At 35.2% G+C, this 72089-nt stretch overlaps 2 protein-coding genes across 2 annotated transcripts in view; one reads left to right on the top strand and one right to left on the bottom strand.

Moving 5' to 3' along the window:
* LOC150087809 (dipeptidyl peptidase 2-like) overlaps positions 1-5587 on the bottom strand; it is a 267578-nt gene extending 261991 nt beyond the window's left edge. Inside the window, exons 1-2 of the mRNA XM_090370436.1 lie at positions 5405-5587; positions 2333-2472 (exon numbers count right to left, since the gene is read on the bottom strand). Coding sequence (XP_090226562.1) covers positions 2333-2472; positions 5405-5561 — 297 coding nt within the window. The 5' untranslated portion in view covers positions 5562-5587. The remainder of the gene's footprint in view (positions 1-2332; positions 2473-5404) is intronic.
* Positions 5588-28998: 23411 nt separating this feature from the next.
* On the top strand, positions 28999-65648 carry LOC150087808 (tRNA wybutosine-synthesizing protein 3 homolog). The gene is made up of 7 exons (XM_090370435.1): positions 28999-29244; positions 31868-31942; positions 35607-35705; positions 54644-54715; positions 56669-56737; positions 59441-59505; positions 65072-65648. Exons 1-7 carry the CDS (start codon positions 29071-29073, stop codon positions 65265-65267), a joined length of 750 nt encoding a protein of 249 aa, XP_090226561.1. The 5' UTR covers positions 28999-29070; the 3' UTR covers positions 65268-65648.
* Positions 65649-72089: the final 6441 nt, after the last annotated feature.

Below are 72089 nucleotides of genomic sequence, written 5' to 3'. Positions count from 1 at the left end.
AATCAACTTAGTGGCGAGTCATCTTTTCAAAAGTAGTAACATCTTTATAAAGAAAGAAATCTCACTCTTTTTTGCCTGAATTCTTAAGACAAATGTGATGAATGATATAAGTTCCAGATTACTTTATTAATATTTTCAGATTGTAAAATATTGATGGGTTTTTTTTTGTTATGTTGTTTTTTTTAAAATGTGCTGTCAGATTTTAAAGTAATCTGGATTGTAACATGCCAGATTTTACAGTTTATTACGCTAATACATTAGAATTTGTAATGATTCATAAAAATAATTAATTTTTATTGCAAACATTTTATGACATCCCTAGCTTAGAAGGATTTATGGATAACAGAACTTTTTAATATCTATAGATTAATTTCCCATTACACCAGTCTAGACAAAAATTGTGCCCGGCTAAGTGTGTATGTGGGGGGAGGGGGGCATCCAGAATGCATGCACACTATTCTTTTCAAAATACTGCATGAAGGAGAATGTTTAAACATCTCTCCCTCCCCTTCAACAGTGCTTTTGACTAAAGAATTCATCAAAATATATCTGATTTAATTCTTCCAGTACTATCAAGGATATAAATTCTACTAATGCTTTTTGATATGTATCTGTTGGTTCACACCCAGAATCATTTATTTTGAAATATACCCTTGATCCCCTCCCCTCCATAACTTACTTATTCCCCTTATAGTTTAATTTATTTATTAATTAATTAGAAATTGCTTTCCTCAAATAAAAAAAATTGAGAAACATATTTTTCCTTTTCTTTCTTTCTTTTTTCTCAGATTTGGACTACCACTTTCTAAGAATATCAAACATGCATTTTCAAAAGGTTCCAGATTGAGAGATGAAAGAATACTTAGTTCAACATTTTTATTAAGATAAATAATCTGTTTTAATTTTTTACAAACAAAATACATGAATGTTTCAAAGGTATTCTCATCTCCTTCACCAGCATGGCCTGATTATATTAGTTAAAATCAATTATACACAGAAAGAATGGAAACTAATTGCTTTAAACTTTCATTGCTCTACTATTCAAACTAAAGCATGGCTTATGTTAATAACAGCTATGCATTGTGACTCACAAATTAAAGAATTATCTGGCACCATATATCCATAATATGGACTACAACTACAGCACTGCTTCATGGAATTATTTTCAATGTAATTATGTTGGTATCAAGTGAAGGAGGACTTGAGCACATTGAGAAAGCCACAGACTATGCATTATATATGTGCATGGTTTGCGCACAATAAAATGGATTTTTCACAGTTGTCTTCAAGCAAAGATTGAAAATAAAGGTGGCATAAAAAAAGTAAGAGCAATTCTGACTTTTTTTTTGTTGATTTTTCAAATATCACACGCACAGAGAATTTAAATTTTTTGGGTGCCTGGATACGGGCATACGTTTTTGTCATTCCCTGCTCTAACTGACTTTTTTGATGAATTGACAAAACTACCAGTCCTAATCATGTTGGATAAGATGGCCTCTACTCTAATTACTCTTTGAGTAAGGGCCAAAATTTTCTTACATCCCGTCTACAGTTCTTGTTCTTTAATTTGAATCTGTGTCCTGTGATTGTGAAGGAGGCCTAGAAAAGAAAATATGCCTCCATGCTTAATCATTTTATGGCCAGAAATACCTCAGTCAGATCCCAGTGCAGGTGTCTAGTTTCCAAACTTTGCATACAAAACTGGAGTCTCCTTGCATCTACAGATGAACAGTTTCCAGCAAGCAAGCTTAACATTTTTCTGAAAGGAGGCCAACAAACTTGTATATACAGTATTCAAACTTGTTCTGACTATTGATATGAATATCAGGATACCTATCTCTTTACATCTACCAAAATTTCCTTGATATCACTGAGAGTGCCTCAAGTGCTGTACTTGCAGCTTTACTAATCTGTTTAGAGAAGTGAGATATTTGATGTCGGCAACATTTTAACTCACCTGAGCAATAGTACACAAAGAAGATTACTTGACATTTGGTTTAATCTCAAACAAATGAAATGTCAAACTGACAAGGTGTTGTGTATAATGAAATATATCTGAAAATTCCTTGGACAGTCAAGTGACCATTCCTGACATTTCAATATGTAATATTGTTTCATATAATTATTATTTAAAAGATGGTATTACTCTAAACGAGCCTTCCACAGTTACTGAATTACATACTTTTTTCCCTCTACTCTATGCAAGGAAAAAAGAAACATGCTTGAAATACTAAAAAAACAGAATAATAGTAATATGACAAATATTTCTATAATGGATGCTAAAATAAAAATTGTTTTTGAATTACTTAATCAAATTCATCTGTACACTTACATGCTCTGCAAATAAGACAAGGGCCTGAAACTGAGGGGCAATATCAAATATAAATCCAGTGTTGTCCCAGAAATTAACAATATCACCTTCATTTCCCGTGTAGAAAAAAATTGGACCTTTACCTGGTGACCACCATGTGTCTGTAAAACAAAATATATAAATAATTTTTTTTAAAAAACATTAATCTGTTTGAAACTTGGCTATGTGGCTATTCATATTAACATGTAATTTTTCAAAAGCTATTCACTTGAAGGCTATCCAAACAAAAATGTTACTTCATAATATTATTATCTGTTAACAGAGAACACAGAGGTATGTTATCTAGAAAAACTACTAGCTTTTTCTAGATAACATACCTCTCTGTAAAAAACAACTTTTATGTTTCATATCCCATTATAAAAATTTGCAATAAATAAAATAAAACAGTAAAATTAATACTAATAGGCGCCTCCGTAGCCAGGAGCAGTAGTACATAGCACATGCTTCTTGATTAGACCGGGGTTTGAGCTCGTGACCACCAAATACGGAGGATGCAGAAGGTCAGGGAATGACCACCGCATATCCCCAGCCCAGATAAAGGGTGAGGGTTGGCGTCAGGTAGGGCATTCGGCCGTAAAAATTGCATTCCAAAACAATAAAAAAAAAAAAATAAAATAAAAAAACGCTGACCCCATATAATAATGGGAAAAGGTGAGGCCAAAAAAAAAAAAAAGTAAAATTAATACTAAATTTTAGCTGGAAATTAGAAAAAGTGAGGAAAGGGCAGATATTACTAACTGGATGTTTCTTATAATTTCTGTTATTACATAAGGTACAATAGGACAAGAGAGTTTGTTATATGATGATGTGTGATCAAAACATTTGGAAACTGACTTTGCAAGAGTCAGTCCCCAACATTTTTGTGTACTGAAAGTGCAGCAAGTTGTAACATGTTCGGTAACTATCTAGACAAAATAATATAAAAATCATTCATTTATCTGGTCTAAATTAGAATACATTGAAAAGGTGTTTTATATGTTTTGTTGCATTTTAAAATGAATAATTTTACTTAGCAGAAAACATGCATAAAATTTTGTTTCAAACTAAGGAAAAATGCAATAAAAACCCATGACATGTTAAAAACAGCTTTTGGAGAAGATGTTATAGGCCATTCAAAAGCTTTTTGGTGGTTTGTAAAGTTTAAAGAAGGTCACTTGTCTGTTGAAGATGATTCTACTCTGGCTACTCTTCAACTTCAAAAACTAATGATTTAATCATTCATGTCCATGATCTGATCATGAAGGATCAATGTCAAATTATCCATAAAGCTGGTAGTGAAAATTAGATTTCTTATAGGACATGTATATCAATTTTAACACAGGATCTGAGAATGTGGCCTATTTCAGCCAAGTTTGTACCCTGCATCTTCACTGATGATCCCAGAGAGCGGCCAGTTCTCGCATGTCAGGATCTTCAATGTGCTGCTAACCCACACTTTGTTTCTTCCATCATTACTGGTAATGAATTGCAGGTGTATGCTATGAATGAAAAACAAAGGTTCAGCCCTCTCAACAGAAGACTTTTTTTTCTTCTCAAGACTCAAAAAGCAAGATAGTCTCCGTCAAATGCGAACATCGTGCTCAGTGTATTTTTTTTTTTTTGACTCACACGGCATCGCTTGTTACGAATTTGTCCTACGTGGTAAAACAGTAAACCAAGAATACCAAAAAACAGTTTTAACATTTATGTCAATTGTGCAATTCTGTTTACAGAAAAGGAGAAAGTGAATTTTAGGAACTGGTGCTTGCACAATGACTATGCTTTAGCACACTTGGTGATTTCCACTCAAGAATTTTTTGCGAAACAATCCATCACAGAGGTCCCCATCTCCACACTCATTGGATTTAGCTGCATGATTTTTCCTTTTTCTCAATATTAAAGCAACTCTCTTCTTGAAAAGTCATGGATTTGCAACAACTTAGCAAATTATTTAGAACAGAACACAGGAACTACTAGTAATTACAAAAGAAGCCTATTAGGAATGTAATCAGAAGTTATAGCACTAGAATCAATGTATACAGCATCAATGAGATGACTCAGAAAGAGATCCACATAAAAAGCAGGTAAACTTCAAATAATTTTTAAAATATTAGTTCAATCCCTGAACTTTTTTGATTACACTTAATATATGGTGGTACGTGGAACATCAACATAGTGCGTGTTATCTAAATTCTATAAGAAATGCAGCTTTTATTTCTGGGCGTTTATTTTTTCTATACACATATCGTGACTTCTCTCTATTTTCATTTTAATTCCATTACTAACTCCAAGTTTTTATTCATAATTTGAACATAGCATAGAGACCACTATCAATTATGCAGTTCATTTAACATCCAGTAGCAATCAAAATGATGTGCGTGTGTAAAATGTATATGTATATATTTATAGTACATAAAATGTACTGCTATAATAACAGCTATTGCCCAGTTACTAATCAGATAAAACTGTACAATTACAGGAGGGGTGTTCATTTATTATTATTATTATTATTAGCCATATGGTACAAGGAAGCCTGAGGCTTACGCTGCACTAGCCAAAACAAAATTTCAGAGTTACCCTGAGAAAGAGAGAGAGCAAAAAAGAGTCAGAAGTAGAAAGGAATCACCAAGAAAGAGAAGAATGATGATATCCAGCTGAGGATCCTGGGTGTGCCAAGCCCATTCTCACCAGATGTGAGCCCCTGGGGTAATTTGATTCAATAATACCAGATACTGTACATACTTTCTTGGCATCTGCAAATTAGAGAAATGGATGAATGAATGAATGAATCCTGTCTTTCGGAAACTTTGACAAATTTCGGGAAGGCAGTATTTATCCTTCGATTAATTCCCCCTACCCCTGTGCGCATGTTTTTTTTTTTTTTTTTTGAAAATTAGTTTTGATTTTGATATTTCCAACTACTACCACAGCATAACAACATACAGATTCAAGCAGAATTACATTCTACGTACAATAAAACCATCCGCTGGGTAATTCAAAGAGGAAAATAATAATAACGATGACAGAGTAAATACAAAGTAAATAAAATCATACCATTCAATAAACATCGCTGTTTAAAAGTTCGACTGCCGAAGTTGACATAATTAAAATGATCAACCACTTGATTAAAATAAAATTCTGTGTACTTTGCTGGTTCATTGCTCACAGCATGCATTAAAACAGCAAAGACAATTGCAACCAGCCAATGCATTTTATTAAAAGAATTGTAAAATAATATATACAGTACACAAAAACAACTCAAAACTTAAGGGTTCAAAGAGGCGGGCTGATAGAAATGACCCTGTCATATGTCAGTAGCACGTGCACTATTGCTTTCGTAATGCGAGATATTTGCACTCTGATTGGCTCACATCACTACTCTCGTTATCAGACTTCGTACATCTTGAACCACGGGATAGTTCTGTGATTTGAGCTAAAAGTGAAAGTTTGGGGAATTGGGTTTGTTGCTGCAGGGGACGGTCCCATGATTTTCGTTTGGGAGAGGGAGCTGGACTAAACCAATGTTCCACGGATTCATTAGCTTTAATCATCATGTAAAAGTAAAAAATCCTCATTATTTTGGCCATGAAGGAAATGGGGTAAGTGCCTTTACCCCATACCTGGGATCACTCTTGGACTGTGTGTATATGTTGACTAAAATAAAATAAAATAAAACAGATATGGTAAACAATAAATAAATATATATTTTTTTAAGTAATACATTTAATTTTTTTGCAATGCGTGCTTTTATATAGGGAATATGTACTTAGACAAAGCTTAATAAAAACGGCACTGACCTCAATAATCCGTTATGGTTACATGAATTATGAAACAGTGATGTGGGAAATCTCTGATTGAAACTAAAATCATTGGCCTTATTCCTTTTTTTTTATTTTAAGATATTTTATTTATACAGTATTGTAATTGACAACTAGAGGATGGTGTTGTGCACCTCCCCCTCCTCCGGGCTAAGTTTTTTTTTTAAATTCTTTCTTAATCACGATTCTTACCTTCTGATTTTAGTTTCAATCAGAGATTTCCCACACTGTTTCATAATTCATGTAACCATAACGAAGTTCGTTATGGTTACATGATGGTTCCCTGTCACGAACTTCCGCATTTTAAGCTTTTACTAACTCAAATCACTTGCTTTTAGATATAAAAAATAATAATAAATCAACTCAAAATTTCAACTGCTGGACCTCAAAAACTGCTGGGAAATTTTCTCCAATATTTGAAATGAGTGTGAAACAAGTTGTTATTATCATTATTGTTCTTTATATTATTTTTTCCTGATTGGGAGAAATAATCTCGTGACGGGTATTGCTACCAAGTACACACGGGGAATTGTTGTTATGTCTGGTGTTACTGTTGGTCGAGGAACTCTGACTATCTTAAAAGTGTTCAGGATTGCGACTTTCTGGAGTCCCTTGTAGGTGTTCGCTGGGAGACCTATTGCTGCTAGGCTGTTATGTAGGGGCTTTGGCATCATATCGGTGGTTGACACGATGATCGGGATAGCCGTTACTTGTTGCACATGCCGCATCTCTTTGATCTCCTGTCTTAGATTCGTGTACTTCCTGATTTTTCCCCCATGGGTTTTCTGCAGTTGCCAGTGTTGAGTACCGCTGTCAATCAGATAGGTATCCTTTTTCTTCTTGTCCACAAGAGTTATGTCTTGTCTGTTATGCGGAATTGTCTTATCCGTTATTATGGCGAGGTCCCAGTACAGCTTGTGGGTTGAGATCTCTAGTACTGCCTGGAGTTCGTCAGGCAGTACTAGAGTCTATCATGCCCCTTCCTCCTTCTTTCGGAAGTCTCTCTACGGCTGACTTCGGGTGGTGTTGGCGGTTCTTGGTCATCATTGTACTTGTCTTTCTCATGATATCCTGCAGCTCGGTGTTAATCCAATCTGAGACCCTGAAGGAGTATGTTAGCATTGGGACTGCATAGGTGTTAATGGTTTTAACTGTGTCCCTTCCGTTCAGCTTTTCTTTCAGCAGGCTTCTGAGTCTCTGATGGTATTTTTCGGTCAAGCAGGCCTTAATTTCCTTGTGTTGTAATTGCTGAGCCTGCATCATCCCAAGGTATTTGTAGGCCTCTCCCTCTGTCATGGCTTCGATCTCTTTACCAGTCTGCAGCTGGTAGTTACGGTCGACTAATTTTCCTTGGTGAAATCCATGGGTCTAGACCAAATTTCATCCTAATATCATTGCTGAATTCTTCAGTGATCCAGAGTAGTTGCTTCTCGGTTGCTATTATTATTATTATTATTATTATTATTATTTCTCCCTGATTGGGAGTTCTCCCTCGTGACGGGTATTGCTACCAAGTACACAGGGTGGTTTTTATTGTTATTTCTGGTGTTACTGTTGGTCGAGGAACTCTCTAACTATCCTACAAGTGTTCAGGATTGTAGGTATTCGCTGGGAGAACTATTGCTGCTAGGCTGTTCTTCTTATTATTATTAAAATTAATTTTTTATTTAATAATTATTATTATTGCTATTATTTCTTTCTTTTCCTTTTGTTTTTTTTTAATCCCACCACTTGTACTGGCACCAGGTTACTTGTACCACCACTTGTACTGGCATGCACGGGGGGGGGGGGGAGTTGTTATGCCCAGTTACTATTATTGGTCGAGGAACTCTCTGATTGTCCTACAGAGTTCACGATCACGACTTTCTGGAGTTCCTTGTAGGTTTATATAGAAGGCCTATTTCTGCTGGGTTCTTAGTTGTTTTAGGTGCATCAGCAGCTTAGACCATATTGCGCGGTATATAACATGTTTGCAAACTGCTTTTGTTCTGTGGTCGATTTGCTGTTCGCTGGACGAAAAACCCGAGTTTGTCAGGAGTAAAAATATGCTACCCTCACCTGAGACCGACTAACTAACTCAGCCACGTTGTGAAAAAGGCTCATATAAATTCGTCACGTCATTGACGGAATTGGAACTCAGGTCTTTTCCACCCGGTGTGAGGAGGGCGGTGATTTTGCCAACTGTGCTACACGAGAGCACCAGATCCTGGAAGAGTTGGCATTGAGGACTAACAACAGCTGGCTGTTGATGGTTCTCCTATAGCCATAAACCAGGTTCTGGAACATCCAAGCAAATATCATAGAACTTGGGACTGGATAATTTTCTGGGATGCTGCAGCTGACATATTGTCTCTCTGAGAAGGGTCAGAGATGATATTTATTTCATCTTTAAGACATTCATTTTCAAAAGTCGCCATTAATATACAATTGTAACACTGTAACACGCAGGATTGCATTCTCGTTGCGCTTTGTGTCAACTCATTATGTCTCATTGTGTACAGAGATTTTAGTGGTGCAGGGATAAGGTCAATTGAAATTAAAAATCCCACCGAATCATCATTAATAAGAGTTACAGCCGATGTTATCATAGCCTTAGATTCTGCTGTCATCGCTCCCCTCATAGAAAGAAAGGTCCTGTCCATATTGAACAGACATGCAAATCGAACACTGGGACTCATGACATAGAGTTCCATATCTTATGATAACCATTCACCACTGATGAGACCAACCGATACTTAAGCCCGTCATGTTGACATTTTTAAACTGTTGCATAACCTTTTATCCAACAGAAAGTGCTCTGCTCAACACTGCCAATATCAGACAATTTTCTTTAATATCAACATGTATATATATATAGCCTGCTAGGTCTCTTAATTTTTATCTTCTTGAGGATATTTCAATCATGATGGAGCAGCTATATAGACCTATTCTTGAAATACCTCTAATTATGGCGTTTTAAAGGGGATCTGGGCAAGGACAATTTACCTCAAGAAGATAACAAGCGCTTTTTCGATTTAGTGTCAAGACGCATAAAGGATTAACGTTATAAGTAGAGTATATATTTCATATTTCTATACACTCAGTGATCACCGAATTCTGACTGCCCGATCCGTATTAGACTATGCCACATAGCTCACAGTATAAATGGCCGAAAAATATGGTATGCTAGAGCAGTGATAATTTGCATCTGGTCGTGGAAGTCAAAGGGATAAAGTAGCAGTTATGGGACGTAGTAAAGGTATAACGCAGTTTCAAAGGGCATAGCAGCTGTTGTCCATGCGAACGTGGCCCAACACATTAGGTAGGTGGTCATAATTCAGTGATCAATCAGCTTATGCTGGTTTGCCACATAAATGCCCTCGGTGGCAGAAAAGTGGTTAAAGTTATTATCTCTCCAGAAGGGGTTTAAAAAAAAAGGCCAAGTTTCAAAGCTCGTCAATGACGCGAGGAGTTTTTTTTTTTTTTTTTCAATTTGGCTGAGATAGTTGGTCTCATTCGAGGGTCGCATGCGTTTTTTCTCACAGAAACACAGGCTATTCATTCAGCAAACAGAAAACCGACTGGGGAATACACATAATTACTAACAATATATTGAGGCCTTATAGCCTTTGCTAGTTTGTCATAGTCTTTCCTTTCTAATAATTTGATCATTTCTTGCTTTTAATTATTTACTCTCACCTATTAACTAAATCAATGAATTTTTTTAATACGGTAATAATATGGTAAGAGCAGAGATTTCTCTTATACCAAGTATATTATGCTAATTCCCTTACGACTTCGTTTCAATTTAAGAAGCTCAATGTATGTAATACGAATGGATGTTTCCATTATGAACATATTTATCACAAGCTGAATCTTTATTGGCAAATAAGTTTATTTTGTGTTCACCAAAAATCGCTATAAATGGCAATGCATTTGGGGCTACTATTCGATTTACTGCAGCAAAGAGTGAAATTTATCATCCAGATAAGCCAAACTCGACAGCGGTAATTCATCAGTAAAGCAATCACATGGTCAAAATTAAAGTGTGCAAGAAAAATTAGAACTTTTAGTTGAGTCCTGATGAAGCAGTCGATCAGATTTCTACAACCCATTACCTTTCTGAATGCAGAATAATAAATCATTCTGTGTTTGTCGAAATTATTAAAATTACAGATGTACAGCCATACCAAATGTAAAAAAAAATATAATGAGGCAATCTTTCTAAGATATTACCAAATAAAACAAAGGGAGTTTCTGCATTTTATAATTAACAGTGAAATTGAAACGTTAGCGCCACAAATAAACAAAAAAGTTCTGTTGAACTTAAATTAGCTATCTAAACAAATCACCTAGTGCAGGGAAGATGGGATCAATTTTAACACTTCAATCTATCACCAGTATTAGTTGCTATATCCATTAAGAGATAGCTGAGAAAGTTGTTTTGGTTTTGCACCAAAATAATTACTGTTGTGTGGCGTAAGTTGTCGTGTCTGTAAACTGCGTTCATTCTTTCCGTCTTCTTATATTGCCGGATGAAAAACAGAGAGGGCCATGGGAGAGAAAAAAAGAAAACTGCTGGGACTGATTAAACCGGCCCAGTGCCAAAGAAACCAATAAAAATCATTTCCATATTCATAGGATTCTAACCCAAGTCTTTTTCATACAGCGTGTAAGAGCAGAGATTGTAGACATTCCTTTCCCCATTTTTATCACTGTCTTTTGCAGCTTATAACTCTCGTGGGTAGCATAGTTGGTAGAATCGCCATCTTCCCACACCAAGTGGAAAAGACCTGAGTTCGAGTCCCGCTGATGATATGAATCATTTTTATGGGCCTTTCTCACAGCGTGGCTGAGTTAGTCGATTTCAGATGAGGGTAGCATGTTTTTTTTCTCCCGGAAACTCGGATCTTTCGTCCAGCAAACAGAAAATCGATCACAGAACATAGGCTGTTTACAAATAGTTTACACTGAGCAATATGACCTTAGTCAGTGATGCTCCTAAAACCCTATTACTACACGTTTTTTTCCAACACGAAAATAAAATTTTGTTGTGTTGGGTCTTTTTTTTTTATTATTGTGCTGCAGAATGAAGGTATATTATTTTACCCTTATATAAAAACATTTTGCATATATTGCTCTTTCGATACTTAGAAATTCAAATTGGTTTTATTTTGTGGTTTTAACATAAAGAAATATTTTGTGAGTAATGGCCTCACCAGGAGAGCAGTAACATTTCAAATGAGGATGTTTGTAATAGGATACAGGCCTACTGGTTTACAAGTTTTTATCTTAATTCGAGAGAAAACTTCCAAAGATTTAGAAACATATTCTTGTTTAAGAGTGACTTTGCAAAGTTATTCATTAATTCAACTGTTATAAAGTAGATTATAAGTTTTATAAACCAAAAACCTCTGTAAAGTAATTCTAATTACAGTATATGTGCAACACGCTGACATGGTGCACGCAATAATGCAATTTTGAGATCCATGAGTACCAGGAAACCAGCGGTATGACGCTATCAGAGCCACACATTCATTACAATTTCGTTGGATTCTGTTGTAGAACGTTTGCAACTCATTAGCTGAGTGAATGCTTTGTTAGACACTTCATGGTTTGTTGTGGCATGGGGAGGAACAAGTGCCGAATTCTGTGATTATGGCAGCTTTATGAATGTATTTTAATTTTAAATGTGAATCCATTATCGATTATTAAAAATTTAGAAGAAAATCAATCCTTTTGCTTTTACCTAAAAGCAGAATGATGGATTTTTAAGGTAACTTTCAGTAAATATATTTTATTTTTCTTTAGATGTCATTCCATAATAAGAAGAAAGTTTCAAAACGCAAGTTGCAGCTACCCATTTCTTATACCATACCGCCACTGGTACTAATATGTGAGTAAAATTTCTGTTTCTACTGCAGAAATTGTATAATATTTTAAAGCGTAAAAAAAGTTCTATCAGCAAAATCTTTATGGCACATCTGTTACGATGAACTCTCATAGGTGGTACAATTTACTCGCACACTAGAGCAATTGAAAGGATCTAAGGCTACGAATCATGGCTGAAATCTGTCTGTAAACTACATGTATTTATTCTACCCCCAATTAACTTCTTCTGCTGGACCCATACTCTGGAGAGGGAAGAAACTTTCTAATCCAAACTAGAAACGGCCTTACTCCACTACAACGTGAAAGAGCCCATAAATACACTTCATGTCTTTATAGAATCTTAATGGTGGGGAAGAACAGCGATTGTAATTATTGTGCAGAGGGATTATGTCTCATAAAAAGAAACGTTATAAACAACCTTCAAAAAAAAAGTATCCAGACCCACGTCGATTTTGCAATAATGTCATTGCCACTAGCTTCAATAGAATATCAGTTCCCTTTGTTTGCTATGATACACTCCATCCTCCTCCTCCTCTCCAGACTTTTCACCAACACACTGCAAACTTCTAAGAGTATCGTCCTTCATTTCGCAGAATAGTGACCGAGATGAGTTACTAATGTTAAACATTTTAACCTGATTTTGCGGGACAGTCCACTTGATCTCACGGATGTTTAATAGGGTTCAAGTCGGAACACTGACCCAACCATTCCGCTGTTGTATATTCATGTTCATAAATCATTCTCGAACAGCATCGGTTGAAAAATAATATGGCTTCACTGTTGAAACAAACATGGGCGTGTGTGCTTTCCTTATATACCGTTTGAATCATTTGTTTATCTAAGAAAGTGTAATATCACTTTATGAAACCAGTAGTGTCCTGATATTTCTGGACGGTTATGTATATGTTCCTTTCACGCGACGTCTCTCTATTGCTAAAACTTCGTGAATCTTTGAAGATTTACAGAGGAACATTAAAATGTCCCTCTGGCTATGCTTCCTGACAGTAATAGGTACATCATGAATAGTTTAAGGGCTTTTATTATTTCAAAGAAGATTAATGATGAGCAAAGAATTGTCAGATTTATCGACAGTTCATCGATTTGTTCGGTTCTTTGGGCTTCCTTTACGATGAATCTTCTCAGTTGTGGATAATCAATTATGCCAATTATCACAATGTAACATTGGTAAATTCAAATTATTTGATTTTGTTAATGTCAGTTTGAGTGTATGCTTAATATGATAAACGTACGTCTTTCCTTGAAAACAAATTAATGCACAGTTTTTATAATTTAAAGAGTATTTTGGAAGTGCGCAATCCGTATCTATCCATTCATGTAGTGTGACATTTAAAAAAGTATACCTATCATGAGGATTATTCGTTCAATGTTTATGACTATTACAGATGAAGTTTGCATCAGTAATGCATTTTAAGATTTTAATCATGTATTTTAATTATGCAAAATTAATTTGATTATAAGTGGCATATATTTCAAATTATTCCTAGTTTAAGTTTGCGCTAATAGTCATAAAACTTGTCTTGGGGTTAATCCAAATCTGTGGTCATTAGTATTCAGTACGATGTCCTGTAAACACAGATATGACAGCCCATATTATTGATCTATCTTTAATGATCAAGTAAGCAGTTCTCGACGACATGTATGACACTGGAATCTAGGGTAATTGATGTATAGCAGATGATATTTTGCATTCCACGCCGCACTCAGATGTTGAATTTTAGGCGCATCAGCAATTTAGGCCATATTGCTTCCTATATAATATGTTTGTATATTGTGTATGTGTTTTGTGGCCTATTTGCTATTTTCTGGACGAAAAACCTGAGTTTTCTGGAGAAAACACCATACTACACTCACCTGAGACCGACTAACTGAGCCATGTTGTGGAAAAGGCTCATAGAAATTCCTCGCATCATTAACAGGATTAAAACTTAGGTCTTTTCCACCAGTGTGGGAGGATGGTGATTATGCGAACTGTGCTACCCAAGAGGTCCCGCACTAAGTATTTTAATGTGTAGACAATGTATATATCGAATTAATTGATTGTTGAATAATCTATTGTATCTAATTGACCCAATTCTCTCAGTTGCTAGATTCCCAATTTTAAAATTATGATTTATTGGACCTCGGAAAGTTTGAAGAAAGATTTCATTGTTCCTCTATATAAGGTAATGGTGAGGACAAACTGGGAATATTGCATACAGGTCTCGTTTAGTTCAAAGAAAGTAAATTAGTTCGTTAAGGAGCAGTAATCGCTGTCTTCACAAAGAAAGACTGCCAAATTTTTGTGCATTTAAAAACTTGGAAACTAGACACCTTAAGGAAGCTGGGGCGTGTTACCTGATTGAGGTGTTAATAAGACCCTGAAGGTGGTGAATGAAATCAAATTAGGTTTAGTTTTGTCATAATACTTTTAAGGCATTTTGGTAAGTGAAAAGACATTGACTGAGTTGAAGAAAATCTATACATTACTGGATAGTTCATCAGGTCGACTTAGGAAAACAGACTGAATACGTCGCATAGTAGAGAAGTGTCAATTATTGTATTTCTGTAATACTGAATTCGATATTGAGTTATCCTTGTACGGTGCTGCCATCGTGTGACAATGGTGACAACAAATTTACAGGATGCCATTTAGCTACTACAAATTTCCGAGGTTGTTGTGTGCTAACAGAATAGTATTATTATTATTATTGTTAGCCATATGGTGCAAGGAAGCCTGATGCTTATGTGCACCAGCCAAATAAAATTTCTGTATTGCCCCAAGAGAGAGAGAGAGAGAGAAGTAGAAGGGAATCACCAAGAAAGAGAAGAATGATGATATCCACCTTAGGACCATGAGGGTGCCAAGAGTTATTGATTGTAATAGTAACATGAGATAGATATTAGAAGCTATGTCAGATATCCAGTGTTGAACTATAAAATATAACATTTTTTTAAAAAAATTATATTTTATTATTAAAATCCTGTAAGCTTAGTTGTTTCTAGCAAATAAATAAACAAACTTAGTTTTCTTCTTGTTTACGTATACAGTGTCAAAACTTCATAGAACAAACAGGAGAATCAATTAAGGTTAAAAACAATCAAAGGGACTGTTGGGGAGGAAATCCTGCAATGAGGAAAGTTTTATTAAGGCCTGTTCTACCCATATGAACTTATGTACAGCTGGCTGCTTTTTCAGATACAAGGTGAAAATTCAGTTTCTATCACCTCAAAATGGGTACCCAAATGGCGACAAGAAAAATGCCCTTAAAAGTTCGATCATTCCACGAATGGAATTAATTTCTATTCATTAAACCTAGCATTGTTCAAAGTGGTGTGAGAAAATATGGACTGTAGTACTGCGTCATCGCAGCCCGATGACCTGGGGACTATTTTTCTCAGCCACTCAATGTACAGAAAGTCTAATTCATGGGAAATATATAGTGATTTTTAACTTGTTTGGAGAGATCTAGGGTTCAGATTTCTTTGGAGAGAATGAAGAAAATATCGATATCCGTTCTAGTTTTAGAGTTTAGAGTTAGTATTAATACTAATAGTAACAAACAATGCAAGAAAGCAAGCTTATACAGCGTCAGCCAAAAACAACAACAACAACAGCAAAAACTTCAATAAGCTGTGTGGTCCATTCCTTCTAACAGTTTGTCTAGTTCTTCCTTGAAACCTCCTGGGTAGCAGAATTGGTAGAATTGCCGTTCGAGTCCCGTCGATGAAGTAAGGAATTTTATGAGCCTTTTTTCACAACATGACTAAGTCAATCTGTCTCAGGCGAAGGCAGCAAGGTTTTTTCTCCCGCAAATGCGGGGTTTTCCTCCAGCAAAACAGAAAATCGACCGCATAACACATGTAATTTACAGACAGCATGCGCGGAGCAATATGGCCTTAGTCCCTGATGCTTCTGAACAAAATCTTACTTGAAATTGTTCATTTCTTTCAATAGTCATCTACCAAGCTGGCCGAAGCAAACTTCTGCACATCTATCCTGAAACCATTCTGCTTCAATTTAAATATTATGCCTCTTCATGTGTGTGGCCAAAGCAACAGGAAGGATTTCATGAGCATTGAGCTTACTCAATCCATTCAAAGCCTCCTCAATCAGATCTCTTTGCAGCCCTCCAGACGTTGCAATTTGCAGAACTGAGACCTTACTTGGTAAGCGCATCCATTTTTTCCCTCTAAATAATCCTGTTGCTCTTCTGTGCACCCGTTCCAAGGATCATAATCTTTCATAAAATAAGGCTTCCAGACCTGTATGCAGCAATATCGATGTAGCCTAACCATTGCCTTATACGTATATCACAGCAAACGTGTTAGGAGCAAATGGTAAGCATGATACAAAACTTTATTCTGTTGAAAGAAAGGAGATCTCTGGTTATGCTAATTACTAGCTAGCATGAGACTCTCTAGTTTTAATATTCTGCAACTATTACCCTTTCGGTAGCACAATTCATATAAGCACCGTTTTCCCCACACTGGATGAAAAAAGAGCCCACAAAATTAATTATTATAATAATCACTCTTCTACCACGTAAGATTAATAATATAGTTTATTAAGCTTATGGCCTAAACCACTATACATTTGTGCAACTGTGAAACCTGTTGTGCATGCTTAACAGATTTTGGTAGCATTGGCAGGCAGGAGTCTGATAGCAGTCAATGTATGGTCTGATGATAGGCAGCGGTAAGTTGCCTGAAACGTCACCCTTAAATGTATAGTGGTTAGGGATATAAACCAAATAAACTATATTATTAATCTCACGTGGTAGAAGAGTGGTTATTACAAGAATTAATTTTCGGACTCCACAAAATTTTCTCTCGTCAACGACACGAGAAAGTATTAGTATTAGTAGTGGCAAATGATGCAAGAAAGCAAGCTTATAAAACATCAGCCCAAAAAAAAAATAAAATAATTTTTCATGTCACCTATCCAACTCCTCTAATAGTTTGTCCACTTCTTCCTTGAATTTATTTAATCTATCAACTTCCACAACAACGGATCGAAGCTTGTTCCACAAATCAAATATCCGTTGACTGAATGTAAACCTCTGCACATTCATTCTGCAACCATTCATCCTCAATTTGAATTTATGTCCTCTCATGTGCACAGTCTGAGCAAGAGGAAGAATTCCATCAGCATTCAGTTTGCTTAAGCCATCCAAAGTCTTAAACACCTCACTCAGATCGCCTCGTGGGTGCCTAGTCGCCGGACCCTTCAATTTTCAAAACTGAAGCTTTTCTTGATGAGTCCCCTTTTTCCTCATCACCAGTCCCGTTGCTGTTCTCTGCACCCATTCTAGCAGCTCTACATCCTTCCTAAAATGAGACCTTCATATCTGTATGAAGTACTCAAGATGTGGCCCAACACGTACTCAAGTACATGTTGGGCCTTATACAATGGGATAACCATCTGCTTATCCATGATAGCAAAATTCCTGTATATCATTGACAAAACCCCATTGGTTGTCTTGGCAGCCTGTCTGCATTTCTCAGAGAACTTCATATCTAACTGCACAGTTACCTCCAGTTATTTTTCGTTTTTCAGTACACTGAGTGTACTTTCACACAGTTGGTAAGTTAATCTAGGATTACTGATACCCATATGCAGTGCCTTGTATTTGTCAATGTTAAATTTCAATTGCCACTTCTCAGTCCATCTGTCTTAATTTTTATAGATCTTGTTGCAGCAGTATATTTTTATCACTTCATTAACCACCTTGCCGACCTTTTTTATCATCTACAAACCTAGACATTTAGCCTAATATACCTTCATCAATATCATTAATAAATACAGAAAACAATAATGTGCCCAACACAGAACCTTGTGGGATTCCATTAATCACATTAAACTATTAAAACTATTATATTAGGGTCACCTAGAAAGCCACTTCAGCTATCCGTGTGTATTGTGCCTGTAAATTTCGTGTGTTCTCTGGTCGGTCTGCTTGCTTTGCTGGACGAAAATCCCCAGTTTTTTGGGGGAAAACATTGCTAACTACGCCTGAGACCGCCTAACTCAGCGATGGAATGAAAAAAGCTCATAAGATTTCTTCATGTCATCGACGGGATTCGAACCTGGGTCTTTTCCACCCAATGTGGGGAGGATAGTGACGAGACCACTGTGCTACCAGCGCAGATCATTAATCAGATTATTCCACAAAGAACATGTACATGTATGTATTTATTTATTGTACCAGATGTTCCCTGCGAAATTCTGACATCCCGGCGGGATATCTGAAGTTCGAGTACAATAATACCATACATGCAATTACGAGTACAATAATACCATACATGCAATATTATGGACACAATTTACACTATCGCACAGAAAATCAGGTACAACCATTCAAAGTATGCAACAATATCTGCAGTCCAACTGGCTCACTCTCTCAAAGTTAAGAACTGCAGACAATCTGCACATTTCGGCAGTCCAGAACTGAACAGCACAAGGCGCTTCCCAATCCTGGCAAGAACCGCACCAGCACCGCGATGGTGAGACGAACAGCACAAGGAGCTGTCCAGACGATAACAACAACACCCAGCACCAGGAGGAAATGTTTAGATGATGATAACTTTCCTCCTTCTTCCAGGTGTCAGTAATGATGTTATTTAAGGGTACGCAATCCACGTTAATAGGAACGGTATCGCACATCCTATGCTTACCCTAATCAATTAAGATTTCAGTTCCGACTAGAGGCCAACTTATACATGTTCCCCCATTCACCTCCAACGTTGTTCTTAACGTAATCGGACCTAAGCCAGTCATTCCTCTCTAGCCTAATCATCTTGGGTCTGCTCCAATTGCAGAAGTACACGTCTCCTTCGAAAAACCTTCAAAGCAAAGGATTGAAACGCTAAAAAATGTTTCCTTCGTTGCAAGAAAGCATACCTCCCGTCCTAGCATCACTGCTTCCCACAAACGCACATTGTGCGCTCACTGACCCCCAAGGCATTTAGTTTAGCAAAAAACGAGCCATGTCCAGTAATAAATAATGTAGATTGTAGATTTGGATCGAACCAAGCGGCAGTACTTCTGCCAACCTTGTCAATACACGGAAGAAACTTTTTGTTATCAGTTCTTTGACTCTGTTATCTTACCTGTTCTACCATAACTACATCAGGCAAGCCCATATTCCTTTCTTTGTAGCCACGATCACATTGCACTGCAATTGACATTCTCTTCTACGTCCGTCCTTTCCGATGGCAAAAGCACATTGGCCTAAAAAGTAGATTGAAATCAAAAGGCATTCTTCCTGTTGGACATTAACATGCGGCCCTTAGCCAGAATTTAGCAAATCCGCTATATACATACATATTATATTACATACAGATGATAAGCAGATTCAAGGTCATCTTAATTACAATGTCATAAAGTGAAATAATCATATAACATGATATAAAGCTGTTCACTGCTATCAACCCTGGAAACACTGCTGATTACACAAATGCCTTAATTCTACAGAAAATACAAAACCTCGAGTTCTTTCTCTCCGCTTTCGGCCGAGAAGTCGAAACAGCTGACTTTCTCGCTCCAACGAAACCCAACAATGGTGTAACCCAATCTAAGAGGATCCACAATTTCTGCTGTTCAGGAACATACCGATCTGGGCGTTATTTTTAAACAGAAGCTCTCCTTTCTACCACACACAGACCACCCGCAAATAAAGTTCTGTCGACTCCGGTGGATGCTTAAGCAACAACTTATGCATGTCCACGACCAGACTGTTGGGTGCAGATATATTAAGACATGTGTCTATCCAGTCATACTTTATGGCGCAGAAGTCTGGACTTCAACTGCCACAACGCATCTGAGAAGGATTTTCGCGAGAGAATTTAGGCTACCGAAGTGGATCATGTGGAAATTTCGGCTTCCCCCTGCACCCCCTGCACCAAGGACCACCCAGATAGCAGCAGCTCTAAACATCAAACGTCTTCCTGCCATTATTCATGAGAGAAGACTCATCTTTGCTGTAAAAATGATGGTTGGTATTATTTCGGAACCAGACTTCTGGGCTAACTGCGGATGGAAACCAAGCCTTCGGGCCAATCCAGTCCTTCAGGCCACCCCAAACTGGTTAAAGTTATCCGATCGGTTCTTACCCGTACAAATGCTGCAGTTCATACACTCCTTGGACGGGGACCTCTACAAGTTTGCAGTCGATAAAAAGTACAGGCAGAACTTACTCCATCGACTTCCTTCTCAGGGCTACGTCACAGGAAATTAGAACCTGCTCCTGAGGACCTGTCCTTCACTGCCATAGATCCATCACTACAGTGTACCAACTTTCTTTGCCTGCTCAGATGATTTCAGCACTGTTAAAGGACTGCTCCCTGGAGAATAATCTAACTTTGCTGTTGTGTATATATTTTCATACGTAAATTTGTCATTTTTTTTCTCCAATGTTTAAGCCAACACTTGTATAATTAGTAATATATTGTTTGTTTTTTTCTTCTATCTCATTCTTGTTTATTACATTGTATTAACCTTTACTGTAAACACCTGGCTTGTAGCCGTGAAGGGTATTGTGTACAGCGTGTGCCTTTTGTATGCAATAAAGAGTTCTTCTTCTGTTATGTTCCTTCGGCCCGGCAGCGCTGTAATACAATAAACTAACTCATTACCTTTGACTTGGACAAAGCAATAAGTTTCTTCTTACTCGGCATTCCAACTACTTGTCACACTACCTGGGCAAGCATATGAATAACAACTGGTAAGCAGCATTCCAGGGGGGGGGATGTAAATTGCTGCATAAGAGCAAAAGGAGAACTTGTATTTTGTGGTGTGACTTTATTCATTTATTCAAGTATGAGACAAGATCTCCTGTTGCTTACGCCGCAATTTTCAGGTGACCTCCCTCGCTTATTAATGTACGTTCCTTATTTTCATATAACGACCTTCATTATTTATTATAACCTCATTCCATAAAAAACGAGGGTGCCCAAAACAGCCTTAGCAGGCGTGATGGTGCCTACAGGAACCGCATTGAGGACCACTGATTGCAAATATCGATACAGCATTGGGTCAGCTTATATTTCACGAAAAACTGCAAGACTGAGAAACTTTTCATCGCTAATTAATAAGTCACAAAGTTGCTGACTAGCGAACGGCAACACAATAAATCAAAAATCGATTACAGCCTCCCAAAATAGATTTCAGTATTGGAAACACAACGTGACTGTATATTCATCAAACAGACTGCAGCTTGTTAAGTAATTTTATGGCCGCCTCGAAGCGAAATCTTCACCCTGCTAACAAGTAAAGGATAAAATGGCCGAATTATTTTTTTTATTTTCTCTTTTTTGTGTGCCATCTCCTAACGGAGGTTGGCGACTACCACGGCAAATGTCTCTCTGTCTCTGGCAGCTCTGAACAGCTGCTTTGTGTTCAGTCCTGTCCAATATTTTATGCTATTGAGCCATGATTACGTCTTCTCCCACGAGGTCTCTCCCTTAATGTTATCAAGCCACAATGTACGTCTTCGCATGTTCCATCACCGCGACAAGGTGAAGATACCATCGAGGACTTTTTTTTTTATTATATGGTGCAATAATTAAATTGAGAGAACAGCAAAACTGTAAAGGGATATGAGAAAGTGGGAAGAAAAGAAAAGAAAGTAGGGTGCTGTTTGGCATGAGTTTCGTTTGGTTATCACAGTGATGTATACAGTTTTTGATAACTGGCGAAGATCCTGGTGGGCAGCATAGTTGGTATAATCACCATCATCCCCACATCGGTGGAAAAGACATAAGTTCGAATTTGGTCAACGACCCCAGGTATTTTTATAAGTCTTTTTGACAACATGGCTGAGTTAGTCTGTCTTAGGCGAAGGTGGCATGGTTTTTTCTCTCGCAAACTGTAATTTTTGTCCGCCAAAACAAAATTATGATATTAGGGTTACCCGTAAATGAATACATCTACCCATATATGTATTATGTCTGTAAATTGCATGTGCTCTATTGTCGATTTGCCTGTTTTGCTGAACGAAAAAACTCCAGTTTCTGGGAAAAAAACCTTGCTATCTACTCCTGAGACCGACTAACTCAGCCATGGAGTGAAAAAATCTCACTAAAGTTTCTCGCGTCATCTACGGGATTCGAACCTGGGTCTTTTCCACCCGGTGTGGGGAGAACGGTGACGATACTACTGTGTTACCCGTGCAGACACTCCGGCAAAACAGTAAATCGATCAAAGAAAACACCAACTTACAAACGTAATGTATACGGCACAAATTGCTGATACGCCTAAAACGTCAAACAACCTCCTACGTCAAACAACCAACCAACTGACGAAGATTGAGAGGATACGATACTAGTGACAGGAGATCACCAATTTTTTTGATTGAATAATCACTGTGAGGTACAGAATTTTTTTTCTAATTTAATTTTCAGAACAAAGTTTACATTTGTTGTTTACATATTGTTGTTATTGTTGTTTGTTGTTGTTTACAGGTTTTTTTTTTTTTATCATTCATTTATGTATTATATACAGGGTGTTTCAAAAATGATGGTCAATAATTTAAAGGTGAAAAGCTGAAAGTACTCTAAAATAAACAAAAAAGTCCCAGTGAATATCGAGCCGCAAATTAACCGTTTTCGAGATAATGCACATTTTCTGTTAAGATCCGCTACTGACTATGGGGCACTAGTTTAACAAAAAGCTGTGAATCCTTTGCTAAGGGTGGTTTTCTTAAACATAAGATAATACATTTTTAATTTTTGGTTTCAACACCACGGGATTTTACAGATGTTACATGTTACAGAATGTTCTTTCTAACACCTTTCCTCAACATCAGGTGTTTATGCTCGGGCCTACCTGCTCGTACTCCATGTGCGAAACGTCCATGTTCTCTAAGGCGTTGATGTACCCTCTGATGAATGTGCGCCTGTTGGGCTGCCTTCGGCAGGGAAATGCTTCTTGGTACAAATGCAGCCTCGAGTGCATTGCCGTTGGCTTTACCATTCATGAAGTGCATGCCAGTATACTCTTCGTTGCTGTAACCTCTTTCCATGTTGATTATCCTTTGACGAGTACTAGTATGCCTGCTACGTCTCAGAGCATTGAGAGAGGGGAAACGGAGAGAATGAGCATAACCTAATCTAAACAAACAAGTCAGTGGTGAATCCCAACTCTGTGCAGTTCATCTTGTCAATGGTGGATCCCAACTAGAAATGTGCAATATCTTGAAAACGATTCACTTAAGGACCCATGTTTACTAGGCTTTTTTTGCATACTGTAGTCTGTACGGTTCACCTTTAAATTATTGATCATCATTTTTGAAACGCCCTGTATATAACATGTACATGAGAGTTTATGACGGATCTCTACTATTTATATTAATTTATTTATTTATTACTGTTTCTTCTAAGGTAAAAATTAATTTTTACGGGATTAAATATATAAATTTAAATTTTACGCAATTTCAGTATTTAAAAATTAAAAGAAGAAATTTTCATTAAATACAAAATGAGCGAAAAACGCCAGCAAACAACATTAAATAGATTTCTTGATAAAAACTGAAAACTGTGCAAGAAAATGTACAAACATCGGGGAATGATAAAGACATGACCTCTTCTTTTCCATCAAGATCTAAAGATGAGCGAAACAGTGACACAGAATTAAAATTTAATTGGCCCCACTTTTGGAATGCTGACAATGTGGTTTGGGGAAAAAAAAGTATATCCTTGGAGTACTGCGTACAGGTCTGGAGGCCTCATTTTAGGAAGGATGTAGATTTACTTGAGCGTGTACAGAGAAGGGCAACAAGATTGGTGAGGGGAATGAAGGGATCCTCTTACCAAGAGAGGCTTAAGTTCTGCAAATTGCAGTGGCTGGAGACTAGGCACCTGCGCGGTGATCTGATTGAGGTATATAAGGCCTTGAATGGGTTGAGCACGCTGAATTCTGATGGGATCCTTCCACTTGTTCACATTACGAACCTAAGGGGGCATAAATTCAAATTAAGAAAAGACAGATGTAGAATAGATGTGCGGAAATTTGCCTTTAGCCAGCGGGTGGTTAATTGCTGGAACAAACTTCCATCTGTCGTTGTGGAAGTTGATAGGTTGAATAAATTTAAGGAGGAACTGGACAGGCATTTGGAGGGAATGGTGTGATTTTTTTTTTTTTTTTTTTGGCTGATGCTGCATAAGTTCATACATTTGCTTTCTTGCATCACAAGCCACTACTACTACTACTACTACTACATGCGATGCCGGAAAATTAGGATGTCTAACTTGTGCTGCTGTAAAAATATTAGGGCCGTCTAAAACGCAGGGAGTTAGCATTTCAAAGGAATGGTGTTTGCTTGTGGTATAATCTTATGGCAAAGATAGAAGTGCACAATTGACATATTTGCGTAAGAAAATTCATGAACATTCAAAACTTACTTCACATATACAGGCTGAAAAAATCTTGCAAGCTGCAAATGAATAACATTTAGGAGCGGTAATTGATCGAATGAATGACTCCGAAATTTCTAGCATCTGTAAGGTTTTTAGAACTGCATATTATATTCCAAAACATGATCGACCATATTCTGACCATTTGAGTTGTTACAACTTCAAGAATTAAATGGCACTGTTATTGCTCACGGTTTGCGTTCAAGATTAAGTGCTACTAATATAATAGAGCATATCACAAGGCAAATGAAATTAAAATTGTGCCAACAAATTGTGGACGTACTTGGAAACTTATCAATTCTCATTGATTAGTCTACCACTATAAGCAAGAAATGTATTCTGATTATTTATTTAAAATGTGAAACCAATAAAATGAAAGATCCACATTACTTGTTTCTTGATTTAATCGAATTGCCAGATCAAACAGCTTTCACAATTACAGTGTCTTTTAAAATGTCTTGAAAAATAAGGATTTGACGACAATTATTTAAAACACTATTTAATTTCTTTTACGAGCGGTGGGACAAATGTTATGTTGGACAGAAAATCTGGAGTTGGAAATAAATTATTAGAAAAATATCCAAATTTGATCATATGATATTGTTTAAACCACCGGCTTGAGTTATCAGTTGGAGATGCAATATCAGACATTATAAAAGAGTTACAAATTCTTGTACCAAGCGAATGGCCATCTGAAATTGATCTTGGATTTGGAGAAAACGAAATGGAATCTCTCTGTAAACGTTTTAATTTATCTTTCACAAAATGTTTGAATGCCTACAGAGATTACTTAGCTAATGGTGATTGTAGCGTGCCCACAGATTTCGAACATTTAAAAACTTATTCCAAAATTATAGCTTGCAGTTCTTCTGAATGCGAGCGTGGCTTCAGCAGTATGAATTTAATATTAACTGAGAAAAAGATCCCGTATTCTTGTCGAACATGCGGCAAGTTTGTTGTTTATTAAACTACACGGTCCACCACTAGAACTAGAATTATGGAACCCAAATTTTTATGTCCGAACTTGGTTGCGCTGTCATCATTCTGCTGTTGACCAACAAACAAAAAGGGCAGTCACATAATCGATCCTGTATGAGAATTTCTATGATTCTTCTGAACAGTATTTTTTATATTATTTTGCAGTTTCTGTTTTCGTTTTTTTCTTTTCTGATTTTTTTAATTTTTTGCCTTTGTTTTTTACTTTTGAAGTTCTTATTTAATAGTTATAAATAAATACCGAACAAATATTCTAATATTTGACTTATTTATTTTTGCAATTGAAAAAAGCATAGGTAACTACACTGGTGTGCAAAACTTAAGGACCAACACTATTTTTAAAGGTTACAACCACAAAATCTTTACTTAAGGTACTCTTTACTGATGAGAGTAGATTCAGTCTCAGCAGCGATTCTGGACGTCAGCTAATCTGGCGAGAGGTTGGCACACGGTATCACCCCGCAAACACAACTGAAAGGGATCGATATGGCGGTCGAGGTGTTCTCGTCTAGGGAGGCGTTATCTTGGATGGAACGTACACAACTCCAGATACCGGAAGGCCGTACTGTAACCGGTGCACGCTACTATATTGAGGTAATCCTTCCTCATGTGCGTTTGTTCCGAGGTGCCATTGGCCCGAGTTCGTGTTTATGGATGATAACGCCACACCCCATTGCACTGCAGTTGCTTTTGGAAAGTGAAGACATTGTTCGTATGGATTGGCCTTCCCGTTTCAATCGATCTACATCCCATCGAGTACAATGGGACGCTCTGGGGAGACGCCTAGCGGCACGTTCACACCCACCAGAAAATGTTCACCAGCTTAAGATGGCGCTGACAGAGGAATGGACGATGTTACCGCAAGAACTTATCAACAACATTGTTCTAAGTATGGACAGGCGGTGCAAAGCCTACATCGACATTAGGGGTGGCCATATCTCCTACTGAGGACCACCTCTTTCCTTTGTTCCATTTTTGGCAGTGATATATCTGTACCATTGCAGCTAGTGCTATGTTGCCATTTTTGAATAAAGTCCCTCTGTACCGTTTTGTTTCCGTGGTTGTGTCGGCGTTGTTTCCTTCAGCATTTCTGTACCTCACGAGGTTCCTTTGGTATGCTTTTCCCATATCCAGGCCACTCGTATGAGAAGCTACAGGTGAAAATCTGACTGGTCCTTAAATTTTGCACACCAGTGTATTTGTAGTTAATCGACGAGCGTTCCAGTACTATTTTTTTTAGCAATCCACCTTTGGCTAATTGCAGCTCACGCTTTTGCACATTCACCTCTATTATTTCAAAGTACTTAAGCTTGCCAGATGGTGTCCACGAAAAAAAAAAAAAAAAAAAAAGAACAGTCAACAGTTTGGCGCAAAAAAAGAGTCTTATTAGAAGGGGCTAGTTTATAGTTAGATAATGGACTAAATTGGAAAATTAATTCAAAAGAATAATCTACAACTTATAATTTAATGTAGTAATTAAAACGATGCAGACTCTAAATTTTATGTATACAGTTATTGAATGCCTTGAAAATGCTACTAATTACTTTAAATAGTATAGAACAGATCGGACTTTTGTAAATATTATCAGTTCTGCTAAATAAATAACATACTTGTATTTTAGAGATTTATCCAATTTTTCCAGGCGTAATTAATGCTCGGCAAAAAAGCAAAACAAAAAATTTTCATTGAAACCATCCGATGATCAATAAATAAATAAATATATATGGAAAGAAATAATAAATGTGATTTTTTTTCAAGATGTTAGACTTAGCCATACCATTCCTCACTGAAAGATTTCATTTGTTAAAAGAACACAGTGAAATATTTAACATTATTTATAATGTAAATAAATTAGATGAGTGGGAAAAACACACTGCAAAGATTTGCATTTAAAACTGACTAATAATAAGAATAATCAAATTGAAAGTGATATTCACGGCGTAGCTCTCTTTGATGAACTGAGAGCTTTACAGCGTTTCATACAAGATATGAGTCCAAGCGAGGTTTTAAATTTTATTTATAAAAATAATTTAACAGATTCCTTTCCAAATACAACAGTAACTCAACAAATTTATTTGGACATTACTCGTGTCAGTAGCTTCAGAACAAAGGTTTTTTTTTTTCCCGAAATTGAAAATTATCCACCATGGTTCAAGAACATATGTGAAATCGGGCAATAATATAAGAGAAAATGATATCAACACCATCATACACCAATACGTGTGTTATTGTCTGTAAATTTCATGCGTCCTTTGGTCGGTTTGCCTGTTTTTCTGTACGAAAAACCCAAGTTCCTGGTGAGTGGGGGGGGGGATCTTACTCGTAGCCTGAGACCGACTAACTCAGCAACGGAATGGATAAATGCCATTTTTTTTTTGTTTTAAAGTGTTAGAACATAGTTGTAATTTTTTAGATTTCAAAATATATTTTGTTATGTATTCATTGATCATTAGGAAATATGTATTTTAAAATTACTGTCTACACTTATTTGTCTTTTTTTGGCGCAGATAATTCTTCGAACAAAAGCACCTCATAGACACGTAGTAGCCCTGATAACACTACACACATTTATAGAGTGGCTGAGTTAGTCGGTCTCAGGCGAGGCAGCATGGTTTTCCCTCTAGAAAACAGAAATTCGACAACAGAACACACGCAATTTACAGACAGAATATACGGAGCAATATGGCTTTAGTCACTAATGCTTCTAAAACCTTACTAACTACTTCTATTACGCACGCACACATCCACTTTTAGAAGAATTAATGTGAAAACCTGTCAATCCTTTGCTAGAATTTAAGTTATGTATTCCATATTTTAAAAAATTAGAAACTGAGTCACTTTATGGAAATCACTATGCGGATTACAATGCCTATTTAAAAAAGAGCCAAAAAGCCCCTCTGTCAATTCCTGTAAGGAGAAAGACAGGATATTTCCAATATTAATTCTTGCACTTGAGCCTCTGACTCTAGGAGCAGCCTTGTACAGAAGGCTGTGTGGTATGTCGACTACAGGCTGCGCATCTGTTGCAGAATGAATTAGCCACAACCAAAGTCTTAATTAATCTTCTCACATTGGAGGAATAAACACAACGGAAAGAAGATCAGGATAAAATACATAGTGTGCATATTGTAGGGGAAGGCGCCTCCGGTGGTTACCCCCAATGCGCCATAGAAATTCTTTCCTAACGGCCTAAGCCACATTGCATGAAACGTGTCGGAAAAACAATGCAAAATGCAGTAATGATCGCAACCATATTCGTCCTATTTTTCCACAGTATTTGAAGATACGTGGCCAGAATATATAAAATGCTGCTCTACGCAAAGGGCTCTTCGTCAGGAAAAGAGGCCTACTCGAATACTGTAAATATTATTAGTCACAATTTTTAATACTTCATTGAATTGGTACAATTGATGTTTGTCTAATTTTTCAGGGATCCTCCTAATTATTGAGATTGAATAGTGCAAGGAAAACAGAAAATGCTAATGAATACTTTATTGGTTATAAACATTTCCCTTCTAATCTCATTTCTAGAGGGCGCTGTATCTGTGATAGTGCTCTGTTGCGTGGCCAACTGTGTTGTGTTGGCTATCGTGGTAATGTTTCTGTTAATTTTTGTATGAAATAATGGTTATTATATTTGCTGAGGAAAAAAAAAGACGACTTGAGGCAATCGATAAAAGTAGAAAAGGCTGTATTGATGAGGGAATTTTGGACTTTGTAAATATTATTAATGACCATGATGGCTATTTTACAACGAGTTCCTGTTCTGGTCGTATAGTTGTTTTTTCACAAGCTGAGGTAGGTTAGTGTGTAGCTCTCTTATTTTATTATAATTATATATATTGTAGCAGTAATAATAATAAAATGAATAATTGTTTTTTTCTTTATACTCCAGGACGATCTCATACTTTCAGAGTAGTACAGTAGTAACAGCAACAGTTAAACTTTATTTTTACATTAGGACAAGGGTTTAGGTGATAAATTTTCCCATTGAAAAAAGAAAAAAAATTCTCTAATGGCCGGGAAGGCTAAGTTTGGAATGTAATAAAGAAAGAATGAAACTGATTTCAGTTTCAATTGGAGATCATAATTTCATGATTGGGTCTGACACTGTATGGAATGCTGCCTTGAAATCTGCCAGAGAGCTTCCTGGGCTTTGCTTCTCATAATGAGATTGAAATATCACTTTCACACTATTCTGTGGTATCATCTGCTCATTCATTAGAGCAAGTAATCCTTTTCTTGTGTGATCATATAAATATATAAAAAGCTTTTTATGAAATAAAAAAGATTGTAAGCTGAATCTACACGTTCTTTAGCCAAACATGATAATATAAGGAGAAAAAAAAATATATATTTTTTGAACTTTAACTGAAACTCTTATCCTATTATATCGTGTCTAGTGAAGTAGGTGTCAAAATCACATCACATCTGATTCCAAATGCTGACCAGTTAGTTGATAGTTAACTTTTGTGCAAAAATTAATCAGATTTTAGTAGGCAGACAAGTAATTACACATTTAACAAAGTATCTAATAAACACAAAAAACAGGATAAAGTTATATCCATAATATAGGTACCACCTTGCGGGCATGGCTTCTTTTGCTTGAATCCATCCCGAATTCGGCCATGCCTGCAACATGGTGACTTGGATCTACCCATGTGCGCCTCCGTAGCCAGGTGGGAAGGAGCAGCAGTGCGTAGCACACGCTTCTTGATTAGACCGGGGTTCGAGCCCATCACCACCAAATACGGAGGATGCGGAAAGGTCAGGGAATGACCACCGCATATCCTGGAGCAATATGGCCTTAGTTGCTAATGCTCCTAAAAAAACCAAAACAACAACAACAACAACAATCTACCCATGTTCTGGAGATCATTCCAGGATAATATAATGAGTTAATAGATATTTTTCTACCTATCATCAATCAGATCTCATCTGTTCTTTTCTTAACTTTTTTCAATGTTACTAGCTATGTGGTGCCCTAGAGGAAGCAAGCAAGGAATCAAGATTTACAAAAATGAGATCTGGTCACAACAGTAGCAATGATAGCACCAGAGTCATATGCTGTGTGTAAGTAGAAATTGTAAACAAGGGGACCCCCATCCATACACTTGTTTGGCTACAAGTTGAGAGATATTACTTATTTTGCTTTCACAAACTATGCCTCTCAAGTGTGTTTCATAAATTACAACATAAAGCACAAAAATAATGCAATATTCACTTATAAGTTGACAATAACGATTTTTCTTAAATTCTTAATTTTTACATTATTTTCAAACACCATTGTTATTTGGGTGCTAGGTAGGTGGTTTTCCAGTTCATTCATGTCTGAATAACTGCTATCTGCAAAAAGATCCTTGCTCCCAGAGGCATAAATGGAGTTTTTTTGTAGTTTATTTTTTGTCTTTATTGTTTGATACATTCATTAACATCATGCTATGAACTCTTCCTTGGTGGTAGTTTAAAATCTCTGTAATATGTATTGAGGTGAGTGGTCATCATTATATCATATATGTTGTTATTCTTTAATTCTCTTCTATTTAGAAATGAGATAATTTTTTTTTTTTTTTTTTAGTGTGTTAACCTTAATATTTATTAATAACTACTCAAAATCAGTATTCCTCATATTAATGAAGTAGATGTTTAATGGTCTTTTAGCAGCATGGTAAATCATACAGATAAATCAAGAAATGGAAATTATGTCTTGGTATGCGAGGTGGATAGTGCAATTAAGGATAGCATTTCAGGCATTTACTGAAGAGGTGGTACAGGAAGTACCGCAAAATAACCGAGAATGATCTGTAACCCTTTTTGAAATTAAAGACATTACATTCTACTCAGGTTGAAGTGCTTATATTCTCACTAATTCTTACTATTAAAACTCATATATGTTAACACATATAGAAGTTTTAGCATTTTTATTTCTTTTGTGTTATTCTGAAAGTTTTTCCTTAATTTGGGGAAAACTAAATTTAACCCATCACTGGTTGCACCAAAACTTCTGATCATTTAGGCCTGACGTAGCTGAGTGGTCAGGAGTGCGAGTGCAGTAGCACTCACTCTTTGAGTGGACTGGGGTTCAAGCCCATGACTGCTAAATACGATTAATATTTGTATTGATGATTTATTGTGAACTCCACTGACCTGGTGATCGTGCTGGAGTATAAACAAGAACATTTAGATACTTTTTTTGTTTGTTCTTAAACTGGTAAAAAATCAGAGCTACAGGGCTCAATAACTCAATAAAAAGTTCTTAAACTGGATCAAATATTTAAGTGATAAACCAAGGAAATCACTTTCTGAACATATTGATATGAATCCTCAGATTGACCTCCCATAATTAAAATTTACAAAGCTTATTATAATAGTGGTAACTTTTTTTATCATAGAAACTATAATAAAATATTCTTTTCCCTAGAATATTGACCAACAAGCAAAGAAAGGTTGTGTATGGCATCTGGTCTCTCATAACCTTATAGGAAAGAAAGATGTTGTAAGTAATCATTGTCAGTGTCTTTTATTATTATTTGCATTAAATAAGATACCACATTTTATTATCATAATAATACATCCAAGTTTTGGCTTAAAGTTTAACAAATTATATATGTAAAAGAATTTATAAGGATGAGAGTGCAACAATTTATACCTGTAGTTACATTTAACCTCACTTTTTTATCATTATATTTTTTGTCCCAGTTAATTATCTCATGTAACAATAATATAGTAAGGTAGTTTGTTATCATACAGAATAAAATGTGCAATCATAATGGAAGTGCCTTGTAGTTTTGTAGGATATTGCAGAGGCTATTACTGGATATAGAAACACGTACTCTAATGTTAAAATGTTCTTTTGACCAGATATTCCTTAGGAGGAGAAACACATTTAACCGAATGCAAATGGTCAGAGACTGTTAGCTATTAAAAAGATTAAGAAAGGCTTAATGGTCTGAGAATCTTCTAGCAATATACTCATACACTAATATTGAAGAAATTAAATAGGCTGTATATTTTGTTATGATCCTAAAAGGGTTATTGATACCATACAAATTATGAATTAATATGATGACTACAGTTTGCCCTTGCATGCCAAAACTCTTTCAATTACAGTGGGATGTGTTTTGTATACCTTTTTTTGCCAGAATGATTATATAACAAAAGTGTTCACCAGCATGCTTTTAGCAGCATGTGTAAAAAAAAGTGCCACGTTTAAATTAAAAGTGGATGAACAACTGATGATGAATAGGAAAATAAAAAAATTATTCTGTTTTTCTATTGCACCGTAGCTATAGTTCATTTGACTGGCTTTCATTCAGCTTGTATTTTACTTAATGAACAAAGCTATTATTAATGTAATTAACAGCTTATAATCTTTCCTAATCCTTGTGTATGTATATGCCACATTCACCCCACATTGATGATGGTTACATCATCAAATGTAACAGACAGTATTGAATTTTACTGAAAAGCAGAAAAGACCACAACATTTGGTAGAAATAGGATACACTTGGATAGTAGGGAGTGCAAGAATATTTGCTTGTGCTATTGAGGCATTGCTAGGTGGGCTGGAAAACAGCTAGTTTTTAGGGGTACACAGACTAATAGTTTAATGACACAGCCTTCTGAGGGATCTACATGGGACTACCAACTACATGGCCTGCGTTAGAGTTACTGAAAACACAAACAGGCACATATTTATTTGCTTATAAACTAATTCTAAGATTGTAGTAAATAAATTTTGAGTTAATATTGGTTACATCATCAAATGCTGATGTTATGGGTATAACAGTAACATGGTATCATTCTAATATTAGGGAAACAAATTTGAATGTAATAATTATAATGTGTACAGAAAGGATAGACATGATGAGGGAGAATTATGCTTTTGATTAAGAAACCTATAGATTCTAAAAGAGTAAACCAGTAAACAGATTGCTAGTATAATATTAAGTTGGTCTGGTGTGACATAAACACTAGGAAAACAATAATGAGACTGAGAGTATAATGAATAACTAGACAGATAAATGGAATGCACTGCAAATGAGAATGCCTTATAATGAGGGTTTTTAATTTTTCAGATATTGATTGGAACCCTTGGATTGTAGCTCTCAGTAGCAGCATATTTCTAGATTTGCTCTCACTTTCTGTACCAACATGTTAGAGAGACAAGAGAAAGCAGTATTCTTGATTTGGTTATCAGCATTGATTCATTATGTATTAAGAAATGGCATCAGAAATCTATATGCTTTTTTTGTAAATTTTTTCTGTATTTATATGACACAAGCATTTGGTTTTCATTGATGATAGTGCTTGAAAAGTACTTGCTCATGTCTATGAGCATAAATATGTACGTATATTTGTTATCCAAAATTGTGAACCAACAGTAACCATTATCAAAGTATAGTCTTCTTGATTGTACTTTGATAGCAGTAAACATTTTTTGCTAGTCAGTAACTTCATGTCAATACAAAATAGAAAAAATCATTTCCTCTCTTGTACAAAAAGCTCTTTTTCTGTGTTAGTATATTGTTTATCGTAACACTAGAGAATTACATTAACGCACTCTAGAAACTTTGAGAACATCAAAAATTGTTTGTACCTTTATAAAAAATAACATTATATTGTTATGCTAAATATCAAAATTATGGAAAAAAAATATCATTATTGGTAGAGTGGAATTAAATCAAGAACCAGAGCCCAGTTATTTTAGAGTATATGTAGATTTGTATAGCATGTTATGTAGGGTGGCACCTGAATGTGAGTTCAACTCTTTCTGCCTTGGTACTCTGTGATAAATACGTAACTCTGTAAAAGGCCAGAAATGTGTGTAATTTTATGTGTGTAAATATGACATGAGCATATTTACTTATGCTCATGTCTATGAGCATAAGTTATATGTGTAACTTATGCTCATAGACGTGTGTGTGTGTGTGTGTGTGTGTGTGTGTGTGTGTGTGTGTGTGTGTGTGTGTGTGTGTGTGTGTGTGTGTGTGTGTGTGTGTGTGTGTGTGTGTGTGTGTGTGTGTGTGTGTGTGTGTGTTGTTTAGTTGTTTATGGCAATGTTGACACTAGGAAGGCAATCATCTGGAAGGCCTGCTCATTGCTCATCCACACCCAGTGGATGAGCAATGAGCAGTTGGGCTACAACTATACAGATGGAGGTAAGCCAGTTCTACTCAAGCAGTTCAAGGGTGGACAAATCCTGCACTCACTGGAGGTAGTGCCATTTCAGTGTGTACCAACAATGTGGTAGTTAAGACAGCCCACGTTTCAATTACCAACAATAAAAATAAATAAATGAAAAAAAATATAAGGAGAGTGGGAACAAAAAAACTTACAGTAACTGGGAACAAGACCAAGCTACTTGCAGGTTATTAAAAGGAAAAGAAAAGAAAGAAAAAAATAAATAAAACACATCATAAGAAATTATAATACGACACATAACTAGGCATAGATACAATATCTTAAACATGAGTTCAAAAAGGCAAACAATCAGGTAGCAATTAATGTACAGAATACACCAATATGAATATACAAAGACAAACTGTTGTTTCATAAAACAAAGACAAACGTAGAAGACAAGCAAATCTGTGTCCAATCCAAGTCAGTTCCTACAATAAGTAATATTGGAGTTAATAACTATTAACAATAGTTTTAAATGATAAGATTCATTTTTCAACAGTATATATATATCTTATCATAACAAGGTCCAGAACAGTAGTATGTTTAGTCACAAAATTTTTCAGAATCTGTAATGAGGAATGAGCATCATATCCTGAAGCTTCATATTAATGTCTTTCTTAGGGAGAACACTTTGAAAGCAAACCCATGAAAATAATTTTTCTTTGTCAGGAATAACAGGACCAGTAGTGGAAATAACCATTGTCTAAAGTCTTCCTATGCAGGACAAATGAAAAGAATATGGGCAACATCTTCAGGAAGAACACAGAAACAGAGTGGGGTTTTAGATCAATTAAAATAAAAAAGCTTCATATTAATAGAATCATGGCCTAAAAGTAAGTAACATGTGAAGTTGGGTTAACCATTTTAAAGTTGGCTTACTAAAGACAGAAGCAGTAGGAAAGAATTGATAATAACTTTAGAGTAGTAAAAATTAATTTTTTCTGCACTCTAAATAGTTTTAATTTTTTCGCTTTCAGTTGGATGCTTTGAGTGGTCACAGTGGTTCTGCTGTTTTTAAATTTGAGCCATTCATACTTCATGTCCAGTGTGTTGATTTAGAACATGCTCAAAAACTAGTAAGTATGATAATTTCTAACATATTGTGGTATATCTTATATTTTTTATATATTTTAATCATTTGCCTTGTGTATCTCATTTTGCATTAGCTTTGATTGTATTTACTTGTTAGAATTAACTCAGATTTTTTAGCATCATGGTATGAGTGATATGGTAGGGCAGTGGCAGACCCAGAAAAAAATGACATGGGGGGGGCACCATTTTATGTCTTGTTTGTGCACAAACAAGGCACAAAATAATGCACAGAACAAAACAAATATGACACTTAAACATAATGTGACTGGTGGACACAGGCACACAGCTAAAGTATGAATTACTTTGAAGTAAACATTATGCACGACCAAACTCCGTGACGCTTTGAACTAGAATGCCGATCACATCAGCATCAGTGTTGCCAACTGTAGTCAGTTGAAAATAGCTGAGCCCCAGTGCAAAAATAGATAAAATCCTATGTTAACAATGAAAAAAAAAATTTTTTTTTTTGTAGCTAAATAGAATTTAAACGATTGATGTATATGTTTCGAAAAATGACCGGGGTGGGGGGCACGTGCCCCGGTGCCCATACCCTGAATCTGCCTATGTGGTACAGTTATTCCCACACTGCACTTGGCTGGTGATTCTCATAACAAAGCAGTGAGTAATTTTTGATTTTTGAAATGCTGTATATGTTTTGAAATATGTCCAACACTCTAGCAATGCATGGTCTTGAAAATCCACTCAGTTAAATGTGGTATGGAATTGGGCAATAAAATTATTGTTCCTTCATCTTTATAATAATGACAGTTAACACTAAGTTTATATCGAAATATAGAAAAATTTTGTTTATGAAGTAGAAGAAATTAGTGATTTCATTTTTAACAATATGGTGTTCCACAATGGTGAATAGAAAGAGTGTCAATGGTAAGAACAGAAATTTTTTTTTTGTTCTTACCACTAACACTGTTACTTAAAATAATGGGAGATTATGGGTCAATTTTGTAACTCAAAGTTTTGTTTACACAGGATTTATGGCATAGAATTTCAGCAGTAATCTCAATAATAACTCTTTAAAATGCTTGCTTCCATGTGGACAGAACTTGAGTACTGTCTTAACATTTGAAGAGCTGTGAAAGGAGCCTATATTGAATTGTATTGTTATATGCTGTCTGCTAAATATTCATTTCCAGAACTATTGACACCAATTTTCAATGTTAGTAAGCCTCCTTTAAGTGGAACAGTAAAAAAACACATTCAAGGGTTTGATAAAAAAAATATTTTTTCAGATATTTTGTGCAGATGGTATTTATTGTTTTAAAAAATTGATGAATTGATGATTCAACTCCTTCAACAAAATTAACAAATCAACAAATTGTTACTCTACAATTTCATATGTTGGCTCACATGCACATATGTATCATTGCCCAAAAACACCATGAATGGTGATAGTTGTAACAACTTTTCTTTTTCTGTTGTTACTATTGACACTGTTACTTAAAATAATGGGATACTTATGTATAGAGAGGTATAAATGAAGATACGAAAGGTGGAGATGTTCATTAATAGTCAACATATCATGGAAATTTTAATGTGAGCAAGTGGTGATATACCATAGGGTAGGACTTAATGTATGACAGATGTTTTTCAATATTTTGGAATGTTGTAGTGGAAGCAGTGTGCTGTGCCAAAGTTGAATATATGGCAGCATGTTATGACAAAGTTGATTATGAGGTATGTGAAGGCTCACATACTTCACATTATACTTTCTGGATCTGTCATCTGACCAGCAGCAGCTAACTTTATTATTAAACTGTTGCTTGAGGTGTAGCACTATATTCTAAACTGGGCCAATGTGAAATCAGGCTACCAATTTAAGTTTAAAAGAACTTGTACAGAATTCTGTATTCGTGCACATAATAAGTGATGAACTCTGTACTGAACTGTTGAGGCTAATTTTCATTATTATACAGTTGCAGTAGAAAGAAACTACAGATACAGTTACAATTTTTAAATTGCATGCACTAGGCATGATGTAATCATGTGTGAAGTTTAGATTCTAAAAAAGTGAGATCTTGGAGTTTTGTTTTCCAACATTTTGTTCCAGTCTGTGATGGTACAAAATGGTGGTATGTTGATATTGTTATGCCAAATTACTTGAGAAGATGGATAGATAAAGTAGAGCTGGATGCATTTCATGGGGACTTTCTTGTGCCCATAACAACAGTTCTGTTTATTTATGAATCATGAAAGGTGAAAATGAGTCTCATTGGATATTACCAGTTGGTTCATTTAGCTGATTAACAAGATTGGTTATACTGAACTTGTATATGATTAATTTTATCGTGTTCTGACATTTCTTGTACACACCGTAGATCTTGTGCAGGTAGAATTTACTCTTGTGTAATATTCTAATAATGCTTCTGTCCAAAATGTTAAGTGTTGCAGCATGCCCTCTAACTGATCTGCATGGACAGTGAGTTATTGCATTCGTTACTTGCCTTAAATTTTCTGCAGATTGTCTGCATTTCCTTAGATTGTCTGCAGGACATGATATGTGTTTTGCACTGAGCCCATCATTTGTTGTTTGATAATTCAAGTTAATGTGGAATGATGAGGAGTATTCTAGGTTTGAAACTGATGACAGAATTTTTATTGAGTCTCTGTTATGCAATCTGTCTTCACAAATAATTTAGCATAAGCAGTGCATAACTGCACAGGCCAGTGTTCCATTGTGAACTAGTACAAAATGGTGGTAAACAAAGCTCCAAGATTCTGCCTATCGGTGTCTGAGCTTTGCATGTGACTACGTTATGCCTAAAGCATGCAGTTTAAAAACTGAATATATGTGTGTACTTTCTGCCATTCTGTGATCTTATGTGTGTCATGTTGATAATGTTTATTGGCGATTATATACATGACAGTGAAAAAGTAGTGTGGTGTAACTTTATTCATACCGGCATGAGTTTTACAGAAAAATATTACATCCAGAATATTGTTTATCTGTGACCAGAAAAATGATAGAGCAAGCACACTGAATTTTAATCGTGAACCAATGCAGTATTCTTCACAAGTATTTGCATTATTAGTTATTCTGCATCCCTGGATTACAAAATGTCCATTTGGAGAACAAATTGAAATTCAAATTTTCTTGAATAACACAGGACTGCCTTTCTCATTTTATTTATTTTTTCCTAGTCTGAAAAATTTAAACTGCTATAAGACATAAGACCATAGGAAAATGGATGTTGCAAAAAAATGTTCCAATTTTTGATGAGTGTTGCTTGGCACTACATTCAAAAAAGTGGAAAAGGTCCTAACCAACCAAACTATTTTATAATTATTTGAAATGTTCCTATATGTTATTAGTGGAGTACCTCAGGGTTCGGTCCTGGTCCAATTGTTGTTTTGTGTATTTATCAATGATATCGATGAAGGTATATCAGGTATGATGTCCAAGTTTGCAGATGATACAAAGGTTGGCAGGGTTGTTAATGACAGTAAAGACAGCAGTAACCCAAGAGAAATGTACCAAATGTGTGGTACTACACTCAGGGAGGTGGAGAATGAAAAAGACCTGGGGGTGTGTAGTCAGATATGAAGTTTTCCGTACAGTGTAGATGGGCTGCCAGAACAGGTCATGGAGTTTTGTCAATGATATATAGGAATTTTGCTAGCAGAAACAAGGAGGTGATTATCCCTTTCTATAAGGCAATGGTCAGGCCACACCTTGAGTACTGCATACAGGTCTGGAAGCCTCATTTTAGGAAGGATGCAGAGTTGCTATAATGAGTACAGAGAAGGGCAACAAGATTGGTGAGAGAAACAAATGGATGCTCTTACCAAGAGAGACTTAAGTTCTGCAAGTTGCAGTATCTGGAGATTAGGCACCTGCACGAGGTGATCTGATTGAGGTGTATAAGGCCTTGAATGATTTGAGCAGGCTCAATGCTGATGGGATACTTCCACTTGCTCAAATTTTACTTGAGGGGACATAGATTCAAATTGAGGAAAGACAGTTGTAGAATAGATGTGCAGAAGTTAGTTTACCTTTAGCCAGTGGGTAGTTGATTGCTGGAACAGACTTCCATCTGTTGTGGAAGTTGATAGCTTAAATAAATTTAAGGCTGAACTAGACAAACGTTTGGAGTGACTGGATGGGTGAAACGGGAAGGATTTTTTTTTTTTTTTTTGGCTGATGCTGTATAAACTTGCTTTCTTGCATCATATGCCTCAACTAATGCTAATGTACTGCATGACAGCTTACAGTGAACAATGCTAGGCATATAGTTAATACATTTGATACTGGTTAAATGAACAAATGCAAACATAATAGGTATATCAGAAACACAGTATCATTATGATATATTGGATGCAGAATTTGAATATAGTAAATACAGGAAAGACAGAAGGGTAAAGGAAAAGCTATATTTTTAATTGCAAAGCACACCAATACAACAATCTATATTCATTAGATGAGAATTGTCTAGATTATTTTTTTGTTATTTTGTTATTGTTATTTGATTTTTTTTTTTTTTAGGAGCATTAGCAACTAAGGCCATATTGCTCTGGGATATGCGGTGGTCATTCCCTGACCTTTCCGCATCCTACATATTTGAATTGTCTAGATAGAATTATTCTAGTGTGTAGCATAAATGATGAAAACAAGATGAAGTGAGTGTAAAAAAAAATATGATGATAGTTTCTGCAAACAAATGGAATGGGCAAACAGATATGATTACATTATGGGAGCTTTCAAGGCACAATTATTTCTGGATCTGTATAACATATTGATTCAGAAATATATCAATATGTTAAAAATACCACATAGGAGAACAGTTTTCTTGACATTATTTTTACTAAGGATTCAATTGATATTGAGAACTTTTACATTAAGGAAATGTTGGAAAATAGTGATCATAATGTATTAATGTAAGATATATCTAAAGAGATTCTTACAAGGGAAATTACGATGGGCTTAGCAATTGTTTGATATATATTCATTAGGAACACTCGGTAAATATATAGTTGATAAATTTAACAAGTACAAATGTTAAATGGGAAATATTTAAAGAACTAATTTTAGAAATTAATCATTGTGTTATTGTACCTGATCCAGACCAAAGTGAATGGCCACTAAATTGAAGTTAGTAACAACAAAGAAAGTTACATAAGATAATTACAAATTATCAAGAGACACTTAATAATGTGACATTATTAATCTATGATGAACTAATTTTAAAAGTAAAGTTTGCCTTAGCATGCTTACTCTCTGAATAAAATACATTAAGGCAAACTTTGAAAAGACATTGACAAAGTTAAGTGCAATAATAAAGAATTTTTGGCATATGTGGAAACCACAGGGAACGATTGAACTTATTGGTCTTTTACAGGGCAGCTTTGTTAACATCATGAATGACACAAAACAGATATGAGGAGATAATGAAATTTTTGTGTCAATAGGTATGTGTGGGCATTCATCTAGGCTTGACAGGGCTTATTGGCCTGATAATAGGCATTAGGAATTAGACGATTATGGACTGGAAGAGAAATATGCTACTTGAATGTGTAAATGGCATGAGGAGGCTGTTGGGATTTATCCTGTGATATTAAAAGAAGCAGAAGGATATCTTATCAAACAATTATCTATTACTGTTCGGTTCAACTTTTCCCTGGCAGATTGGAGATACACAGATGTCGTTCCAATTTACAAAGGTGGTTTCAAGAGTGAGATAGGTATTTATGAACCTGTAAATTTAACTTCTGTAGTGAAAAAAGTTATGCAATCCATGATTAAGGAAACATTTCAGCAACATTTGGACAGGAATGCAACTTATACAAGAAACAGTATTGGTTTGTTGAAAGGAAGACATGTTATGATAACCATTACATTACATGATGTTGCCACAAAGGAACTAGATACAAAGAATAATTTTGACATTAGCTCTTTGTGTCTTTTATTTAACTGTGATAATATATTTCTCATTTCAATCCATCCATTCTAATCTGTTTAATGATTCATTTTCAATAATCATACAATCGTAACTCCCAGTATCTGTAATGTGGACCGGAAGTACCTTATTCCCTCCCTTCCAATGTTTATATACAGCATATGAATAACTTTACTGTTTGCTTTTGGCCCACTTTGTTAAAATCTTTTGATAGTCTTCATTAGCAAGTATTACTTGCTTAGTAAAGAGAGTTGATATAGTTGAATGAATTTATATGAAAAAAGTGTGTTAGCATGTATTAATATTATCCTTCATTTAGTTAAAATGATATCTGTGTAAAGAAAACATTTTCAGTGATTTTCCTGTTCTGTATTGTTAGCACATTATATACCAAAAAACATTTTTTTGCAAGTTATTTTTTCTGCTACATAAAGAAACTTGTTTTAGCTTATTTAAATTTATCAATGTGGTAAAGTACTGCATCTGTACCATGAACCATGTAATAGACACTGAAACTTCTGCCGATCATTTCAAATATCATTGCAGATAAAATGCAGATTTCACCCCCCCCCCGTATATTGGGGGGAGTACTTAGAGATAGCCAACTGTCAAGGGCTATTGTAAAAGAGTATAGAGTATAAAGGCTTGAAGCTACGTAACAAATTCTGAAAGTGTCAGATGTAAAATCTATAGCAGTCTGTAAGTGCACCATACTAGTTAAGGATTGATTCTAGAAATGAAACCTCCAGGAACACCTCAGTAAAAGGGGAAAATTCAGAGTGGCTGGGACTAGAATTCTGCAAAAAAGGGGATTCAAAGCACCCAGGTCCAGTCATGGGGGGGGGGATGTCTTAAATTCGATAAGAGTAGTGAGTCATCATCATGATTTTCCTTTCCTTAGGGTTGCAAGATGCCCCTTTTTTACAAAAAAAGAAAAAAGAAATCTTGTAAAAATTAAGATGTATTTTATGATATCAAACAATCATCTCTTCCAGTATAAAGTACAAGTAGATATTTTTTCTTGTTTTTGTTTTAAAAAATGTACTTTATTTTGTTTGTTGTTTAAAAGAAATTGTTTATTTCATGTTGATAAATTAATTTTAATAAAAACAAATTTTGTATACAGCAGACTCTCGATTAACCGGGATCGGATTAACCGGGTTACTTTAAGATTCCAAATTTAAAAAAAATAAAAAATCAACCAGAAATCATAAAATTCAAGTAATAACTAGAATAGGTATAAACAGATGTTTTGCAAGTCGTAAATAAGTGACAAGAAGCAGCATTATAAGTCGTCGTTGGGAGATTAGTGTACCTGTTATCTTGTAACCCCTGCTGTCTTCATAACCGCCGCTCAAAAAAAAAACCAAATGTTTAGTTTGATTTAGTGCATCGCATCGATTGTTGTGTTCCGTCGCACCACAAATGGACAAATTTTGTTTCGTTATTTATGTCAGAGATGTTGGATTTTTTTTATAGTAACTTTTTTTTTTTTTTTTAGAAATCGCGAAAATGATGGGCAAATGCAAGAGTTGTGCTTTCAATTAAACAAAAACTTGAAATTATTCACAAGTTTGAAAACGGTGCATCCGCTAAATTTTTAATGAACCATTATAATGTTGGTGACCAAACCATATATGACATCGTAAAAAATAAAGGGAAGCTGTTAGATTTAAAATCGATATCGTAAAAAATAAACAGATGCATTGTATTGGACACACAAGTAGTGCGTGGTAAGCTTTTTTTCGTTTTTTTATCTATCGCCATACTTTTTACGTAGGTTGCTGACCATTTTTCGATACAGTAAGTCCCCGACTTGCGTTCGTTATTTCTATTTTTTTTATTTTTTTTTATGATTGAAGATTTCAAGTGAAAGGGACACACATTTCACCATAATGAAAAAAACTCACAGAATTCCAGCTATCTGTATTATCGCAAATGCAATAAGATCGAGTTTACTACCCGTTTATAATTAGATGCACGAACTGAAAAGCCCAATAACCCGGAAAGTGCAAATAGTTTTTATTGTTTTATGGCAGTGACCTCCAGAAATGTGCTTTAGTAAAATGTGAGTGATAATAGTGAGTTTTCGCCTTAAACCTGTGAAGTTATTTTCAGAAAATTTCATTTTGACCGTTATCGTGGTGCTGACTAAGAGAATAAGTGACAGCGGTACTAGTAAATCTACCAAGAAAAGGAAAGCGATCGAGTTGGATCAGAAAATTAAAATAATAACTCAACTATAATAATCAAGGCTTCAAAATACATATCAGTTTTACTGTACAATAATATGTGTTTTTTACTTCCTTTTATGTTTTCTTTTCTTATGTGCCACTCGGGCTACTTCACCACTGTCCCCAGATAAATTTTTTAATTGAACTAATTAAAAATATATAACTATTTTTCTTCATTCTTCTGATATAGCAGCAATATTTTATTAGTCATTCCCGAGTTGCGTAAAACTCGACTTACGTAGGAAGTCCTGGAACGTATCTCTTACATATGTCAAGGACTTACTGTATTTTTGGATTAACTGGGAAATCGATTATCCGCGAATATTTTTTTACCATCTATTCCGGAAAATCGAGTCTACTGTATTATGCATTATTCCGTGTCAGGATATTGAAATTAAAAATTTTTTTGTCCTGTTATGTCTGTCCAAAATCTGGCATCCCTATATTTCCTAGTACTTTAGATTATTACTTTGTGTGGTGAAAGATTTTGCAGTCTTTCAAACTCCAGGCATTCAAAAAAATATATTTTTTCTTAAAAAGTGAAGGGGAAAAAAAAAAAATCATTTTAGCACCAAAAATGGGTAATGCCAAATAATGCAATGGCTCCAGAAACCATTTCTGTGGCTATATTTCATTGAAAAAGAGTAACCAGATAAAGCATTTTTTTATTGTCATTTGTTGCAAAAAAAAAAACCAACTGTTTTCTGACTTTTAAAGGGTGTTAGAATTGACTGCTAAATTGAGGATTAAAGTTGGGGCCAGGAGTGGGGAGGGTGCAGATGAAAAATTTATAAACAAACCATAGTAGATAAATGAAAATATTGTTTAGAAAAGAAATACAGTTGAGCCTCTCTATAAGAACTTCCCTATATTTCATTATAATGAAATTTTCTGCTGAACCTTGGATTTTGAAAAATATTTACCTGTAATTTTTCCTTTATGTGGCAAAAATACACCTCTTTAATGAAGTATTTATTTTGTCATAGCCTTGTGCAATGCTTTGTTGTTATTACACAAGCATTAATCCACAAACAGCATACATACTTGTGTGCGTTGTATGCAGGTTACTGCAAACATACTTGTGTTATGCCACAAGTATATTTGCAGTATGTTAACCCTGGCTTTGTGACCATGAAGGACAAGGACAGTGTCGCAATCTATACAATGTATATATTGTTGTTACATAAAAATTTCTTCTTTAAATAGATAAAATTTAGTTTTTATGTTCACATTTGAGTGTTGGCTTGTTTTCATAAAGAGGAAACATATAGGGCAGAAATTCATATAAAAAAAACAATTAAAAATAATTCATATTTTAACTGAAATTTACTTCTAGTGTGGTTGGTTACATTTTGTATTATTATCTCTTTCTCTCTCTCTCCTTTTCCTTTTTTCTCATAGCATATCTTGTTCATTGTAAATAAAAAATAGGAATTTTTAAGAACTAACTTATTAGATGATAATATTAAAGACTTTCCTTTGAAAATTAATAACTTATTTCCAGGATACTTAATGGGATAGCTCTATTCCTGAAATTGTGTTGTGATACACTAAATTGTCTTGTAATACAACATATAAATCATAACAACAATAAATAGAAGTTTTCATTTATATGGCATATAACTATCTAAGGCTATATTGCTTTGTTTATTATGCATTCATACCCTATCTTGAAATACGACATAACTAAGTAAAAAAAAAAAATGTGCATAGCCACTTCATATTTATACACAATCAATATGATCCATGCCCACTTTGCACCTATCAGTAACAAGCTTAAAAAATTACATTTTTATGCAATTTAAATAAAATAAAGCTAAACAAGTTGCATTTTATTGGTAATTAGCTTTATTTTATCACACGAGTAATTACAGACCAGTTAGTTTAACTTCTGTTCCGGGGAAAAATAATGGAGTCACTGGTTAAAGATGCATTGCAGGATCATCTAGACAAGACTGCAGCAATAATTCAGACACAGCATGGGTTTGTTAAGGGAAAGTATTGTCTGACAAATTTGATAGGATATTATGATGTGGTTACAAAGGAACTGGATGTAAAAAATAATTTTGATATCATATATTTGTATTTCAGGAAAGCTTTTGACACTGTTGCGCATGGAAGACTATTGTACAAATTGGAGCAGAATGGTATTAAGGGTAAGTTGCTACAATGGATAAAAGGATGGTTAAAGTGCGAGAAGACAGAGGGTGGTAATCAATGGGTGCTGCTCTTCGTGGACTAATGTTATTAGTGGAGTCCCACAGGGTTCGGTGTTGGGTCCACCGTTGTTTTGTATATTTATCAATGATATTGATGAAGCTATATCAGGCTTAATGTCGAAGTTTGCAGATGATCCAAAGGTTGGCAGGGTTGTTAATGACAGTAATGGCAGTGTGCTACTGCAACAGGATCTAGATAATTTGGGCAGATGGGCTAAGAAGTGGCAACTGAAGTTTAACCTTGACAAATGCAAAGTACTGCATATGGGTAGAAGTAACCCCAGAGAAATGTACCAACTGTGTGGTACTACACTTAAGGTGGTAGAAAATGAAAAAGACCTGGGAGTAATTGTGCAGTCAGATATGAAGTTTTCTGAGCAATGCAGACAGGCTGCCAGGGCAGGTCATGGAGTTTTGTCAATGATATATAGGAATTTTGCTAGCAGGGAAAAGGAGGTGATCATCCTTCTGTATAAGGCAATGGTCAGGCCATGCCTTGAGTACTGCATACAGGTCTGGAGGCCTCATTTTAGGAAGGATGTAGATTTACTTGAGCATGTACAGAGAAGGGCAACAAGATTGGTGAGGGGAATGAAGGGATCCTCTTACCAAGAGAGGCCTAAGTTCTGCAAATTGCAGTGGCTGGAGACTAGGCACCTGCACGGTGATCTGATTGAGGTGTATAAGGCCTTGAATGGGTTGAGCACGCTGAATTCTGATGGGATCCTTCCACTTGTTCAGATTACGAACCTAAGGGGGCATAAATTCAAATTAAGAAAAGACAGATGTAGAATAGATGTGCGGAAATTTGCCTTTAGCTAGCGGGTGGTTAATTGCTGGAACAAACTTCCATCTGTTGTTGTGGAAGTTGATAGGTTGAATAAATTTAAGGAGGAACTGGACAGGCATTTGAAGGGAATGGTGTGATTTTTTTTTTTTTTTTTTTTTGGCTGATGCTGCATAAGCTCATACACATACTTTCTTGCATCACATGCCACTACTACTACTACACTCACCATAAACCACTGGCAAAACTGCCATCATGGGGTGGGGGGTTAAGAATCCGTAACTTTGCCTTTGTCACATTATTATTTGCATTAATAAAGTAAACAGCTAATTAAATGAAAATACATTATATAATTCAATGTATAAAGATCAAATTTCTTTATACATTGTTATACATTAGTTCACAAATCAAATTGTGGACCTTTTTTCTTCAGAACATAATATATCCATTAACGACAAAAACTGTGTTATGATATATTCAGTACTTTTAGTGCTCTTTACAATTCTGCTTTCCTGTTGCTTCAAAAACGAAGAAAAATAATTATGTTGGTGTCCAGCGTGAATCACTGTATCATGATATCAGTTTCAAAAACGAAGAGATATGCTTATATGAAGATATGTTTTTTTGTTTCTCCTTGAACAGTTTTATATACTGGACATTATGTTTGGAAAATAGCTGCTCCATTTTGTGTAGAAATAAATAAAAAGTTCTGAGTTTCCATTTGTATAATTTTAATGAAATTTGGAATAATTTAGAGAAGTTTTGCTAAAAAATCAGAATATGAAAATCTGTTCATCAGTCCAGTTAGCATTATTTCCATTTTTCTTAGCCTTGTACACATTTCAATGATTCTGTTCATCCAGTTGTAACTCAAGGTAATTTCAAAAAAGATTTATATGGTCTCCATCAAAAATTTGAGCATAATATAGGGAGCATAATTAACATTTCGAAAACTGCCACCATACATTATTATAAAAAAGAACAGCAATCAAGTCTTCTGTCATGCCTAGAACATTTTGAGATGAATGTTATTATTACCATTTTTATATATTTTGAAGCAATCATTCACTGTCAAGGAAATACATTTACACATTTTTCATCATTAGCTTATGAAATCAGCAGCTAGAAACAATTCACTGGTTGTCAGAGTTTTTGTCAGTAGGCCCAGTATGATGATGCCCCACATCTAGTAGCATAATTAAAATATTGTTGTAGTGATTTATAAATGCAGGGTATCCTCTTAGCTACTGTAAAAAATCTTGACAAGAGCATCTCCATTTTTTCTACTTATGGGAATTATAATGCTGTGGATTCTGCCACTGACTTGGAATTTATGCACCTTGTTTGTGAGATATTGATCTGTTGGATACAGAGCTTCAGAATTTGACAGTTGAGAAAGGAGTGCCTGATATCAAGTAGCATAATTACATTGGATGTTACTTTCACACGAGAAATTTTTTAGCATTAGCATTAGTAGAGGCATTTGATGCAAGAAAGCAAGCTTATGCAGCATCAGCCAAAAAAAAAAAAAACAAAAAAACACACTTCCACTTCACCCCTCTGTTCGTTCAAAATACCTGTCCAGCTGAGCCTTAAACTTATTTAGGCTATCAACCTCCACCACAAGGGATGGAAGTCTGTTCCACCAACCAACCACCCGCTGGCTAAAGGCAAATTTCCGCACGTCTATCCTACATCTGTCTTTCCTCAATTTGAATTTATGCCCTCTCAGGTGATTTTTCTGAGCTAGAAGAAGAATCCCATCAGCATTGAGCATGCTTAAACCATTCAAGGCTTTATACACCTCTATCAGATCACCTCGCTGGTGCCTAGTCTCCAGACACTGTAATTTGCAAAACTTAAGCCTTTCTTCGTAAGAGCACCCCTTTGTTCCATTCACTAATCTTGTTGCCCTTCTCTGTACTCGTTCCAGCAGCTCTACATCCTTCTTGAAATGAGGCCTCCAGACCTGTATACAGTACTCTAGGTGTGGCCTGACCATTGCCTTATACAATGGAATAATCACCTCCTTATCCCTGCTGGAAAAATTCCTGTATATCATTGACAATACTCCATGAGCTACTCTTGCAGCCCGTCTGCACTGCTCAGAGAACTTCATATCTGCCTGCACAACCACCCCCAAGTCCCTTTCATTCTCTACCACTGTCAGTGTAGTACCACAGAGTTGATACGTTGCTCTGGGGTTGCTGTTTCCCATGTGTAGTACTTTACATTTGTCAATGTTAAACTTCATTTGCCACCTCTCAGCCCATCTGCTCAACCTTTCCAGATCCTGTTGCAGCAGCATAGTGTCAGTAGTGTCCTTGACAACCCTGCCAACCTTTGTATCATCTGCAAACTTGGACATTAAGCTTGATATACCATCATCAATATCATTTATAAATACAGAAAACAATAATGGACCCAACACTGAGCCCTGAGGGACTCCACTAATAACATTAGTCCACGATGAGCAGTGTCCATTGATTACCACTCTCTGTCTTCTCCCCCTCAACCACCCCTTTATCCATAGCAGCAATTTGCCTCCAATGTCACACTGCTCCAATTTGTGTAGCAGTCTTCCATGTGCAACAGTATCAAAAGCCTTTCTAAGATCCAAGTACAGTAAACCCCCGCTATTCGCGGGGGTTACGTTCCTGAGAAATGCCGCGAATACCGAAAACGCGAATACTGAGTTATGGCTCCCATAGTAATAAAGGGGTTCCGTTCCAAAGTGAAATATATAAGAAAAACTAGTCTAAAATTTTGTCTATGTATTATATGTACCTTCATAATATGACTATATGCATAGACAGTACATAGTGAAATGCAAGCATATGGCATCGAAATGAAAATAAGAAACAATTTAATATTAAATGTAATATTTATTAGAAATTTCAAACAAATCTTTCAAACCAGCATCTTTGCTAGCTAAAAAACTAATCCCGCCAGTGCTATCACCAGTTTCGCTAAAGCGTTGATAAGGAGTTTTGCGTTTTCACGAATGATGAGTGAATTTAACGGAATTTTATTTTGAGTTCGGTCTTCTATCCACAGATTTAAAGCTTTTTCCATTTTTTCTAATTTAACATCACGAGTTACAGAGCAAATTTTTGAAGCAATTAGCGCGTTTTCACGGACACTACGGCGGATTTTTTCTTCCGATTTCTTGATTGATCGTACCGTTGACTCATTGATTTTATAATGTTTTGCCACTGAGGAGACACTTTCACCATTAGAAATTTTATCTAATAACTCAATTTTATTCGCTACTGTCATCACCTTCTTTGATATTTTCACATTTCTCTTGTTATTCGTAGTCATATTTTTGTAGGGGTTAGAAAGAACTTGTCCACAATAAAGTCACTTTCTTCCGTTAACACACTCGAAAAAGTCTGTTTTACACTGCAAAACGGTAGATTTATCACTTTTGTAAGCATATCAATTTATAAATTGATAAATTTATTCAATTTATAAACATATAAATTAAAAGCAAACGACGAAACCTTCCATAACAAGCGCATAACACATATTTAACAAGGATTAGCGAGAAACATTCACGCTCGCGATTTTGTCACCCCTCTCCCCTCACCCACTGAGCGCTGTTTTGACCGGGAAAGATAATTTTAGCCACGCCCATGTTTTTTTATGGCGGAAAATATTCACGGCGCTTTAAAATTCACATTTTTTAGGTTTCATTTTATATTAAATCAGCGATCGCGAATACGCGAAACCGCGAATACAGATACCGCGAATAGCGGGGGTTTACTGTATATAATATCAAAGTTATTCCCTGCATCCAGTTCTTTTGTGACTGCATCATAGTATCTAATCAAGTTGGTCAGGCAAGACTTCCCCTTAACAAAACCATGCTGTGTCTGAGCTATAACTGAAGTCTTGTCTAAATGATCCTGCAGTGCTTCTTTAACCAGTGCCTCCATTAATTTTCCTGGAACAGAAGTTAAGCTCACAGGTCTATAATTACTTGTGTCAGCCTTTGATCCTCCTTTGTGAATTGGGGTCACATTTGCACATTTCCAGTCTATGGGTACCTCCCCTGAGTCCAAGGAAGCTCTCATAATTATGGCTAAGGGTTTGCTTACTTCCTTTGCTGCCTCCTTTAATATAACTGGATAGATCCCATCCACCCCGGGTGCCTTTCTTGTGTTTATCTTCAACAGTTTCTCCTCCACTTTACTCCCAGTTATTTCAAGATTCTGTAGCTTACTGCTAGAGTTGAATACACCTCTGGCATTCCCCTTGCTGAATAACTCCTCATGTGTGAATGTCGATGCAAAATATTCATTTAGTTTGTTAGCTACCTGAGCAGGATCATCAACAGTTGACCCATCAATATCAAGTGGACCAATCTGATTCATCCCCTTCCTTCTAGAGTTTACATAAGTAAAGAACTCTTTGCTGTTTTTCTTTGCATCCCTTGCCAAGGATTTCTCGTAATCTGCCTTCGCCTGCCTAACCTCCTTTGTAACTTGGTTGCATATCAACTTGTATCTATCATAGGCTTCTGTGTCATGTGTTAATTTGTAAGTATCCCATGCATTTTTCTTCTCTGCCATATGCCTCATTAGTTCATCTGACATCCATTTTGGCCTAAACCTTGAACAATATTTCTTAGTTGGTATGTAAAGCCTAGTAGCTTCCAAGATAAGGTCTTTGAATGCTTCCCATTTTGAATTTGCTGTTGGTAACATCATCAGTTGGTCCCACTGTATAGAATTTAAATACTGTCTCAGTCCATCGTAGTCGCTTTTACGGAAGCAATAACCCTTCCCTTTACCCCTAATGGTAGTTACCTCTTTGAGTAAATCCCACTTCAGCACACTGTGATCACTGCCACTTAGTGGTTCGTTTATCTGCAGATTCTTAATGCATGAAGAATCACTGCTGATAATCAAATCAAGAGTATTACTCCCTCTAGTTGCCTCCCGAACATGCTGATGTAGAAAACAATCATCCAATAAATCCACAAAAGCCCTGCTAGTGTGTGAGTAACCAGCCCCCAAATTCCAGTCAATATCTGGGAAATTAAAATCTCCCATTATAAGACTCTCTGATTTACTGGCCCACTCTATTTCCCTGTACAGTTTCTTATTATACTCATCAGAGTCATTAGGCCTATAGCACACTCCTACTCTCAATTTTGATCTCCCAATGCTTATGTCACACCAAACTGACTCAACACTGCACTGTCCAGCGATGTCGACTGGCTTCACTTCCTTGGTTTTTATGTGTTTCTTAACTAATAGCATAACCCCTCCCCCCTTCCTATCCTGTCCATCCTTTCTGTAGCCGTTGTACTCCCCAAATTGCAGTTCTGCATCCCTTATATCTGTGTGACACCACGTCTCTGATATCCCAACAATATCTGCCTTTGATGTTTTGAGCAATACCTCAAATTCATCAAATTTATTTACTAAACTCCTAGCATTGGTGTACACGCAAGTATTCCTGCACCTGTTTTTATTCTTAGCTACCCTAACACAACCCATGTGTTTACTTGTACCGCAATGGCTCCCCACAGTCTCTGAAATACCATGCATCTTGTTTTTCAGGCTTCTGCTCATTCTAATAGAAGCAGTGCAAGAATCTCTTTCACCTCTGCCAGTGGCTACTGTCAATCTATTGGTCTTTGTCTCCCCCAAGCTAGCAGTTTTCCGACCCACCTAACACTGCCTCGAATGTACATTATGGAGTTTATCAAAAACATGTCTTCCCAAAACAAGCCGTTTTTGGAAGTCACAGTATTATATAAATTTCTTACTAACAAGTGAAGTAAACCATGGTTATATTTACCTTTTAATGTGCCTGAAGGATAGTAACCTTTCCAATGTAATGGCTATTTCAGAAGATTTTTTTTTTCAGTTTGCTTTGTCCCCTGTTCCCTTAACTCCCCGGTGGCAACTAGATTTTGAACAATTGCATTGAGACATGTTTAGAGTTTCTTGATAATTTCTGTTCATTCTATGCCACTTTATTTTCTGTTACTGACTTTATCAGTTAATCATCATTCTGTTTTGGTCTGGGCCTGGAACAATTTACTCTCTACAGGTATAAAAGATGAGTAGCTTCTAAAATTTAATGTCAGACATGCTTTGTAATTCAATGAAGTGGTCATGTTTGATATCATGATAATGTCACTTCTAGGAAATTTTGTATATTTAGCTTGATGAGTTAGTTGAATGCATAAGAAAAAAATTACTTAATGTCTTTTTAATTACACCTTCAACTGCAAGTGGCACTTAGAAGACTAATTGTAATTTGATGGCGACTAAGGTTATCTACCCATTTTTGCCTTATTTACAAAATTAAATGTACGTGAGAAAGAACGGTACACCAAAAGTAGTTATCCATCTTAAAAATAGAAAGAAGCTAAGATAATTAGACGGTAATTTACAAAAAAATTAATGATATTAAAAGAATTCTCTAAATTTCACTATGGCTGTTAAATTTTCTCTGTAATTGAAGACATTTGATTCCTTTTTAAATATTTCACAGTGTTTATAATACATATATAATTCTAGAGAGTATATAACTGTATTGAGAGCTGTAGTAAAAGAATAAATAATGGAATGAAAATATATTGTAATTGGAAGCTTCAGAAAGCTTAATACTGTCATATAAATGAAAAATGTTCATGAAATAGAAAAAATTTAACATAAGCAATAATATATAATGCTATTATATAATATTGGCCAGTAAATTTGGCAGAAATATATTTATACCTATTCATATACCATTCATACATATTTATACCTATTCATATACCATTCATACATATTTATATCTATTCCTATTCATATAATCTATACCTATTCAACCATGTTCTCTACTGCATGGTTGAATAGGTATAGATTATTGCTACATTAACAGTTTTGCTTTGTAGATTGCATTTGCAATGCTGTTTTTAGTGATTTTATAAGACTTCAAACCTTTCACAAGGAGAGACTTCTATCTCACTTTCTCAGAGGAATGCTAAAACTCTCATCTTCCATTGTTTGTTTAATTATCAGTCGTTCAGTGTTATTTTTTGTGTTTATTCTTGTTACTTTTAATATGTTTAATTAATTGCTATTCCTTAAATTTTATTTTATTCTTTCTGAGAAAGTGAGATCAGACTGTTCTTGCAAAACATGAGTTACTGTTTTGTTATAGTTATGTTTTGTTAAATTGCATTACATGTTGCATAAATACCACTTATCTAGTAGTGCTGTGAAAAAGTTTCATGATTATGAGAAGTATAAATGTATTAATAATATCAAAATATATGTCCTTTGGCTACCTTGGGCTTACAAAGAAAAGCCTCAATTAGATTTTTTTTGTAATAGTATTGATCTCTTATATGTAGCCTTGATAATTGTAGAAAATCACGTAACTTATGATTTTTGGGGTGGTAATAATATTTCTCAGTAGGGACTTGCTGTTTATTTGAAGTAGAACAATACCAAAACGACTTATTATCATGGTGTATTTCTGCTATAAACTTTGGTGTCAAAGGATTATTTGAATATATCTATGAAGCTCTGTTTTTGCATGGAGATTTTATACAAAAATATTTCAGTTTTCTTTCTGTTTTGATCTGTTAACAAAGATTCAGCTATCATGTTTCTGTGTAAAAACAGGCAAGTGGAATACAGTAATAGTAATTGTGTTATTATTTTTTCTCTGCTAGCATTGTCACTAGTTTCACAGTAATAACCATTACATTATTGTAATTATAATTATATAATTTGTAATTGTTATATTTTTTTAAAGCACGTAGTGGGTGTTGCTTCTGGATTTCGAAATTCGGGAATAACAATAAGTGGCATAGGTAGAATTACTTTGGTAAGTATGTTAACAGATATATAATAATTTCTATTTAAGAAATTTTATTTCTATTTATAGAAATTCTATTTTTTCTATTTAAGCATAATTCAAAATTGCTTGGAGTTCAGATTATTTGTAACAGTGAAAATCTACTGATAAAATTTAGCATTATTACCTTTAGATTAGATATTAGTTTTTTAGGTGTTTTTAGAAATGTGTAAAGCACCTATAGTTTTCACCATGTCAGTCCATTCATCCGAATGTCTGTCCACACAAAAGAGCTCAAATCTCAGTGCACTTATTTTCATGAAATTTTATATTGGTTCTTTAAAAAGATATGTTGAGGCTCTTACTCTTTGTCTCCCCCTCCCCAGAAAGTTATGTAATAGTCTTACTATCAGGAATGCTGACTATTCTGTTATAGAGATTGCATTATTAATTATCCTTTTATAATCAACCTTTGTACTAGTTCAGTTTATTATCAAATATTTCAGTCAGTCTTCTGTTGCTTTAATGTCATGTCTCCAATTGTTCTTAATGCCCGGTTCAAGAGCTAATTTCTATTTTGAACATTTTGTTTCCAATTTTTTACATTCTCTTATTTTGCTGGTATTTTCACTGTGGTGTATTTTTTTATCAATATTTAGCCTGTCTCTAAAAAAATTTGGGCAAGTTTTTTCCATTCAATTGAATAGCAAAGACTGTAACTTAATGTTTCATGTAATTTAAATGATTAATATACTTGATTATAGTTAATATGAATTCCATCACAGACTTTATTAAGCTCCAGTAATGAAAAATATTCCATAAAAGTGTGAAATGTGAGCTCTTGATATTTCTGCAGTATTTAGTTGGGTTAAGTGTAAAGGCCTTCATCAATTCCCATCTTATGATCTGTCTTTTCTGCCTTTTTACAATGCAGAAAACAGCCAGTTTCCTCTTTGACCCCTTCCCCCACAATGCTATGTGATAATAAATGATGGCTTTGTTCTTCTCATGTAATGTTGACATACAGGAGGTTTTGTTCTTTCACCAACTGTTTCCTTTTTGTATCAGTGATCGTATGTTAATTGCAGATGAAAATGGATAAAAGAAATAAGAGAAGTACCATACATAATATCTTAAAACAGTAAATTCATGGATTGAGAAGGTCAGATGGGAGAGTGCTGCTGTCGAAACAGATGTATATTTTTACAGCAGAATAAGTTGAGCTTAAGTAAATTATCACATGGCCCCATGAAACTTGAATTAGTGTGATGTTGTCAGTATTGGTCCTTGCATTTCTAACTTAAGTACTTCTGTACTATACAAAAATGGATAATCCTTGGTTTTTTTTTTTTTTTTTTTTGGTTAATAAAATATGAGGTACCATCAGCACTAGAAGCTTAAATGCCAACCGGGCTAGCCAGGTGGGTAAAGTGCCATACCTAGCAACCCAAAGGTCGCGGGTTCGAATCCCACCTCGGGCTTGGATCAAAGTACTGCAAAAACCTTGGGAGGTGCATTATGGCCACAGAAGCCGATGCGCCAACAACTGCCAAAAAAAAAAAAAGAAGCTTAAATGGAAAAGAAATGAAATTAGCAGAACTAGGTCTCTATGGTGTCAGAATAGTAGGTATTTTTATGATGATTTTTACAGACTAAGAGGATGAATGCAGGCAGGGGAGTTGCATATAAACAATAAATATAAATTAATTTCCTCCGAAAGTAAGGCATAGTATTAGCTTTTAGAAATAATTTGAAGGAAAGAGTAATTGCCTGGGGAGTATTAGAATAACATTATCTGGTAGAGTATTATGATAACATTATCTATCATTGACAGTATTGAAATGCCAACAGTTTGATTGTTTTTTTAAAATAAAGTACTGAATAAGTGTATTCTTTGTACTCCTTATTCAATGTAAAAGTACTTTTGAGCATTTTCAGTTGGATGTATTTGATATTATAATAATTCCCACCTCCCCATAATAGGCTATTCGAAGCACACATTCACTGGAAGTACCATTATCAGAAAATGGAAATTTACTTGTTTCTTCTGAGGTAAGGATTAATTAAAATTTTAAATTGACTGAAATTTAGTATACTGACATTTTATAATTAATTCCATCAGTTTTATTGCATACTCAATACATTTTATTATTTTTCTGAAAATTCCAGCTGATTGATATAATGTGAGCTCATTTTATGTGATATCACATTTTAAGAACCAGTGATTTTTTTATGATCTCAATATTATAGATGCTCTTTATTAAAAGATAAATAGTTTCCTCTTATTATTAATTTTTATTATACATATGCTCCGTAGCCGAGTAGTCAGGAGTGCGAGTGCAGTAGCACACGCTCTTTGAGTAGTCCGGAGTTCAAGCCCCTGACTGATAAATACGGTCGATCTGCCAACCTGCACTGGACCAGCGTGGTAGATCATGGTCCATGTCCCTCAGCATGAATTGTTGAGGAGGCTTCCATCCTGCAGTGGGTTGATAATGGCTGCAGTTTTTATACATATGAAGTCTACAATAATTTAATTCTCACAGCTGATTAAATAAATAATGACATTGTGTTATTTATTTTGTTTCTTGATATAATTAAGAAATATAATGTATAAGAATGTATAGATTTGCTGAATTAAAGTGAGGGTATAGAATGACTTTAAAGTTAATTGGCAACTTGCTTATAAGTGCATTTCAGGTCTCTGCTCAAAATGTACTTATAAAGAGCCTGCAGTAAACATTAATTTCGGTGATGATTATTTGTACCTACAGCATAACACACTGCAAATCAAATGTAATTAGCTATTATGCAGAATAATGTAGTCTTAAATTAAATTTATGTTCATTTTTATTCCCTGCAGGGCTTAAAAAAAAAAGTAGTCCAAGTTTGGGTGCATAGTTTGAGTTTATACACCATTTATTTTTTTGGAATAAAAGGCAAGGAATAGTTGAAATGATGCATTGCAATTTTATTTTTTATTCGTTATAATAAGAACATATAACAGTCTTCCTATTTAAAAAAAATGTATATTTTATTTCCCAACTACTCACTTCAAAAAAGGTAGCAAAATCAAAAATAAAACCATAGCTCTAGAGACAATTGATACAGAAGTGGTTGTGAGGCACACTTTGTAGTCAAATATTAAATTGTGAAGAATTTTTTGTGTCTGTACATCTCCAGTTAAAAAAAAAAATGATGGAGATCAAAAGTGAATAGTGTACTGGAAGATTATTAAAATTCACACTAATATTAACTTGAATAAGTATTTTAATTTTTAATTTTTCTGTTCTTTGGCGTACAAATTGCAAAATCATGCCTGCTTATTGATTTGATGGTCTTCTCAACGGACACCACACCACTAACAATACTAGGAATGCTATTTTTTTACAGTAATGGCTTTTGCAAGTTTATTTATTATTATTTTTTTTATATTAGCAACGTTTACACAGCAAAGATCATTTACTTAGTAATGATTTTTTTGCATAAAAAATAAATGAACATTTTTTAAAAAATGTGTTTTGCACATTCGAACTTCATTTTTAAAGTAAAAAATATTCTATTCAGGTTTTGGCCAAGAATGTTACCATGAAATGTTTATGTTAAAAAAAAATTAAAAATGAGAATGGTTTCAAATTAAAATATCTCTTTATTATAAAGAATTACCTATTCATATAAGTAATATATGTATTTTTAAATGTTAGTAAGGGAGTTTTAAAAAGTAGAGGCCATTTTTGGGATTAAGTAAAGCAAGCACCATGGTCAGTTTATTTATTGGTTGCTTATTTTATTAATCATTTCACTCCTTTGTTAACATATTTGGTACTTTTTTAGTTAATTCAGTATACAAGAGTCAAAAATTCAGTCCATAATCAGATGACTGCTATCTTAAATTTATACTCACAGGATTATAATGTGGTTGGGTAGTTTGAATCTCAAAATTGTAGATGTCATTGGTTTGCATTAGTTAAAATGAAATGAAGAAAGGATTTGGTTAAGATCCTCTATCAATTTTATTTATTTGTTTTTAATCCATTTTGCACTTGTATTGATATGCAGTACAAGAAAATTATATTGTAAAACAGTATAGTCTATACTGTTTTATGGTACAGTGATGTACTGGTCTACTTTCTCACACTGTCTTCACTCAAGTTTACATAGGATTTCAATAGAAATTTGGTCAGGTCAGTTATGCAATCCTTCCATTTGGGAGGTGTTGGTACCATGTGATTTGGGTTAGATTGGATTTATTTATCTTGATCATTGCATTTTTCTTTGTCTTGGCAGCAAACTAAGATTAATTAGCACTGCAACCAGAACGCATAAATTCAAACTAAAATGAGAGATTATGCATTAGGTTGTAGGAAGATTTCCTTTTACCAGTGAGTTGTTAATCAGTATAATAAGTTGCTTTTGTGGGTAGTTGAGGCTGATGACTTGCAGGAATTCAAAGACATACTGCATTCAAAGACATACTGCATTCAAAGACTTATGGAAAGAGGGGAAACACATAGGTAATGTTTTGTTTTTATTATTATTATATTTCTTTATTGCTGGTTCAACAAAAGCTTCTGGCCGCCTTGTACCATATTGACTAATATTAATTTACATTCAGATAGATAGGGGTGAGGATGTCTTATTTTTTTTAAAATATATAACTGAACCTTTCAAATTTGAAATTAAGGTTTTGAAATTAAGGTTTTGAAAAGATACTGTTTAAGAAAAGTTGGCTTCTAAATGATTTTTTTTTTTCAGTATGTACAGTACATTGTGGAAAAAGCAAATGCAAAGATGTTAGAAAACCAAAAAAGAATAGAAAGGTCAGTAATATTAAGAGAGAATCATAATGAAATTAATGAAATTGCATGCTATTACTGTGTGCATGTTTGGTGTAAGTACATAAATAATCTATCATTATTTTAGTTTTGTGCTGCTGTTATATAAAATAAGGAAAATTGTTTTTATGATTCATACTATTTAACCCTTTCACAAGTTTGCATGTATAAGTACATTTTTTCATGTAAAGGACCAAAGGAATATCAACATATATGTGTGTGTGTTTGTGTGTTGAAGGTTCTTTCTGTGCAGTATTAACAAATTACATCTGTATATGTACAGCTTTCTTGAAACTATAGAGACAAAGTGTGGTCAATCAATTGTGCTTGCAAATTGTAGTAGCTAGCCATTTTTATATTTATGAAAGTTTTGAAAATTAGTATATGAGGGCCATTTCAATAAGATTCAAGATGGTATGAGTTTACACAAGCCAAAACTGAAGAAATTCTCTGGAACTCAGATCCTGAAATCGATGAAACTAAATAAAATAATACACACAGTGGTAGTGATATAAATTGCATCATTTTTAAATTTTCTCTCCAAACAAGTATTAAATTTGAAATAATTGTGCCTATATCCTCAAATTTCTTATACACTGATGTAAAATGATTATGGATTTTATTAATAAGAAAACAAATTAAAGAAAAAATGTTTATGCATATTTATTTATGAATAATCACAAAAATACACTACAGGCCATAATGATTGCCTTTCCATTGTGACCAATGTTTGAAATGAACATTATGTAATAAGATGGGGGAAAAATGTACCAGTAACAAACAAATATTGTGATACCATTAAGTCTTCTACGACAGATATTAGTATTTTGTTGGTCCATCATGAGCTTTTATTATGTCTTGCATGGAGTAAATCGCATTCTTAATATAATCGCTGCTTAGTTCATGGTACCAGATGTGAATAATGGTTTCTTGTAATATTATGTTGCTTGATGGCTTTTTGATAGCAATTTTTTGTTCCATAACACTCCAGCAGTTTTCGGTCAGGTTCAGATTGGAATTATTTCCTGCCCATGATAAGGATTAAATATTGCAGTCTCATATGAACTTCTTTATTTAAGGATAAAAAAAATTGATGAAACAGTCAGTGTTTGAAACAACTTAAAATTAGTATACTAGAAATTGTATTAAATGATTATGTAATGTACTAACCTTACGTGCAGTGTGGAAAGCCACAGTGTTGTGTTAGAAATCATAATTTTCTGTTCCTTAAAAGTGTTCTCTGATGATGGGCAGAAGAGTCTCCTTTAAAATTTTTGTGTAGTAGTCCCTATTAACCCTACCATTTACAAAACATATTCTGCCCACTCCTTTGCTCGTTATATGCATCTCCAAACCATCTGGCACAATAGAAACTTTACTATTGATTGATTACAGTCAGGGTGATAAGCTTCATTAGATTTATATCAAATGTAGCATTTACTATCTGATCCATTTGAGTTAAATTTGGATTCATCAGAGAATATTACGGACCATTGCTCAGTTGTCCAAGTAGCATATCCTTTAGCCCGGGTTAGTCATTTTTTCCTCACAGATTTTGTCAATAAGGGCTTCTTACGAGGTCAATATGCTTTCAGACCATCATCACAAGTCTTCATCAGACAGTTCTATCAGTTGCATTTACCCTAGTGTGTTTCTCCCACATAGATTTTTGGTTTGTTGCACAACAAACATGGATGTGTAGATGCTTAAAACTGTATTCTGTGCTGCAGTACTTTTCTGTTTTAGTGTCATTCCAGATTATCTTTTGACAATTCCAGTCTCATGTTACTTTTTAAGTACCCTTGACACAATAGACTGGTTACAGCCAACTTCTGCATCCATATGTTGACTAGAAAATTCATTAGCATTAGTAAAGACACATGATGCAAGAAAGCAAGCTTATATAGCCTCAGCCAAAAAAAAAAAAAAAAAAAAATCCTTCTCATTTCATCCATCCACTCACTCCAAATGTTTGTCTAGTTCTGCCTTGAATCTATTTAAGCTATCAACTTCTACAATGACAGATGGAAGTTTGTTCCAGCAATCATTCACCCCCTGGCTAAAGGCAAACTTCCACACATCTATCCAACAACTGTCTTTCCTCAATTTGAATTTATGCCCTCTCAGGCAATTATTCTGAGCAAGAGGAAGAATCCCATTGGCTTCATCCCATCAAGAGCAATGATTATGCTTTTCTTTTCATTGAAATTAACTGAGTGTATGCCAGTACCATTGCTGGCAGTGGTACTGGCATACACCCAGTTGCTGAGTTGCTGCTGCTGAATAGGAAGTGAAGACAGATAGCAGCAGGTGGATGCTTTTATTAACAATGTGATGTAATACAACTATAATATTACAGAATAATAATGCAAGTGCAGACAGGCTGCCAGAGCAGTTCATGGTATTTTGTCAATGATATACATCAACTTTGATAGCAAGGATTAGGAGGTGATTATCCTTCTGTATAATGCAGTGGTCAGGCCACACCTTGAGTACTGTATACAGGTCTGGAGGCCTCATTTTAGGAAGGATATAGAGCTGCTAAAATGAGTATAGAGAAGGGCAAAGGGCAACGAGGTTGGTGAGGTGAAGAAAGGGGTGCTCTTACCAAGAAAGGCTTAAGTTCTGCAAATTGCAGCACCATGAGACTAGGCACCTGTGAGGTGCCTAGTCTCCAGATGCTGCAATTGAATGGTTTGAGCAAGCTCAATGCTGATGGGTTTCTTCCTCTTGCTCAGATTATGCACTTGAGGGGTCATAAATTCAAATTGAGGAAAGACAGTTGCAGAATAGATGTGTGGAAATTTACTTTTAGCCAGCAAGTGGTTGATTGCTAGAACAAACTTCCATCTGTTGTTGTGGAAGTTGATAGCTTAAATAAATTCAAGGAAGAACTGGACAAACTTTTGGAGTAAATGGATAGGTGAATGGGAAGTGGATTTTTTTTTTTTTTTTTTGGCTGATGCTGTATAAGCTTGCTTTCTTACATCACATGTCACTGCTAATATCACTAGTTTTATTGATGTTATAATAATTTCATGAGATAACATAATGATACTTATAGAGTGAGTTTTAAGGAAATATTAAACTTTAAAGAAGGCGATGCCATTTATGTGACTACCACTGTATATAAATATAAACGATATTACAGGAAAGAAAAAATGATTTTTTTAAAATATTTTTACGATTTAAAATAATTGAATTTTTTTTACAAAATTTTTATTTTGATTCGGTAGTGATTAGCTCTAATGTTTGGATGTAAGGTCAAAATAAAAAAAAATTAATTGTAGCTAGAGTTAAATTGTAGCTAGAGTATCCAGGCTGCTACAATATAGCGACAATAAGTATACTTATGCGGCAGGAAATTTAATTTCAAAATTATGTTCTCCTAAGATACACACTTAGGTCAACTATTTTCTTGTCCTTGGAATCACGTCTGGAAAGTAAATTTTGGAATCACTGAAAGTTGAGCTGTCATATTACTCTTGATTGTTTGTATGTCTTCAAATCGATGTTCTTTTGTTTCTTTTCTTTTTTTTTTTTTGCTTTTCTCACAGTCTATAAAATGTGTTAAGGTATAATATATTATGCCTTGGGCATTTATTATTTTAAACTCATAATATATTATGAGTTTATATTTTATTCAAGTATTATCTTGTACACTTTTTGGCATCTCTTATATTGTGGAATTAACTTCACAACTGGGTTGGCATGATTGCAACACCAGGGCACCTGCCCACCCACCGAAGGTAGGCCAATAAGCCTTGAAACGGTGCCATCTGGGTGGTGGGGCCTGCCCACTGAGAATAAGTAACAGTAGTCTTTTCTATTGGTGAAGCGTTACTTATTCAAGGTAGTGCAATACATGGTAACTCGTTGTGATGAAGGTAGTCACAATATGGGATATAATTAAATCGATGCCTTTACACTACTTATGTAGTTCCCAATGTATCTACACCGATATTTTATAGTTTAAAATGGAATAAAATTATCCGAGGAGATACAAGTTTCTTTAGCAATTTCATGAACATTTCACCTTCAGTCATTTTTTTGCAGATCAGTTTAAACAGATTCCTTATTCTCTTTGATGTGACTGTTGTAATAAAAAACTTGTGTGTAGCCCATTGCAGAATCTCTATATGCTATTTTAGGATCAAATGTGTTACTTGTGGTTTTTTCCCATTTTTAAGCAAAATTTAAGGCACATCATTTAGTGCACTCTAATATTTTGAAATATGATATGTGAAGATACACCTTTGACTGATAAAAATGGACTACCATAAGTGAGTGAACAGCTAACTCTGTGGGGGTATGGATGAGACATATCTGAAGACTATGCTTTATCACAGTACACTCCATTATCTTAACCTTGAATAACAAGCATAATTCAGATACTTGAGTTTGTATTATAAACTAAAGAGATTTAAACTTGTATATTTAAAGTCACTTAGTTTGCTCATCCATCCAGGATTGTAATTGTGTACATTTTTTTTTATAATTGCATGATGTTTTTTTTTTTTTAGGGTTAAGTGTTATCTGATGTTTGTTATTCGTTTTATTTGATTTTTGGTATTTTTATGCATCATAATGTCTTTTGTTATTTTCTGAAGTAATTACGCTGCCTTTTTAATTTCATTTAATGTAATTCTCCTTAATCTTTCTCTTTGACCTTATAGTTTGGATCGTGGTGGTTAGATATCCACGACGTCACTGTCAGACATTTAGGCTTTCATAAATTAATGAAGAGAGCATAGTGTAATTAATTAACCAGTTTATTAGAATATTAATGATACAATATATTATAGAATAAATTTCTATTTATTCTATAAGTGGCTGAGGCCAAAAGAGTTTACAAATTCATTGACTGCCTACATATTGAATTATTAAGGGCACCTGGATTTTCAGTGCTACAGTTCACAATGAGTCATGCATTTTTATGAGCAGTATACAGTGTAGAATCCACTGCCTCCTTTAATGTGGCCATGTGTGTGCTAACCACGGGACTATGGCTGGCCCATTCTTAGACATTATAAAACATAACATTTATAAGTTACAGAATATCTAAAAACTTTAATATGCAACAGTGAAAATCATAATTAAAATATTTAAGAAAATTTAAAACAGTTGAATTGTAATATCATTATTATTCAAAAATTATATCAGATATATATATATAAAAAAAACGTTCATTATTACCCAGCCATTTGGGTGCACAAAATAAACTTAAATTAACAATTTAACGTGAGTGGAATATTTTTTATATTTAAAGTTTTCATAGTACATCATTTTCAGATTTATTACTAATTTCTTTTAAGGAAATGCTTTGTGAAGTATTTTTATTATTTAAAATGATAAATGAGAATTAACTTGTTTCTTAGATACCACTGGAAATTTTTGATATGGTCATTATTCAATTATTTTGTTCAGCTTTCATTATTTATTGACATTACTCAAAATTGATGTATGCTAACTTATTGAAATCTTAGTTCTAGAAATTGTAAAATTATGTCTAGCAATATATAATACATAGACTATTTTTGTATCTTATTAGGTTGCATGCTAGTTTTCAAAAGATTTGTTTCTCATCTCCATCAGAATACCAGATATTAAATAAAAAAGTTGCACCCCCAGAGAAAGCCAAGAAAGAGGAAAAGATGTCAAGACATTCTTCTGATAAAGTTGATCAATTGCTTGCACATGAGCTGGATTCTTACTTTGATGGACTACACGTTTTAAATGATTTGTGACAGTTACATTCAGTGTGTTCTTGTTTTAAAAGTATGTGGTACAAATCCTGAGATGTATTCTATGATCCAAAATAAGAAAAAAAAATATTCTGTAAGCATGCCAAAATGCTTTATTTCATTGCCTGACTAGCATAATCACCCAATAAGAACCTCCTAAACTAATTTCTGTCTGATTATTTAAGGGATGTGGTTTTTTGAGACATTACGGAACTGCAGCACAGTTCTCACTGAAACAATTCACACTGTTACAGGAATATTGAAGCATTTTTAGCATTCACTAATGTGAAAAGTTGAGGTTTGCATTTGACAAATGTCACCTTGAATAATTATTGCAAAATCATTATACGAAACCTAAAAATTAAGACACATTTATTTATTTATATTTTTATTTTGATCTCAGAATACATCCCATAAATTGGGCCACTTACTTTCGAAACACTGTACATTACATAACAGTTTGTAAATATATCTTTAAAATGTGGATAGTAATGGACATTTTTTTTCTATCGACTATATGTATAAGACTAAAGATGAAATATATCACAGTATTTTGTGGTCTTCTGTATTTTATTTATTTTCTCTGTCCCCCCCCACCGGAACACAACTTTCACACTGATTTGTACTGTAGAACTTTAATCTTATATATTAGACTGTGAGTAGGTGTTTGTGAGCTTTGTTTTAAATATTAAGGTTTGTTTATATGAGAAATGGAGAGCTAAAGGAAGAATTATGGGTTTTGAAATATGCACTGAAGCAACCAATGAGGGTAATAAATTTATGCAGAAGATATTGTCAAAGCCCTGCTAATAAGTAAAGTTCTCAGATGAGCTGATGGTTTTCATTTGGCTTTGTTACTATTATTTGACCCACAATAAAAATATTCATGCATGTGAAGTTTTCACATGCAACAGGCCTAATAGTGCATTTGGAATTCATCTTTGGTCACGTGTTCCAAGAACGTATCTCCATGCTCATACTGTTCAAGAAGCATGGATACACAGAGTGATTCCTCTTTGGTGTTAAATGCTGAGGAAACCACTGAGCACACATTTTGCAAGTACAACTACTTGCTGATGATGGCATGTGGCGAGACAATCCTAATCCTGCACACTGTGGCAATTTCCTAAATAGTAATGGGACTATTTCCTATAAATTCTGTTTCTGCTATAATTGTGGTAACACAATACAATCTACTTGCCTCATTCAAGGGGAATCCAGAACACTTTCAATGCAGTTCTGCAATTCTTTAAACAGTGTACACTTAACAATGTAGTATTAGTATTAGTATTAGTAACGGCCGCATGGTGCAAGAAAGTCTATGGCTTATGCTGCACCAGCCAAAAAAAAATAAAAAAATCCGAACAAAACAATGATAAAAACAAAAAAATAAATAAATAACTAAATAATAATAATTAATAAATAAAAAAAATAAAATAAAAAATAAATAAAAAGGAAATTAAACCTATCATCCTATGCGCTTCCCTTACCCGAAAGTACTATCCAGATGACCTTTGAATTTCCCCAAACTGTCGGCCTCTACCACCCATGAAGGCAACTTATTCCAGTAATTTATAACTCGCTGGCTAAAATAAAACTTCCTGCAGTCCAATCTAAACATTTCCCCCCGTAACTTGAATTTATGTCCCCTAGTTCTAGCATCATTTATAATCTTGAAAATTTTGTCCTCATTCATTTTACTGATGCCTCTCAGAGCCTTAAACACCTGAATCAAATCTCCTCTAAGGTGTCTCGTTTCCAAACTCTGCAACCCACATATTCGAAGTCTTTCTTCATAAGGACGCCCTTTTGCCGATCTCACCAGGCGAGTTACCCTTCTTTGCACCCTTTCAAGAAGCTCGATGTCTTTCTTTAGGTGCGGTCTCCATACTTGAACACAGTATTCCAAGTGTGGTCTAACATAAGCCTTATATAATGGGATTATCACATCCCTATCTCTACTTGCAAAAGTTCGATAGATCATCGATAGGACACCATGGGCCTTCCTTGCAACCTGTTTACAATGCTCAGAGAATTTCATGTCTGACCGTATCGTAACACCCAAGTCCCTTTCCTCCAGTACTGGGTTTAGTTGAACTCCACCAAGTGAATAAGTTTTTTGGGATTACTGTTTCCCAGGTGTAATACCTTACACTTTGTTGGATTAAAGCACAGCTGCCATTTTTCTGACCATTCCTGACGTCTATCTAGGTCTCTCTGAAGAAGCTCAGCTTGACAGTGATCATTAACTACTCTATCAGTTTTAACATCATCTGCAAATTTAGACATCACGCCCTCTATCCCTTCATCAATGTCGTTTATGAAAATTAAAAACAACAGTGGTCCTAATACTGATCCTTGGGGAACCCCACTTCTTACATCAACCCAATCTGAGGAATAGCCATTTATCACAACCCTCTGCCTCCTGCCCTGAAGCCATCCTTCTATCCATCTAAGGATTTTCCCAGTGATTCCAACCTGTTCCAGCTTATAAAGCAACCGCTCATGTGGGACTGAGTCAAAAGCTTTGCTGAAATCTAAATAAACAATGTCGAAATTATTCCCTAAATCCAGCTCGTGAGTGACCCTTTCGAAATAGCGAACCAGATTTGTTAAACATGATTTTCCCTTTACGAAACCATGCTGAGTATCCTTGAGAATTTCAATTCGATTCAAATGATCCTGAATTCCACCCTTGATCATTGCCTCCATGATTTTCCCTACTACTGAAGTCTGACTGACAGGTCGATAATTTCCAACTTCACTTTTAGAGCCACCCTTATGTATGGGAGATACATTTGCACTTTTCCAATCCAAGGGAATCTCCCCAGAGTCTAGTGATGCTCGCATAATTAGCCTCAATGGTTCAATGCACTCGCTTGCCGCCTCTCTTAAGATTATAGGGTATATTCCATCAACTCCAGGAGTTTTACTGGTCTGTAGGTTCGAAAGTTTTTTCATTAAATAATCTTGCGAAATTTCAATATCATTAATTACATATTTTTTAACTTCGCTCCCACAATTTCCCTTTGCCACAAAAGGCTTTTCATTTGTAAATATCGATGCAAAATAACGAGTTCATCTGCAACGGCAGCTGGTGTATTTATTACTATCCCCTTTCCCTTACGTAAAGGTCCGATTTGGTTTGTCCTGCTCTTCTTGGCATTTATATATGTGAAGAATTCTTTATCCCCCCTCTTTGCTCTGTTTGCTAGTGATTTCTCATAAACTGCCTTTGCCTGTCGAACCTTTTCTGTGGCTCTATTACACATCACCTTGTAGCTGTTATAGGCTTCAGTACTTTTCATTGCTCTGTAACCTTTCTATGCCACCTTTTACTGCTCAAGTAATGCGGCAACTTCACTATTCATCCAACTTGAAACCCTTCTCGTGGAGTATTTTTAATGTTAAAGTTTTTAAAATTTTTAAAGTTTTTTAATGGTACGCATTCAAGGCATCTGTGATTAATGTTTTAAAAGCGTACCACAGTTCAATTGTATTCATTCTCTGCGCGATATCTACCCAGTTAATAGAGGCCATGTAGTACCTTAAGGCATCGTAATTTCCTTTTCTGAAATTAAAACCCATTCCTTTGCCTTTTACTTCTGCTACCTCTCTCGTCATCATCCACCGTAGAACTCCGTGATCACTTCCTGCTACTGATTCCTCTACTGTCAGCCCTGTTATGTCATCTGATTCATGTGTGATGATGAGGTCTAGGATATTCTTTTCTCTAGTACTTTCCCTGACATGTTGATACAAATAACAGTCATCTAGTTGATTTAAAAATTTTGTTCCCCATGTCGAGTTTCCTTCCCATTTACTCCAATCAATTAGAGGCAAATTGAAATCACCCATAATAAGGCATTGACGCTTACTTGCCCATTCCATTTGCAATTTGCATGTAGAGGCTTTTGTTATAATCTTCACAATCACCTGGTCTGTAGATTACTCCTACTCGCATTATACCTTTCTTTCCAACTATCTCACACCATACAGACTATACTAGCATGTGAAACGTCTGAATCCGGGAAAGCTATCGTCGCACTCAGGCTGCTTCTGATAAGAAGCATTACCCCACCACCCCTTCTATCTAACCTATCCTTCCTAAATACATTATACAAGCCATACTGAAACTCATCATCCCCAATTTCCGGGTGGCACCACGTCTCTGTAAGCCCTATTATGTCCGCGTTACTTGTTTTAACCAGCAGTTCGAATTTGCTCATTTTATTGACGACACTTCTAACGTTACTGTATAAACAATTAAGATTTACTGTTCTTGTATATTTAACAACCCTTGAAGTTTTTTAGGCTCTCTTCCCTGATATTAGCTACCCGCGCACGTGAAACGTCTTTGCCCCCAGAACATCTAGATAATACGTCCAGTTGGGGTAACAGATAAGAACTCTTGAGGTATGTGCAAGATTTACATTGACCAATATTATCAGATAAACGCGTGTCAGTATTACCCATTTCCTCAGTAGTTTTTCTGTTGAACCATATTTGCTTCGCCATACTATTCAGCATAAATTTTATTACGCTATGGTGATAAAGGTCCCAGAATATGCATATAACTGTGTTCTGTCTATACAATAGTGTTCACATCGAATTTTCATGAATGGAATGAAAAACTAAAATAACAGTGAAAGATCAGCTAACCAAAGGGTCTAAAGATGTCCCAGTCATTGATGGGAATCGAACCCAGCACTATCAAAATTAACATTTTTTGCAAAAGATTTCAGCAGGTATATCCTCCTGAATTCAAAAAATCAGATGACATTGCATATCACTTGGTGCATTATTGTGAAGTCTTGAAAATTGAGTTTTCAAATAGCTTTGATGTGCTCAGTGTCGCCAACAGATTTCGCCCTTGTGTGTAGCACAGTTGGTAGAATAGCCATCCTCCCCACACTGGGTGGGAAAGACTGGGTTCGAATACCGTCGATGACAGGAGGAATTTTTATGGTCTTTTTCTCGTGGCTGAGTTAGTCAATCTCACCCAGGGGAGGGTAGTATGGTTTTTTTCTCAACCGGAAACAGGTTTTTCGTCCAGCAAAAACAAAATTAACCTCAGAACACATAATTCACAAACAGTATACACAGAGCAACATGATCAAAGTAGCCAATGCTCCTGAAATACAATAACAACAGCCAACAGATTTTGATCAATAATCTAACAAGATTATCATCGATTTTTACCTAACATGTATTTTATATTCTGTAATATTCATTTGAACGATCACTGCAGATTCTTTAAGGCATATGTTTGGGGAAAGCTTGGGATGCCTTTTATTCTAATGTAATGCAAGCCATATCTGTAGCTAAAAATTGCATCGACCATTTGTTACAATAAAACTTATCTTCTGATCACTTGCTGGTTTTCCATCACCTCAAAGCCTTAGCCTGAATAGTGGTAAGGCTTAAAAGTGCATGGCATTTCTTTCAGTGTTGGATCCAAAAAAACCATCTTTTCCTCTGTTATATTATTGACTGTTATAAACTGACGGCCACTCAGCTACATGCCCTTTGTGTTTTTTTTTTTTTTTTTTTTTTTTTATTATAATTGTTGATTGCAATGGGCCTGCACGTTTAATTTCAATGCTAATTCGGCATTTCTTTATATTTGCAGGTGTGCAAGCAAGGCCCAATTGCTTCCTTATTTCAGACCTCAACACTTCACAGTCATTAAGTGTTTTATCACTTCTCGGGTAATATTACTAACACGTTTCTTTACCATAGCATCACTTGAGCAGTGATCTTTCCTTTTAACCACCATTTTAGTAATGAAATGAAAAGTACACAAATAAGCACTGGACTTAGTTGGGAACAAGACCGACTATAATACAGGGTAGAGAGAGAGAGAGAGAGAGAGAGAGAGAGAGAGATAATCTTTAATGCCCTTCACGGCCAAAAAGCCAGGGGTTAATGGTGGGAACACTTTCAGTAATTTATTGCTCATGAAGTAAGGGAGATACCATTTATTTATTTATACCATGTGAAAGAGAAAACATGAAAATTTCCCAGTTGGTACTGCCGCGGTGTGTAGTTCCATCATTCACCGCCAGTTGGTGTTACTTGTACCTCTACCACATGCATAGCCTTGTTGAAAATGGCAGCTTCTGGTCTCAAGAAGGCATTTTGTGTGCTACTGTTTGATAAGAACAAGTGTGCAACAGACGTTCAAAGGAAATTTCTAAGTGCATACGATAAAGAGTCACCAGCCAGGAAGGCTATTTACAAGTGGCATAAGCAATTTGTAAACACAGGCTGCTTATGTTCGGGAAAGAGCAGTGGCAGAGCTAGTGTTACGGTTGATAATGTTGAAACGATTAATAGAGAGCCCCAATAAATCAGTGCAGAGAGCATCACGTGAGCTGCAAATGCCAGTCCAGACAGTATGGAAGGTTCTTCCTAAAAAGCTCTATGAAGCCGTATAAATTTCAGTTGGTGCCTATGTTAAAGCAGTGGTTTTCAACTAGGGTGCTGCGGCACCTTAGTGTGCTGCAACAACGTTCCAGGGGTGCCACTTAATTTGGGTTACTTAAACTTATTATTTTTTAAAATTTATATGTGTATTTCGTTATAAAAGGTGCACAGTATCTTTTTAATTTTGTGGTGATCTATAATTGATATTTACTTAGTACCTCTATAAAGAATAATATTATGCCCTCGAAGAAACTAAATTGAGGGGCCCATCAAGCTCTCAGCTGCCCACATCAACGCCAGAGCTTGCACTTGGGCATCGCGTGACACAGAGACAACCCCCAAGGCAGAATGCGCTGGTCCCGAAGGAACTAGTAGTTGTTGGTGACTCTATTGTCA

The sequence above is a fragment of the Mastigoproctus giganteus genome, chromosome 3 (assembly GCF_048544385.1).
Source record: "Mastigoproctus giganteus isolate SK-2022 chromosome 3, ASM4854438v1, whole genome shotgun sequence".
NCBI lineage: Eukaryota > Metazoa > Arthropoda > Arachnida > Uropygi > Thelyphonidae > Mastigoproctus > Mastigoproctus giganteus.
The sequence above is the reverse complement of the archived record's forward strand: the minus strand, read 5'-3'. Positions and strand labels throughout refer to the sequence as shown.

Coding starts and splice junctions, on each gene's coding strand:
- LOC150087808 (XM_090370435.1), top strand. CDS start 29,071: ATGGTTATTATATTTGCTGAGGAAAAAAAAAGACGACTTGAGGCAATC. Junction 54,716..56,668: donor GCATAGGTAGAATTACTTTG/GTAAGTATGTTA, acceptor TCCCCATAATAG/GCTATTCGAAGCACACATTC. Junction 59,506..65,071: donor AACCAAAAAAGAATAGAAAG/GTCAGTAATATT, acceptor GTATCTTATTAG/GTTGCATGCTAGTTTTCAAA.